Source organism: Cryptomeria japonica, chromosome 5 (assembly GCF_030272615.1).
Source record: "Cryptomeria japonica chromosome 5, Sugi_1.0, whole genome shotgun sequence".
Classification (NCBI taxonomy): domain Eukaryota; kingdom Viridiplantae; phylum Streptophyta; class Pinopsida; order Cupressales; family Cupressaceae; genus Cryptomeria; species Cryptomeria japonica.
This window is the reverse complement of record NC_081409.1, coordinates 667,719,526-667,791,614: the sequence shown is the minus strand read 5'-3', so window position 1 is coordinate 667,791,614 and position 72,089 is coordinate 667,719,526. Positions and strand designations below refer to the sequence as shown.

The 72,089-nt window shown below is 35.2% G+C and overlaps 1 protein-coding gene across 1 annotated transcript; it reads left to right on the top strand.

Annotated features, from left to right (window-relative positions):
* The first annotated feature begins 46,256 nt into the window (after positions 1-46,256).
* Positions 46,257-49,888, top strand: LOC131075006 (transcription termination factor MTERF15, mitochondrial). The gene is made up of 2 exons (XM_058011776.2): positions 46,257-46,735; positions 47,911-49,888. The coding sequence occupies exons 1-2, from the start codon at positions 46,733-46,735 to the stop codon at positions 49,855-49,857; spliced, it is 1,950 nt and encodes a 649-aa protein (XP_057867759.2). The 5' UTR covers positions 46,257-46,732; the 3' UTR covers positions 49,858-49,888.
* Positions 49,889-72,089: the final 22,201 nt, after the last annotated feature.

The window sequence follows — 72,089 nt, the reverse complement described above, 5'->3', positions numbered from 1 at the left end:
TTTTTTTCCTTATTTCTACCTCTATTTCTCACTTTCTCCATTCCTCTCTCATTCCATCTCTCTCTCTCTCACTCCCTCTATCTTTCCCAAGTTATATCTATCTATCTCCAATTTATATCATTATCTCTCATTCTATCCCTCTCTCCCTATCACTCTCTCTTTTTATATCTGTCTACTCTATTTATTTCTCTCCTTTCGTCTCCATCTATATATATATATATATATATCCCTCTTTATTGATATATCTTCATATCTCTCCCTCCCATGCATACACACACTCTCTCTATTTATCCCTTCCTATCTCTGTCTCCGTCTCTTTATATTTTCCCTTCTCTATTTCTCTATACTGCTCCCTCTACACATGTATATCTATTACTTGTCTCTATCACCTTCTCTTTATCTCACTCTTGCCTTCTATATATCTATCTCCTTATATATCCCTTACCCTCTCTGTCTACATCTCATTATTTTTCTCTCAATCTTCTATTTCTCTTTCTATCCATATCTCTCTACCTCTATCTACCTACCTTTGTCTACCTCTCTTCATATATGTCTATATATATTTCTATCTATATCAACCTCCCTCTCTCTATTGATCTATCTCTCCCCTCTCTCACCTCTCTCCCTCTTTATATCTCTCTTATATACTCCATCTTTCCCTCTATATCTCCATCTCTATGTCTCCCTATCAATTCTCTCTATATCTTTCGACCATGTCTTTCTCTTTCTCTATCTCCCTATCTCTCTATATCACCCCTACCTCTCTTTCTCTCTCCCTCTCCCTCCATCTCTCTTAGTTCCCATATATATTCATCTTTCCCTCTCTCCATCTCTATTTGTCTAACTCTAATATTTATTTGCCTATTTATCCATCTCTCTCTCTCTCTCTCTCTCTCTCTCTCTCTCTCTCTCTCTCTCTCTCTCTCTCTCTCTCTCTCTCTCTCTCTCTCTCTCTCTCTCTCTCTCTCTCTCTCTCCCCCACCTCTCTATACCTCCTATATCTATCTAAGTCTCCTGATCTCTCTATGTATTTCTCTCCCTCATCTCTTCCCCTTTATCTCTAGAGATGTCTCCCTCTCTATCCATCCATCTCTCTCCCTCTGATGATATGATGAATCAATAAGGATTCGGTCAACTACTAAGAGGGGGGTGAATCAGTAGATAGAAAACAAACTAAAATTTCACCAAACTTAAACCCAACTTATAAATCAATCACTGAACTAACTGGTTTAGACACTGTACCATAAACTGCAACTGCTCTATCAAGATTACCAGTTAACTAGAATACCAATATAACAATGTAATAGATCTGAAACTCATATACCATTTAACCAAAACATCAAACCACTTTACTAACATTAGTAATAACACATTTCAAATCACTTCCAGTCATCTAAACATATCTAAGTGGCTTTACCAGTTAAACATATTAACCATATCAAAACATAACCACAAAACCATTCACCACTTGACACAATGATTTTTTATGTGGAAACCCAAATGGGAAAAACCACGGTGGGGATGAATACCCACAAGTATTCTGAAGTTTTCCCTGTTAGGATCCAAACCTTGTTAGAAGCTTTACAAAAATGTCATGTTAGGAACAGATCTGGTTAAGGACCACCCAGTTAAGGGATTGACTGCAATACCCTGTTAAGAGTAACCTTGATAGAGGATTTTAAATCCAATCTAATAGATCACCTGGTTAGAGGATTTTGAAAGCACCAAGCTTGTTAAATCTTACCCGGTTAAGGGATTTAACTATTGTAATTGTTAGAGAACAACAGGGTCTTGTTGATCTGGTAATAGCACTACTCTTCTTGGTCAAATCCTTTTTATGATCCTATATGCCTTCACACATTCTGTAGATACTCCTTTTGGTTTGGCAATCAATCACACTAACACAATTAACAAAAATCGTTCACTATTACAAAACAACTCATCGACCTTATAAGCAATACAATAGGTTGATAACACATCACAAAACCTAAGATCTCATAGAGATTACAAACAAATCGGTTCAAACATGACCATTGGATTACATAGTAATCATCTGCACATTGTTTTAGACAACCTCGACCGCTCCTGGATCACCTCTCATCGAATCGTGTAACTCACCATGCATTTTCCACTTCATGCAATGCACTTGCTAATTCCCAAGATAAAACAGTTATCTCTATGTGCCAAAACCACTTTGAAACTCATCATGTGCATCATGCATATGTGGCATAATAATCTTAGATCACCATTTGATCATAGATCAACACAACCGATTCACCAAGCTCCATCGGTTAGGGTTTGACATATCAATAGGTTAGGGTTACCGATTGATCTCTCTGCTTCAATAGTAATACCGATTTCCTTCACTTCTCAACTACCGGTTGGATTACTGCATCACTACTGGTTTCAATACAACTCTATTACCGATTAGAATTGATATAAATGACAACACTTATACTTTATTAATGCAATCTTCATGCAATGCCAACAATATCCCCCTTTGGCATTGATGACAATACAAATATCAATACCCTTTGATTGTGATGATTGAGAGTAATGCACATACATAGGTATAGGAATCCTGGTTTACATTTTTCCATGTACTCTCCTTCAATTGAGTTCATGTCTTCAACTAGTAACTAACTACAGTTCTTTTCCCTATCAATCATACAGTTCTTCTCCCCCTTTGACAACAATGCCAAAGTGAATACCAATATCAGTTGGTAAACCACTCCAAGCTTCATCGATCTACAACTAGATGCTCCCCCTGTGGAGTAGCTCCACTCTACACCAATCCTGCTTCAAGATCTTTAATAAGCTTTGGGACTGATGTCTTCCACATCTTCTTAATTAACCTCATGTAGGGGTACAACTCCTAGCTGACCTCTAAGATACTCAAAAGTAGCCTTAGGCAGAGGTTTAGTAAAGATATATGCTAGTTGTTCCTTAGTTGATACATGCTCCAGTAACACATCTTTACTCTGCACTTTCTCTCTCAAGAAATGATATTTCAGCTCAATATGCTTGGTTCTATCATGCAACACTAGGTTCTTTGAAATGTTTATGTACTGGTGTTATCATAGAAAATCCTTACTGGTTCTGAGATTTTCAACTTGAATCCTTCTAGAATGTGCTTCATCCAGATTGTTTGGGTACAATTCATATATGCTGCAACATATTCAGCTTCAACAGTTGACTGTGATATGCAACTCTACTTCTTGTTGCTCCAAGATACAAGCCTTCCTCCAAGAAAGAATTCTCCTTCGGTTGTGCTCTTTCTGTCATCAACGTTTCCTGCCCAATCTGCATCTGCATAGACTTTTAAATTAAAGTTACCTGCATATGGATACCATAATCCATAATCAATAATGCCTTTCAAATATTTGAATATCCTTCTGGTTGCTACCATGTGTGTCTCCTTCGGGCTCTTCTAAAATCTGGCAACTAATCCAATTGCATGAGCAATATCTGGTTTGTTGTCAACAACATAATGTAGTTTCCCTATCATAGACCTATACTCCTTTTCATCAATTGATGCAGAATCATCCTCCTTAGACAATTTACAACTTGTAACCATTGGTATTCCAACTGGTTTACAGTCTCCCATTCTGAATGTCTTCAATACTTCTTTCACATATTTGGACTATGTGATAAAAATACCATTCTTCATCTATTGAATTTTCAAAGTCATCACACATGTCATCATTGCCTCCAAAAATGATATCATCCACAAATACCTCACTAACCAGTATCTTATATTCTTCAATCTTGAAATATATATTACCATCTTCACTGGTTCTCTGAAAACCTATCTTCACCAAGTGAGAATGTAGTCTTTCATGCCATGCCTTATGTGCTTTTTTCAAACCATATAGTGCGTTGTGTAGTTTGCACACCATATCCTTTGCTTTAGTCAAAGCATAACCATCTGGTTGTTCAATGTAGACTTCCTCTTCCAAAATTCCATTTAGAAATGTCGACTTCACATCCATCTGATATACTTTGAATCCTCTATATGCTGCAAATGCAAGTAGAGACCTGACACCTTCCAATCTTGCAACTGGTGCAAATGTCTCACCATAGTCATACCCTTTGCATACCATTCTAGCTTTATTTATGACTACTACTCCATCTTCATTCAGTTTATTCTTGAATACCCATTTAGTACCTATTACATTTTTGTTCATCGGTTTGGGTACTAGGGTCCATGTATTGTTCTTCTCAATCTAGTCAAGCTCTTCTTTCATAGCCTTGATCCAGTGATCATCTCCAAAAGATTCCTTTTCTATTCTAGGCTCAATAGTGGAGATCATACAAGAATTCTCTCTAATTCTTCTTCTGGTTAACGCACCTGCATCTTTATCTCCAATAATCTGATCATGATTATGATTGAGTCTAGCATACCTTGGAATAACATGATCATGGCCTTCAAGTTATTCTTCCTCGCTATCTTCATCTTCTTCAGAATCTACCTATTCAGGCTGAATTGGTGATGCAGTATTCATTTCACCAACTTTTGGCTTCACCGGTTCTTGTTCCAAAATTAGAATGTAAGGTTCACCTTCCTTCTTCTCCTCACTGGTTTCTCCTGAATCTTCAGGACACTCATCCACTCAGACATTAGCACTTTCAATGATCTTCTTTGTCTGGTTGTTGTAACATTTGTAGGCTTTTCTCTTGGTGGAGTAACAAAGAAATATGCCTTCATCACTCTTAGCATCAAACTTACCAACATAGTCACCTCTCTTGATAAAACATCTACTACCAAAAATCTTAAAGTAACTGACATTAGGTGATCTACCATACCAATATTCATAAGGAGTTTTATCCTTACCTCTTTTAACCAATATCTAGTTCATTGTGTAGACAGTTGTATTGACAACTTCTCTCCAGAAAGTCTTAGCAACACCTCCTTGTATTAGCATAGTCCTAGCAGCTTCAACAACTGACCGGTTGTTCCTCTCTGCAATACCATTATGTTGTGGTGTCCTTGGTGTAGAAATATGCCTCTTGATTCCATTGTCTTCGCAGTATCTAGTGAATTCCTCTTAAGTAAATTCACCACCTTGATCAGTTCTTAAGCACTTTATCTTCTTTCCACTTTCCTTTTCAATTAAGGCTCTGAATGCCTTAAAATTTCTAAAGTCTTATGTTTTATCTTTCAAGAATGTGACCCATATCATTCTTGAGCAATCATCAGTGAAGATCATAAAATATCGATCACCTTGAATACTCCTACTCCTTATTGGTCCACAAAGGTCTGTATGAACCAAATCTAGAAAATGTTCTGCTGAGAAAGATTTTCTCTTAAAAGTTGAGGATGTCATCTTCCCCAACTGATATTCCTTACATAGAGCATTCACCGGTTTGTCCAACTGTGGAAAACCTCTTACCAATTTGGACTTACTGACTTTTACAATGTTATCAAAATTTATATGATAAAATCTTTGACACCAAAGCCAACTATCTTCTACTTTTACAATTAAATAATTGTTGACTTTAGAACTCAGGTGAAACAAGTTACCTTTTGTCTTCTTGCCGGTTGCAATCAGTTCACCTTTGCTTCCATAGATTTTTCACATCCCATTCTTGAATTCCAATGGATAGCCTCTGTCGTTGAGTTGAGCAACACTCAAAAGAGTGTGTTTCAATCCTTCAACCTAGTAGACATCATCTGCACCACTCTTTCAATTAAGAGATATGGTTCCCTTTCTTTTACCATGTAGGATGAGTCATTTCCGAATCTCACAACACCTCCATCAAATTCTTTCAAAGTAAGAAACTTACTCCGATCACCGGTCCATGCGGTGTGAACAACCACTGTTTATAATCCAATCATCAGAACTATCCATGCAAGAGACTAATGCCTTATGATCCAATGTCTCTTCTTTAATGGAAACAAAGACAATGTCCTCATTTGCATCTTCTTCAGATTCCTCATCTGTAATTCCTCCATCAACTGCAATGAGACAATATTTTTTACCTTTGCCTTTGTACTTCCTATGCTTCTCACGTTTCTTCTCATAGTCTCCATTTGGACAATTAGCAACAATATGTCCAATCTGGTCACATGCAAAACACTTCAAAGGTAGTTTACCTATGTACTTACCAGTACCTCTGGCTAACCGCTTGGCCAACAATGCTTCAAGCTCGATCAGACTGTCTTCATCATCAGCTTCTCTGCTGGATTTGGACTCATGACTGTGATTGTCTTCTCTACTTTTACTTACCAGTGGGTTAGAAACTGAATCTCTAAATGCAAATTCTGATTTCTGAATACTTCCGTCATAACCATTTAATTCAAATGCAGTTAATTTACCAATGATGGAGTCAAGAGTTACCTTTGATTTATCAATAGACTTGAGTTTCTGAATGGCCACAACTTGGATAGAGTAGATCGGTAGAAGGGTTCTCAACACCTTGCTAACCACTGTGGTATCCTCCATTGTACCACCAACACTTTTGATCTCACCGACTATCTCCTTGATCCTCTAACCATACTGTTGAATATTTTCACCTTTAGCCATCCACATGTCATCAAATTTACCTCTCAGACTCTCCTCTTTGGCAATCTTCACATGCTCATCACCGCTATAGATATCCTCAAGTTCCTTCTACACTTGAAAAGAAGTCTCCAATCCATGGACATCAACATACTCTGAATCAGACAAGGAATTGATACTGACCTCCAATGCTCGACTATTCTCCCATTTCTCCTTCTTTTGATCATTTGACAAAATCCCACTAGGAAAGTTATATTTAGTAACAACATGTTCCCAATATTGATTTCCTAAACTTTTGATATAGATTTTCATCCTATCACTCCAGATTTTGTAGTTTTCCCTATTGAATTTCAAACCTTCTTTCTTCATCATGTTCTCTTAGATCTTTACCTCAAGTTTTTAGGATTAGAAACAAGAGGACTTGAAATGCTCTAATACCAATTGATGATATGATGAACCAATAAGGATCTGATCAACTACTGAGATGGGGGGGAAGGAATCAGTATATAGAAAATAAACTAAACTTTCACCAAACTTAAACCCAACTCATAAATCAATCACTGAACTAACCGGTTTAGACATTGTACCATAAACTGCAACTACACTGTCAAGATTACCGGTTAACTAGAATACCAATATATAACATTGTAACAGATCTGAAACTCATATACCATTTAACCAAAACATCAAACCACTTTACTAACATTAGTAATAGCACATTTCATATCACTTTCGGTCATCTAAACATATCTAAGTTGCTTTACTAGTTAAACATATTAACCATATCAAAACATAACCACAAAACCATTCACCACTTGACACAATGATTTTTGACGTGGAAACCCAAATGGGAAAAACCATGGTGGGGATGAATACCCACAAGTATTTTGAACTCTTCTGAAGTTCACCCTATTAGGAGTCAAGCCTTGTCAGAAGCTTTACAAAAATGTCATGTTAGGAACAGATCTGGTTAAGGACCACCCAGTTAAGGGACTGACTACAATACCCTGTTAAAGGAAATACCATGTTAGGAGTAACCTCGATAGAGGATTTCAAATCCAAGCTAATGGATCACCTGGTTAGAGGATTTAGAAAGAACCAAGCCTGTTACAACTTACCTGGTTAAGGGATTTAACTGTTGTAATTGTTAGAGAACAATATGGTTTTGTTGATCTTGTAATAGCACTAATCTTCTTAATCAGATCCTTTTATGCTCCTATCTACCTTCAGCAGATACTCCTTCTAGTTTGGCAATCAATCACACTGACACACTTAACCAAAATTGCCAACACTATTACAAAACAACTCATCAACCTTATGAGAAATACAATAGGTCGGTAACACATCACAAAACCTAAGATCTTATAGAGATTACAAACAAATCGGTTCAAACATGATCATTGGAATACATAGTAATCATCTGCACATTGTTCTAGACAATCTCAACCGCTCCTGGATCACCGCTCATCGAATCCTGTAACTCATCACGCATTTTCCACTTCATTTAATACACTTGCTCATTCCCAAGATAAAACAATTATCTCTATGCACCAAAACCACTATGAAACTCATCATGTGCATCATGCATACGTGGAATAATCATCTTTAATCACCATTTGATCACAGATCAACACAACCGATTCACCAATCTCCATCGGTTAGGGTTCAACATATCAACAGGTTAGGGTTACCGGTTGATCTCTCTGCTTCAATAGTAATACCGGTTTCCTTCACTACTCAACTACCGGTTGCATTACTGCATCACTACTAGTTGCAATATAACTCCATTACTAGTTACAATTGACATCAATGACAATACTTATACTTCATTAATGCAATCTTCATGCAATGCCAACACCCTCTTCTTAGACCTATATATCTCTTTTCCACTCTAGATATATCTCTCCATATTTATTCTTCCATGTATCCCTCTATCTCAATCTCATTCTCTCCATCTCCCTCCACTTCTCTCCATATTTATATAAACTTTTGCAATTTTTTGGCCTTTTATCCTCCTCAAGCCCTCAAATTGTGTTACACAAGATAAAAACTTAGGTCTTTAAAAGTGATTAGAGCTCATCTCCTTAAATCGTAAACCTCGGTGCTTATGTTTTGTGTTAACTTGTTCTTACTAGTGAAATTTTTTGTCATTACTTAGAAAATTTTAAGTTGTCCATTTACCAACCCCATTTCCTACCTATCAGTTGGTCTAGGCATATATTATTTTTTTAAGGTTGGGGCTTCGCTAGAGGTGGATTCAATATTCCTTTGAAGAAATGTGGGTGTTTATGTCCTACTTGTTGCTTTCTGATTGGAATTCTTGGTCCCATAGGCTAGTCAAGTATCAAAAAGGCACTAACACAACCTTGTGGTGCCAGAATGATGAGACTCATTTTCCTTTGCAAAGACACGCAATGGCGACACATGGATCCACTTTTGTTCTATGATATAAAGTGATGTTTGGTATGGATATATCTAACTATTTGAATTTTTAAAATCATACCAAGGATTTTTTGGATCAAATTATTTGTATTTAAGCTACTCATCTTGCTACAATCCTCTAAAATTGACGATTGACATTCAAACCTAGAAAATGACTAGAATGTAGTGCATAGTTCAAACACAAACTACAACAATATAATAATGATTGGTATAGGTGAGATTTTGAGACATTTGATGCAAATAAATGTTTTATCTAGGCCACTTCATCAGCCACATTCGATTGTATCCAAAATTTCGTGCCATTTTGAACTCTAAGAAAAGCTTTACTCAGAATTAGGGTTTTTCAACTGCAAATCAATTAGCATTTATCTTGAATTGTAAGTGATTTATTTTTTATGTTTCTCCTATCCTTGAGTTTATAATTGAAAGCATAGATTTATTTGGTCAATAATTGAAGTCAATGCTTTTTTAAAGCAAACCCTAGTTACAATTTCAGTCATAGTAAACATGAGCAATAAAGCAACTCCATTTCTTGTCTCAAGGAAGTTTGATGAGGATATCTTTAGATAGTTGAAGGGATAAAAAAGGAAATCATTGCAGCTTAGTGGTCTTGGTGTCCCTAATGATAAATTACTTGATGAGCTTGCTACTGTGTGAGATGCATGCCTACCACAGATTAGGTGGGGCCTTCTTGAGCAGAGACACACAAAGAGATCTAGTCTTGGTTTCCTCTAAGGAATAGATTGTACCCAGTCATAGTAAAATTAGTAATACCAAATGTATCTTGGGGTGTGAACTTCATAAGAATAGTTTCTTAAAGATATAATGTGCATAAGAGAAGTACGGTGTCGACAATTGATGTAGAGATGATTAACTTGTCAAAATATGAAATTTTAAAAACATTTGATTTGAACATGGGATCATCAAAGGAAATTAATTTCAGTCACTCTAGAGATGAATGTGAAACACATAATTATTTATATAGGAGTATTATCTACACTTAAAATTTATCAATTTGGAAAGGAGCCTTTTGGAGTAGATAGGATTGAAGACTATTTTGTGAAGACATATTAGACATTGTGGTAGATATTGGGCCATGATGCTAAGGATAGAATGCAAATTCCCTTCATGTATATGGTTTCTAACATTCAAAATCCTATAGTTAACATTGAGTTTGAATTTTCTACCTTTTAGTGCTCAAAGAATGCATGAAAATTTGATAGCAACCAATTCATATCTTGATAAATTTGAGTTTAAGTGATATTATTTTCTTAGTCATATGCTTCTGTATTTATGAAGAGGGTTGTGGAATGAAAGGTTACAATTCAAAATGAAGGATAGTAATGTTGACATGCTTCCTATATAGTGTTGGACATATGTGTGATATAGACATTGTGAAAATGCAAACTATGTGACTTTCCCAGAGCATTTTGTTGGAAATATTACCAACTATTTTGAAGAGCTAGAGGTGAGAATCCCCAAGGAGGTTTTGGACTTCCTTAGGCTTGCAAATAGGAATCCTGATCTTAGGATTTCACAAAATTTTAAAATTTGGTATCTTTATACCAACTCTACATTAGAGTTTATGGATGCCTTGTGTAACCTCATATTTTGCCAAGATGTGTACCAAGAAGAATTGTCTTTCTAGATATAATCTGACAAATAGATAAGATTCATTTGAGAGGTTAGAAGAGGGTTTCCTTCTTCCCCACTTCAATTAAGGTTCCATATTTCACTATTGCAAAGAAGGATGGATTTGAAAGGATGTATTCAATCCTGCAAGCTTATAGCATGAGGTATGAATGCCTATAGGGTTTTGATCTAGAGGGTTTCATATCCTACATCAAGGTTTTGAAGGAGAGGCCTCCAATGGTTCATGTCATGCTATATGAAGAAGATATTATTATAAATTGTGCTAGTATTGAAGAAGTTTATGAAAAAAGAAGAAAATGGAATACAACCATGAAGGTTGAAGAGATTTAAGAAGGGTACACAATCCAAAGTTTCTTGAATTATTTTTAAAAGAGAAAATTCCATTTGTAATGTTTCAGATACTACTTGAACATTCAAATTATTTGCTTCCAAAGAAAATAGTTAGAGGGGAGAAGTAAACTATTCTCTCTGAAGTTAAAGAAGAGAAAGTAGTAGAGGTGCCTACAAATAATACAAGAGTGATTGACTTATTGCAGAATCAAGGGAAAAGTATTAAAATTGTTGATGTTGAAGAAGAGCCTTAAGATGTTTCCACATTTAAAATTCAAGAAGCTCTATCTTCCCATATTATTGCTCATCCACCTTGTACTCTAGCTTCTCCATCATCTACATCAAGGATGATAATTCATATGATGCCTCAAAGTAGAACTCTTGAGAACTGGAAGAGTATTGTCATGTAGCCAGTTTCTTGATGATGATAAATTTTTCCAAACACAAGAGTTCGAAGACTTTTTCATTCAATTGAAAAATGATGAATATCAAAGATTGGTGGCAAAAGAAAGAAACAAAGCACCACCCTTAGAGTGGGAAAGTATTTTTTTCCAAATAAGTAAATTCAATCTCAATGTTGACAACATCACACCTAACGAAGGTATAAAAGAGGAGTACATATTTCTCCACATTGGGATAATTCTATGGCTCTTGCATTTGATAAAATAAGGAAGCAAGAGAAGTTAGTGTATACCTTGAAAGAACAAGTCGAGAAATATTTTTTTGGCTTTGTGTTTAGTCCATCATATGAGACATTGGTGATATGGGCCTTATCCCCAAATACCAACAATACAAATTTGATTTAGAATTTGGAAGACTTGAAGAGAAGTGCACTAGTGAAAACAGTCTTAGATGCCCATGCCTTAGGATGATGCTTCTTTAGTAGTCACCACTACCTTATTTAGTCAAGCCACTATAAACAAACTTCAATCATATCATGAATCTATGAAGAAAGAATGCGCGAAGCTTGTAGTTGAAAATAAGGATTTAAGAGAATAGATAGAAGTGTTAACAAGTAATCCAATGCCTATTGTGCCTACGTCTTCATGTTCAACACAAGTGTTTCCATTTGATACAAAAGCACTATTGTCATAGATTAAATAATTGAATGATCAGATTGAAGTGGTGAAGGTAAGTAAGATGCATATTATAAACAAGATGACCAATGATCTAGTTACTTATGTGTTAAACAAGATAAATGCAAAAGTTGATGGTGCTTGTAAAAGACATTACAACCTGACAAATGCACTAGTAAAACATGATTTGGATGTTGAAAATATGATACCAATAAGAGAAATATGCCTTCCACTTGGGCATAGAGAATTAAGGACATAGTGAAATCATCAAGATATTATTGAGACAAGCTAGTGGAGATTCAAGGAGTCTTTGATAATGTTTTACTATTGTAGTAGATAGTGTCACATATCATGAAACTTGATAAACATTTGAAAGAGAAACTAAAGATAAATTTGATCAAATGGAGAGAAAAGTAATTCTTAGGATTAAAGATGATAAAGACAAAGCAAAAACTTTAGAATAGTGAAAATTGGAGTTAAATATTGTAGACCGTCCAAAGGTAATATCTTTAGTTTCATTTGATGGAGATTTAAGCATGGGTCAATTGAACTCAATTCTTGACAAAATGCATTCTTTGGGGTGATATGTGAGAATTATCAAAGAGACTCCTAAGTAGTCTTAGATGAAAAGTATGTAGAACATGATGAAAATATTGCTAAGATCCAAGAATTTAAATGGCCACAAGATACAATGTTTAGAGCTTGGGAAGATAATAATGAAGAATAGGAGCACATGTGCCTTATCGATTGGTCATCGGATTTGAGTTCTCCAAATCAGTTATGTAGATGACTTGATTCTGACACTTCCCTTGTAGCAACATTAGCTCCTTATTTTTGGTGTGTAGAGTATTTTTCTATTTTTGGAAATAAAAGAAAGTCAATATTTATTACCTTCAGCACATCAAGGTGCACTTAATTTCTCTCTCTATTTTCAGGTTTCTATACTTGTCTCTACAAATTTTGATATGGTATTTTTTTGTCATAATTTGTAAATCATTGTCAAATGAAAATATGACAAGTGTACAATTGTCTTTAAGCTTGTTTTCTCCCTTGTTCTTATAAAAGGGAATTGTGAGCCATTTTTACTTCTTTAGCCTTTGAATTTTAAGGAGAGATCAAACTTTTTGTATTGTATTGTAGATAGGTGTTCATAGTAGGTGGATATGGTTTCAAAAATTTTCATGTTTGTAAAGAAAGTTAAAATATGAATACAAAAGGTTTCATTTAGTTCTTTTATAATTGTCTCCACTATATTGTATCCACAACTATTTGAAATATAATGGAAAAGTTTCATAGGTTTCATCCTTGTGGTTTATTCATAGTGTATGTTCAATTTGTTGTATATTTTTAAGGACAAGATTAAAATTGATTTTAGTTGAACATAAGAGTGTGGATATGGTTTTGAGGATTTAAAAGAAAAACTAAATCATAATTTATAAAGGATAAATTGGTGTAAGGTATCAGTTTTTTGAACATGGATTTTGAGTAGAATTTGTTAAGCTATTGTGAATGTCAAGTTATAATCTAACTATATAACCCTATTACAACACTATTCTAAAGGTTTGTGTCTTTTAAACCAGATTTAAGTCTGGATCTAAAAACTAAAATTTACTTTCATGTTTTTAGCTGCTTTAAGTTAAAGTGTTTATATTCTTAGAGTATGAAAAGTAATAAATAAGATAATAGCCAAGAAATGGATCATCTAATACTTTCTTGGTTTAGAATGAATGAATATTTTTATTATAAAATACCATACAAATTGTTGAAGTAGATCAAAAGGTATTACATCATACAACTACCCCCCTTGATCTTGTGGAGCCAAAAGTGCAAAAGGATTTGGCCTCAGGATTAATCCTTGCTCATTGGAAACTGATCTTAAGCCTTTGAAATAATAAGTGGCTAACCTTTAGAGGGATTTTTAGAGTAATAAATTAGAAAACACCAACATCTCTCTCTCTCTCTCTCTCTCTCTCTCTCTCTCTCTCTCTCTCTCTCTCTCTCTCTCTCTCTCTCTCTCTCTCTCTCTCTCTCTCTCTCTCTCTCTCTCTCTCTCTCTCTCTCTCTCTCTCTCTCTCTCTCTCTCTCTCTCCCCTTCATGTCCATGTCTCTCTCCATGTGTGTGTTTCTTAATCTCCTCTTCATGTCTCTCTCCTTCATGACCATTCCATCTCTATCTTCCTCTTTATATCTATCCCTTAGCTCTATCTCCTAACCACTCTCTCTATCTCTCTTATGCTCTTTCCCCCTTTATTCCCTCTCTCTCCCTCTCTTTGCATTACAAGCATAGTCTATTAGTAATGGAGGTTGATTGTCTTCTTAATTCAAGGGCTTTATGTTAGTTGTATTTGGATCCATATAAGTGGATGCATAGTTAATTTGAAGCTACCACTTCTCCTTTGAGACCTATGTTGCACAAACAACATCATTCACTAAATGGCCTATCAATTGACCTCAGGTACTACACAAATGTATGAAAAATTTAGACCATTTTTTTCTAATTGACCTACCACACCTATTTGGTGTATCCATTACAAATCAAGGTGCAATCACTAGTTTATCGGTAATGGAGGTTGATTATCTTCTTAATTCAAGGGCTTTATTTTAGTTATGTTTAGATCCATACAAGTGGATGCATAGGTGATTTGAAGCTACCACTTCTCCTTTGAGATATATGTTCCACAAACAATATCATTCCCTAATGACCTATCAATTGACCTCATGTACTACACAAATGTATGAAAAATATAGACCATTTTTTTTAATTGACCTACCACACCTATTTGGTGTATCCATTACAAATCAAGGTGCGATCGCTAGTTTATTTTGTTTGGACTTTAGTGATGGGGTTATGAGACTCCCTTTTCAACTTAAGAAAAATTACAATGATGTTACATTAGTCGATTGGGAAATTTTAAGAAATTAGGAACACAACTATTAGTAAAAATTATAATAATAATTATAACATTATTGCATGATATTAATTTAAACTATAATATTAATAATACTATAATAAATAATTATAGTCTTTATATTGGAAGCAAAAGTACTAATTGGTAGTCTTAATCTGATAATGGTGATATCATCATTATCAAAATAAATTTGCATTGCAATTTCATCATAAGAAGGATATCATTAATGTGAAAATAACTAGTAGGTTGAATCAATTATTGTAGACCTATTAGTTTATTCCATAAACATACATATCTAGAGTCTGTGTGTTTACTAATAATAAATGAGTCCATCGAGACTTGTACCTTGACCCCATTTAGGTTAATGGATGTGTAACGTCTTAAAATTGTGACACTTGCAATTTTGACTGCATTTGGGTCTTCACGATGGCGACGCAACACTGAACCTAAATGGAGACCCTGAAACTTGTTCATGGCATCGAAAACTGCATTTTTCTACACCTTGGCATGATCCCTCCTTGCACCCTACTGTCCTGGGAGGTGGGACCATGGCGCCCAGCACCCTGGTCCTTCAAGACTAGGGCACCCAGCGCCCTGGTCCCTGGCCCTATTTTGGGCCCGGTCTCTTTTGGGCCTCGGGTCTTTATGTTTGCAATTCGGGAAATAATGTTTCCTGGTCGACCTAAGGTCAGAAAAATTAGTCTATCAGCAAGTATATAAACTACATTTCCTCTCCCATTTTGAAGAGGAAGGACATATGTGTACAAGACGTGGAAGCGATATTCAAACATTCAAGAATTCAAGTATTCAAGCATTCCTTCAAGCAATTGAGCATTCTAAGTCTCCATTCAAGGCTAAGTGTTGCATTCAAGACAAGGATTCAACCATTGAAGGGGAGATCACATACAACATACAACAACATTTACACCTTCGCATGTAAGAATACAAACATTCTTACAACAAGGTATCAATACTTGATTAAATTACAATCATTTACATTTACAGCATTCTCATTTCTTGGTTAATTCCAAAACCGAGGTTTGACCTAAGGAAAAACCCCTAATCCCTAACCCCCCAATCATCCTCTCTTTTCTGTCTGTAGGTTGCAGGTACGCGGCTGTAATTGAAGATCTGGAATCCTTGTGCAGAGACAAATGGATCCCCCTTCGTTTCGCGGATTTTTCGGAGGACCGTGTGCATGCCGGGTGCCATCGTCCCGTCAACTTTCACTCAAATTTGCAAGATAGCATCGTCTTGACATTTTACTGCTAATTCCAGGTCCGCAGCTTCATCCTATATTCCTATCTCTGTTTATAAGTGAATCTTTCTCACTTTACATGCATTCCTAGCTCAATCCTTCTATCTACATTCTTTACAAAAGAGGGTAGCCTTGCTGTCACAACCCTTGAAACTCATTTAGAATCCAATCTTGCATTGTGTGGGATTGGATCTCGTGGGTTTCAACCCTTCTTTTGAATGTAAAGTCTCCCCTAAGTGAAAACCGTCAATCCTAGTGACCTCCTTTCTCTCTCCTTGGAGTGGTGGGGGGAACACTTAGGGTTCGATCGCGATTTTCCGCTTTACATTTTGGTGAACCCGACGTGAACATCCTTTCTGATTATTCATGGTTAGATTTGAAAATTGGATGCCTTGATTACATTTCCATGTTTGATCTTTTACAAATTTTAGAGGTTAATTGCATAAAAACCCTAAATTTTCTTTTTTGAGCTTGCGAAATGTCTAAATGTTAATGCTTGTTTCAAATCTCCCTTCTATTGCAAATTATCAATTCATATTTGTGCTTTAATTCTAAAAATTAAGTGGTTAAGTGTCAAAACCCTAATTTTTAAAACCCTCTTGATTCAACCTTTGACCGATGATTTCACTGATCAAAACATCTCCAAATCAGCTGTAACTTTGGATTCCGCAACAAAATTATAATATCTTTCATCCCTAAAAATTTGGAAAAAAGTTGCGAGGACCGTGTGCACCCCGAGCGCCATTGTCCCCGACATTTTTTCCAAAATTTCGGGAGCTAGATCTTACTGTATTTTTCTGCTAAAATTCAGAATCTTGGCTGATTTCATCAATTCTAACACTTTCAAAATTAAAGTCAAAGTTGGTCTAGTGATTGCTTGGATTAAGGCTTCTAATCATTCAAAAATTGTTGAAATTGAAATTTTGTGTCAAAATTGTGTTCTTACTGTCCTAAATCTGAAAAGTGTGTTGGCGTCATTCAAAATTTTAGTGCTTTATTCAAATTCTTGCAATTTGTGACTTTTGAAATTAAGTGTTTAATTGCAACAACTTTGATTTTCACTTTCAAAATTGAATTTTGCGTGAAATTGAGTCAACTTTTAAATTTCAAAGCTTGCATTGCTCTTAGTATTCCCTCTAAAATCATAAAATTCAAAGTTTCAGTTTCCATCTCTTTTTCAAAATTCAAATTTTGCATTTTTCAACAATCTTGGTAGGGTTCAATTTTGAGATTGCAACTTTAATTTGGCCTATCTACAGATCATAAAATCACTCAATTTTTTTAGATTAGCTTTAAAATCATCATAACTTTCATCCCTGAAAATTTCAAAAAAAGTTGCGAGGACCGCGTGCACTCCGTTCGCCACGGTCCCTGATTTTTTTTTTCAAAAATTCGGGAGATTGTCGTGATTGCATTTAACAGCCTAAATCTAGGAGATTGGCTGATTTTATTGAAATTTGCTACCTCTAAATTCAAAATCTTCTCTCCCTCTCTAGTGCATGAGTTTTACAACAATAAGCCCTACTTACACTATTCCCGTTAGACGAAGCCTTAGAATTAAGTCTTTCCAAGGTTTAATTACTGAGGAGATGGAACCTAATTTGAATAGCCTTTTTAATGAGGACACGGGTAATTCCTCTAATCCTCCTAATGATGAAGAAACTCTCCATGAGATTTCTGTAGAACAACTTTCAAAATTGGATAACCAATTTGATGATTTTTAGCAATGGATGTCTCAAGAGTATCCCGATAGTCAAGCTCTTTCATTAATTGAGGGTCTAAAACATATGGTTCAAAGTGATAAGAATGGAATTGATATTTTGCGTGGTATTGCACACATTGTGGATTCAAATGTGATGCCTATGAAGAGTTGTGCCGAAACTTTAGGTTATACACAACCTCCCACTCAAGTCAATCATTCTATTCCGTTGACAACTTCTATTGCTAGCATACCTACCTTTACATCAAACATAATGACTACTTCTATACAAGACATTCCGCCTATGATCATCAGTCATGGGGGCAATCTTTCCTCTTCAATTAACCCTCTTCCTTCATTCAATCCAGCTTCTTCATTCATTCCTTCAATAAGTGTTCCTATTACATCTCCACAAATGAACATGACGCAAGGGGGCAATTCATTCAACCATTCCATTCCTCCTTGTAGTGCTCCTCTTTTCCAACCATCTCCTATGACTAACTATCATAGTGTCCCGCCACCTTACTCTCAATCAATACCTTCTTTCAATAACATAATACCTCCATCACAATCTAACACGTCTAATATGAACTCTTCGACTGAAGTGACCATTAACAATCTTGCACAAACTGTCTCTTCTTTATAGCAACAAATTGCCTCTATGAATCAATCTAAGTTTAGTGTGCCCACATTTGATGTTGCGAGCCCACTTTCTCTTGACATTGTTCGAGCTATCCCTCCTAAGCATGTTGAAATCCCGCATTTGGAGCTTTATAATGGTAAAGGTGATCCTCTAACACATGTTAAGACTTTTCAAACAATATGTACCGATTTTGCTTATGACCAAAGGTTGCTTGCAAAACTGTTTACTAGGACATTAAGAGATAAAGCCCTACAATGGTATTGCTCGTTGCCTTCTTATTCTATTACTTCTTTCGAACAACTTGCAAATGCTTTTATTCAACAATTTCAAAACAATATAAGTCCTAAAGTTACTTTGATTGATTTAATGCATTGTAAACAAGGTGTTAAAGAAAAAGTGACTGATTTCATTGGTAGATATAAGCATTTGTATGCTCAAATCTCTTTTCCAGTGCCTGACAATGATATTCAAAGAATCTTTATTTCTAATTTACAGAAAGATATTAGAGAAAAACTTTTGTTTTCTGAGTTTACTTCTTTCCAACAGTTGTGTGCAACTCTTCACAATTATCAACTGACTGTGAGTCAAATGGAACAAGCAAATCCTATGGCTCCGAGTGATAAGGGTGATAGTAGTCAACAACCATTTGGAAAGTTTAAACCGAACAGAGAGTCCGTTAAGTTCAATGAAAATATCATCAACAACAATGTGAATGCAGCATCAGGTGTGCCTCCTATTTCTAAGTTTTTCAAGAAAGAAAGAAAGTTTACTCCTTTGAATGAATCATTGCATAGTATTATGAATAAGTTATTGGAACAAAATGTGCTTACTCTCCCTCCTATAAAGCAAATAGATCCTGCAAAGATTAATTCACCCTATTTTGATAACAAATCTTTTTGTCAATTTCATCGTCAACCTGGGCATGATACTGAAAAATGTTTTGCTTTAAAGGGTAAAATTCAAGATTTGATTGATAATAATACTATCTCTGTTTCTGGTATGAATGATAAAGGCAACACATCTGTAGCTCCTCCTAACCAAAATCTTAAGATTTTTACTGATCCATTACCTTCTCATACCTCTAATGTGATTGAGACTAATGATTCCTCTTTCTCATCTGATGGTCTTGTGTCTATGACTCCGAATGTGATTAACTTTGTAGAGCAGCAAGAAAACCCTAAAGAACCTTCCATCACATTTGATTCTAGTGAAACTATTAGGGCACCTGATGGTCCTTTATACATAGTTGCAAAAGTCAAGAATACACCTTGCCGTGGAGTGCTTATTGATTCTTCTTGCATGGTTAATGTTTTTACTGAAGAATTTCTCTTTACTTTACAATTGAATCAAGTGATCTATGACAAAACACATGTGATTGTGAAATTATTTGATGCATTTTCTTCTCCTGCAATTGGTTCTATTACATTACCTATTGAGGTCCATAACAAATCCCTTGATGTGAACTTTGCTATTATTCCTTCATCCAAACAATTTCGTGTGAAGCTAGGCTATCCTTGGCTATCTTCCATGAAAGCTATTGCTTCTCCTATTCATAAATGTTTGAAATTTCCCCATAATGGTGAAGTTGTTACTGTCAATCATAGTCTCTTTAAACCAGCTGAAAGAACTTCTAGCGTTCCTATTGATTATTTTTGGCCTAAACAATTCCAATCTCTTCCTCCGCGAAGTGATCATCTTTTCAAATCTTATCAAAAGTGGAAAAAAGATATGATCCTATCTCTAAGTGAACCTAGAACACCCAAACTTGATATTCCTATTGTTCTTGAGAAGGAAGTTCTCCTTTGAAAGATAAAACTAATGTCTTTCCTCAAGAAGATTCCCAACCCATTCCTATGGATGTGACTATGTCTATGTCTAATAAACTTTCTAAAAGTAGGCCTATACCTCCTCGTCATGATGGACTTGGTCTCCTTCCTAAACCAAATATTCCTCCTTTATATGGAGCAGTTCCTCCTCCTTCCTTTTATAAAGAGAAGAGACCTTCCTCTTCTCCTATTATCCAGCCTAAGAGACCACAACCTAAACACCCAAGTAATAAGGATGAGAACATTCCTCCTCCTCAATCTTCTCCACTTCCTACTAAGACTAGAAGAAATCATTATGTGCGTGAACGCCGACGAAAGAATCATCTTAGAGCTTAGGCAGCTACTTCTCAAACTTTGCAATCTCCAAAAACACCTTCAGCTAGTATTCTTCCATTTTCTCCTCTGCCGAAAATTGAGCCAAAATCTCCTAAACATAAGATGCATGATGGTTTTGATCCTGTGCGAGTTAAAGATCCTATTTTTATAAATCTTGATGATGATATAGATGAAAATGTTATTCATGATGAAAATGTTACTTCTCTTGCTTCTGATAGTGAATATGAATTTGTTGATATTGATAACCATTTATCTAACGAATTTTCTAAAGCACTTATCCTAGCTCCTAGACAAGAACAACGTGGCTTGGAACATGAACATAGCCCTTGTTTGGATCTTGTGATAGCTCCATCTGCTGTGTTGAATGTTCCTCCTCTAGCGTGTTTCCTGCCTCCCCGAAATATTGATCAGCAAGATCAGGGGGTGGATGACGTGCTAGACTAGTTTCATTAGCATAGCAGACTCTCTCCTCCTCTCTTTTGTTACTTCTTCTATGTGTTATTCTCATTCTTCTATTTTTTGTCCTTAGTGTTGTCTACTTGAGGACGATGCAAAGCATTGAGATCTCTTTTGGTCTCTCTCATGTTGACTCAAAAGACACATGTGTTCCCTTGTTCTAGGTGACCTTCCTTGATTGGGGAATGAAGAACAATTATGCATACATACATATGATATACATGAATTATCATACAGCATACTGACCCCGAGGAAAGCGAAGTCACCTCGTGCTTTGTGTTTTGTATCTATTATCCTTGGGTTTATCTCACACTTGGGGGCTAAATCTTTGTGATAACGTGCTCCTTTCCCTTCTCATTTCTTATTTGTATCACTACCTTAAAGCAATCACCCCCATTGAGGCGTGTGCGATCACTTTAACGTAGGGGGGCATACACCCCGTCTATCCCTTCAGGATACTTGAAAATTTCTTGGCGAACTTAGCTTTGCCTTGAAAATTTTTGGTATTTCTCTTGCATGACTCATAGTGAGGGAACACTACTGACAGTCATGGTTCTCCCTCGTGATCTTCCCTTTTACTTTGTCAATTGAAGTCGTAAGATCCTTAGTCCACTGGGGGCTTGGTGTGTCTTGCCTCCTTGACGTGGTGAAAGTCTTTCAATGTTGTTTCCTTGTACTTTACCGGAAGTATGGGCGTACGCTTATACTCCCGCTAAAGTGGGGGCTAAATGTAACATCTTAAAATTGTGACACTTGCAATTTTGACTGCATTTGGGTCTTCACAATGGCGACGCAACACTGAACCTGAATGGAGACCCCGAAACTTGTTCATGGCACCGAAAACTGCATTTTTCTGCACCTTGGCATGATCCCTCCTTGCACCCTGCTGTCCTGGGAGGTGGGACCATGGCGCCCAGTGCCCTGGTCCTTCAGGACTAGGGCGCCTAGTGCCCTGGTCCCCCAGGACCATGGTGCCCAACACCCTGGTCCCTGGCCCTATTTTGGGCCCGGTCTCTTTTGGGCCTCGGGTCTTTATGTTTGCAATTCGGGAAATAATGTTTCCTGGTCGGCCTAAGGTCGAAAAAATCAGTCTATCAGCAAGTATATAAACTACATTTCCTCTCCCATTTTGAAGAGGAAGGACATATGTGTACAAGACGCAGAAGCGATATTCAAACATTCAAGCATTCAAGTATTCAAGCATTCCTTCAAGCAATTGAGCATTCTAAGTCTCCATTCAAGGCTAAGTGTTGCATTCAAGACAAGGATTCAACCATTGAAGGGGAGATCACATACAACATACAACAACATTTACACCTTCGCATGTAAGAATACAAACATTCTTACAACAAGGTATCAATACTTGATTACATTACAATCATTTACATTTACAACATTCTCATTTCTTGGTTAATTCCAAAACCGGGGTTTGACCTAAGGGCAAACCCCTAATCCCTAACCCCCCAATCGTCCTCTCTTTTCTGTGTGTAGGTTGCAGGTACGCAGCTGTAATTGAAGATCTGGAATCCTTGTGTAGAGACAAACGGATCCCCCTTTGTTTCGCGGATTTTTCGGAGGACCGTGTGCACGTCGGGTGCCATCGTCCCGTCAACTTTCACTCAAATTTGCAGGACAGCATCGTCTCGACATTTTACTGCTAATTCCAGGTCCGCAGATTCATGCTATATTCCTATCTCTGTTTATAAGTGAATCTTTCTCACTTTACATGCATTCCTAGCTCAATCCTTCTATCTACATTCTTTACAAAAGAGGGTAGCCTTGCTGTCACAACCCTTGAAACTCATTTAGATTCCAATCTTGCATTGTGTGGGATTGGATCTCGTGGGTTTCAACCCTTCTTTTGAATGTAAAGTCTCCCCTAAGTGAAAACCGTCAATCCTAGTGACCTCCTTTCTCTCTCCTTGGAGTGGTGGGGGGAACACTTAGGGTTCGATCGTGATTTTCCGCTTTACAGGATGTAACTAAACTAGCTCCAAAAATTGTGTGTTATTGAATTTTTCAAAAAATCAAAGTTGCAGCTTATTCTGCTGATCATGATCAAGGATCTACAATTTTTGACTAACATGAAGGTTATGTAGAAACCATGCACCAACACACACTTTTTGGAGCTAGTTTAGTTGCGACCTAGGTTAACGAGTAAGTAACTTTGTATATATTACATATAATCCTTTTCTATGGGGTATCAATAAATTTTCTATTAGGCTTTCATTTTGATGGATATTAAGGGTGCCTAGCTTACCCTAGGTAATAGAGCTTATATTAAGCACATTAGGGTGTGCATATGATAGATTTTGTGTATCCATATAAGTTTCATTCCCTCACCTCACTGTCAGGTGACATGTCATTGATGACATTGCACCAAAAACATCATCTGATGTGTATAACATTGCACCATGTCAAGCATAGTAGCAAAATGTAGGTAATTTTATATGCTATATAAAAAAAATAGTAAGTTGTGTTTTTTCCCCTTAGGTAAAGTTTTGGTCATAAATACATCCTAATTTGATCACCCGCTTCACAAAGGAGTACTTGATGGTATAAAATTGTATTGACGTGTAATTATTTCTTAGAAAATGTCTAAAAAGGTGTTATGACAACTCTTCTATGATTAGATTTGTTGTTAACGTGGATTATATCTAATTCCTATTAAGAATTAGTAAGAAAATCATTCAAATTATATTTTTCTATCTCAATAATTACTTGGAGTTCTAGTTCACTTTCTTATCTCCTATTATTTTCTTCTTAAATTTATTGTAAGGTAATAGCTTTCTCTCGAATTTATGCTAGGCTGAAAACTTCTTGATTTGGTTGAACATTTTCAAGCTCATTTAAAATGGATTTGACTCAATCTTCTCTAACCCAAGATACATGACCCTAATAGTGGGAGATAAAAGGTAGAGTTATGCTTTTCTTTATATGTTTGTTAGATCTTATATTTTCATTCATTCAATTCACAATTCATTTATTTTGCAAGTAATTTTTTTTTGGTCAATGATTTATTACAACTACCTTGTTTAATTTTTGTTCATTGCTTTAGACTTTTTAGAAAGGAATTTTGATTGCTTGATGTTTTCTTGAGTGAAAATGAATTAACATTGAAATACTTTTATCTAACTATAAGAAATAAACAACCATAATTAGACTATAAGATATCAATATCAATTAGAAATGCTGAGGTCACCCCTTTTGAAATATCATATCATGAGTTAAACCACAAAATCATAATTAGACTATCATGCAAACCCATACAATTGTTGACACTTATAAGAACCCAAATCTATTAAAATTTATATTTTAAATTTAAACATTTGCAAAACTTTTTACCACCTTTTATGGGCTAGCCTAATTCACTTTTGTGTGGATTTGTGTATTGGGAACTGTTATATTTAAGATTATTTATCATTCATTTAAAATTATTGAGGATTATGGAAAATCATTATCATGAAAAAATTATAAAACATTTATATTGACATTATTGTACAATACATGTTAGCATACATCAACTTAAGAATCTCTAAATGCTTGCTTCTTGTCTTTAAATGTTGTTTTGAAGCTATTGAAACAAAGCACATAAGGGCTTATGCAAAGGAGAAAACTATTTCCCTAACAAGTTAGTAAATGATGTCTATAAATGCTATCCCACTTCAAAAATAAGTACGAGCTAAGGAAAACAATTGACAAATTTCTTTCCAATTTGTTTCCATAAGTCTAGGTTCAACTCCTTTCACCAAGGCAATTTCATAAGTACAAAGATCAATTTTGGAGGCATAGATTTGATCTAGAACAAAGTATAGCTAGTTGAATAAATCTTATTAGATGTTCGTCTAGAAAAAACCTTTTTTTTTAACACATTTCCAATTCATTTCTTAACATCTTCAATATTATATCTCTTTATTCAAAACACAACATACTACATCTAATTTCAATTCTATAAACTTAAGTTTATTATTATAATCCCAATTCTCAAAATAAAAAGTTGTCTTAAATAAAGTATAATGAAAGCATTGTATATACCAAAGCCACATAGCCATTGGGTTCTACAAAAGCTCAACCTCAATGCTTACTGAGTTCTATTTCTTCATCTAACACAAGTATCTTTTATTGGCCTTTAACCATTGATGAGGCATGTAGCATTAAACTTAATCAATTCTTTCAGAATCATAGATATTAATCCTTACTGACATTGCAGGACTTTCCTGCATATCAGAAATTTTTATCCTTTTTCTTTTCTCACATGTTTCCTTGCCATTTTCACTCACCTTAACTGTTTGTACTCTCGCCTCTGAACTACTCTCATTCTCTTTATGTTCATTCTTCTCAAAATGTACAAGTTCCTGATTGTTTTGTGCTACAGTAATGACAATCACAGCATTTTCTTGACTTCCATTCATTTCCTGTTGATTTTCTTCGGATAATAATCCCATCTCCTGCCCTATATTTGTAATATCATCAGCATTGCCACTAAATAAACGCCCATCTGGAGCGTCCTCTTTATCATGTATATGTTGTTCAGTTTCATTTTCTGGGTCACTGTCAACATCAGTGTCATCTTCATTATCAACTTCTTCACTGAATTTTCTTTGTGAGTTGAAAGGGCTAAGCTTGGAAAGAAAAGTTAGTAGAAAGTTTCTCTTGTTTTCCACTGGAAATCTTTCTGCCTGCTTCATATTTTAGTAAAGATGGTAGCCAATCTCAGTAGCATTATGAAAAAGAAAATGGTTTCACAGGTATTGGAAAACTGATCGTATGGTACAACATATAGATAATTTAAGAAAATAATCTTGTTGGATGATCACAACCCTTGGGCAATCGTCATGGCTCTCTGATTGCTCCTAAGAGTTTAAATTAACATCGAATGATTAGTTGGTTTGCATATAAGAAGAGTTTAAAGTTGTAAGAAAAATACACCTTGCATAAAATATTTAGGATAACTAAACAAACAAAGCAGATAAATGTTTAACCTAAATGTATAATTGAGAAGATGAATATTGTAATTAATAAATAAAATAAATTTACTGGGTATTTAATTTTATATTTGATGAAGTTCGTTGTGTATATATGTTAAGAATTGATTCATTAAGATATTTAGAAATAAGAGTTTATCAGATGATAAATTTAACTTCAAAATATTTATGTTAATTTTGTGAGTGTGGAAGTGATTTTCATGTATGTCAATTAGAATTTGTTCACATGCATTAAACCTATAACTTGTAGATTGAAACTTGTTTGTGTCTGTGTATGTACTCTAAATGTAATAAGGAATGGGTAGTGTTTAGAAACAATTTTGGGGAATTTGTTAAATCGTAAGGATAACGCTCTCTTCAATTAGACCCCTAAATAGACCAATTCAATCATGAAGAACCAAAGTATAGAACAACGAACAATCATGCAATATGCTCCTAGGATGATGGTGTAATGCCAATTTGTTGTTTATATTATCCACTTGCACACATAATTCTAGATATTTTGAAAATATATCTAGGTGTTAGATAGATGCATCACTTGGATTAGAGTTGGTCCTTAAATACACCATGCCAACATGCAATTTGAAATAATTGTGATTTAGTCAACTTATATTGGCTAGTGAAAACGGAGGTAGGGTGGATTGATTTTATATTTTAAATTTAAAGATTTGAGATTCAAATCAGTAAGCACAAAGATGATTTGGATTGAATATGCACTCACAAACTTAAACCAAGTTAACAAATGATAGATTTAAGAATGGGGATTATTTGGGGGGATGAGAAAAGTTATGATCATGGTAGGAACTTATATTTTTTTTATTCAAATCAATAAGCACAAATATTATTTGCATCAAATATGCACTTGTTGACCTACACCAAGTCAATAAACAATAGATTTAAGAATGAGGATTATTTGGCGATGAATAATGATGGGATCATGGTAGAATAATTTTATTTACCAACTTCCATGTGAATTATGTCATCTTATACACTTGTTAATGTAGAAAGGTCAACCTAGTCACCATTGGCCCAAAACATAAGGAAAAGAACATGGGAATACAACAAATAAATATTACTAGTAACAATAGATAACATCATGTAGGCCCAAGGTGCATGTAACACATGTCTATAAATAACATCATGTGGGCACAATAAAAATTTAATACAATAGATAAGATATAAGCATGTATATTCATAAAAGAAAGGGATGGGATGTCATCAAGGTTGTGTTGGTGATAAAAGATGACATCATTTTTGGGAGTTTTTTATAATGAGAAGAAGATGGATCAAAGACCATATCCTCATAAATAAGAAAATATCAATGGTTCTTATAGACATGTGAATTGTATTCTATGACACTAATTACCATATCTAATAAAAATAAATTTGCACCCATAGATTTGTTAGCTTTGAAAAGCCCCAATAGTATGAAAATCTATGCATATATAATTATCAAAAATTCACAAAGGAATATTTAGAAAAAGATAGATTCTCTCTTTTATTCTATTTATATTCTACACTACTCTAAGAATGCATAACATTTAAGCTAATATAATGTCTAATTTAGCCTAAGAAAACATACCAATGAAAATGGATAGGAGGAGAATAAGGGTTGGAACTTGGAGACATAAGGTAGAGATAAAATAAAATGAGGTGACACACCAAATAATCAATGGCTATTAACACTTCCTTCAATGTCCAACATTAACTCTCAATCTTAAAATATTAACATTTGTGGTCAATATTGACTCAACATACTTCCATAAGAATATATTTGAATAGAACTCCCTTTATTGATATTATCAATGCTTATTTATTTTATATATAGATCATTTACATCCATATGTAATTCATTAATAGGAAAACACAAGCACATTCATAAAATTAAATCAAGAGCCACTCTTTGAGTCCAAATGCAATGAATAAAGCTAATAATATTACTTCCATTCATCAAGGAATAAAATATATTTACAAAGAGATTGAGACCATATTTATACAACCATGGTTCTGTATTGTGTAATTGCAACCAAAGGGAACCTATAAATTTATAAAGAATAAATAATGACAAGAAGAGAAAGGATACACATGTCAAAATGGTTGCAACATTTTTGGATTATTTGTTGAAGATATCAAATAATTGGTTGTAAATTAGAATGTATGTGTGGCTGGGAATTTCGTAGCTACCCTTTGTGGCCTTGACTTCTTTTTAAATGTACATGCCACATGTGATCTTCTAGCGGACAAAACTTGTAGAATTTGTGAGTGAAATCTTAATCACCCATGGGGAATAGTTGATATTAATTACAATGATAGTCTATTGGAGATATGAGAGCGCATGTTTGAGATGGGTTTGAAGTGGCCATGTTGACTACATACAACTAAAAGGGCCAATAAAATACTTGTGAGAGGGAACCATGTTGATGTTACTAAGGAATAAGTAAGTCTTGTGTGTGTGAAAAGTGGACCTGTATCTGTATCTGCAATACACAACACTTCAATCAAGTCATTACATGCATGGTTAGATAGATATAAACATGAATATAAAAACCATAAAAAATCGACCCATTGCCTTCTAAAAGATGTGAGCATAAGATTGCTCTCAGATTTGTATAAGCAATCCAGTGACTAGACTACACCAAGACAGGATTTAATCTATATGAGCATGCTATTAATGCTAGATAGATGCAAGATTAATCTAACAAGATTTAAGCAATAAATGAGATAAATGATCTAAATATGTATGCAATATTCTCAATGAACCTAGAGCAAAAATAGTAGAATAAAAATATATTCTCCAACCTCCTTTGAATGAGAGATGAGCTTGAATTATAGAAAATTCAGAAAGAAACCAATGGCTAAGATCAAATGATGATGAGCGGTCAAGATTTTCCAAGAGGAAGCACAATCCAAGTGAATTGATGTGATTGGATGCTTTTCTCAGTTTTAAAGGAAGTTGAACTAAAATTAAGATAAAATCAATAAAAATTGATTTATTCTCTTATTCATTCAATTTTAATATTTAATTATTTTAATTGCTTTCTTTGAGATTATTTATCAATTTTAAATTTGTTTTTTCCAAGATTATCTCCAATTGATTTCTTTTCTCAATTTTTAATTCTTTCTTGGTCAATTAATTCCTTTTTTGATTTATTTCCTTTTTTGAAGATTTGTGCTCAATTGGTTTATTTAACTAAATTCTTCTTTTCAATGATTTAATGGCAAATTGATTTATTTAATTAAATATGCTAGGATATTTAATATAAATAAATAAGATAATTATTTAAAATGATTTGCTTGGAATGATTGAATTAATTAAATAAATATTTAATTAATATTGAGTGATTGATTAATTTGCCATGTGACATTTGTTGATTAAAGAACTAATTAATTGTGTGCTCAAGATTTATTTAATTGCCTTTGGTTAGGACCTTGGTGATGTTGTCGAGATTAGGGGCTCATGGTTTAGATGACCATTTTTAGGGTATTACATTTGCCCCTCTTTGAATTAATGTGCGAGCAGCACATTGGTTCAAAGAAAATTTGATGTCTAGGAGATACCAGTTCTGAACTTGATTGATCACGAACTATATGAAAAGCGAGGTGTTTAGCTTGATTCGAAGTGACAAAGCTGAATGAAGTCTGATTAAAGAGATACCATTCTTGAACTTGATTGAACTAGGAATGATAGAAAACAAAGATACCAAACTTGAACTTGATTGATCTAGACACAGTGAGTGATGATAAAAATTGATCTTGAACTTGATTGATCAAGATACGATGAAGATAAACTATTCAAATTGATCAAGAAATGAATACTGAACACCTGCTTAGATTGAGTGTGATCAAAGATACTCTTTAAACCCTTTATTGAGTTTAAACAAATAATCAGCTTGATGAAAAGCGATGAAACTGATTAACATTAAGAGATTAATTCAGATGAAGACAAATATCAGCTTGATTTGAAGCGATGAAACTGATATGCCCCTAGCGATTGATTTGATTTAGATGATTGAGAAATCTCAACTTGATATAAAGCAATGAAGTTGAGATGCCCCTAGCGATGAGGTCTTATTTGATGTTTAGCAAAGATTAGTTGCTCGACTTGCAATGAAGATTTGAAAATTTTCTCGACATTTGAAGATGTGAGGCCATAAGGTCACGAGTATGCCCCCTCGGGAGCGAAATTGAAAGATAGCGAGGGTACATGATGGTAGGCAATTTTTTAGCGATGATAAGTTGTTTTGAGCACAAATTGATTCAGAGGAAATTTTTGAAAATTTTGCATTGATTGATAAGAAATTGAGCGCAAAGTTGATTTGTAGAAATTAAATTGAGATTCAATGTTGATTCACAAAAAATTGAGCATAAATTGAAGAAAGAATGAGCTTTTGATGAAAAGAGCGCTAAGTGGTCCAAATTCTGAATTTGACTAGCAAAATAATCTTGAATTTTGATTTCGATCCTGAAAATGGACTCAGGATGGTCAAATTAGGTACAATTTTCGTGTCCATTGGAGCAAGTTGAAAAATTAGGTTTTTGGCTATATATGGGACAAAAGTGTCATTTTCAATTCATTTTAACCCTCCAAGTTTGAAAATTCAAAAAACCTTCTGCGAAGAAAATGGTGGTCTCTACTTGTCAGCATCGATTCGAATGCCAGAGAAGACATAGTCGACCCCGAAACTATGAGCCTACGGTGAGTGATCGATCTTAAGCCTGTTTATTTTTCCCATTTTGAATTTTTTTGTTCATTTTGCAAGTTTTTCACATGTTTTGGGTCGGGCATTCTGTTTTATCGTGTGAGAAAGGATTGTCTCGTACGAGAAACTGGTAAATTTTCTTTCGTCGTTTAAGGCCACCCAATATGATACATTCAAAAGATAGCTTCTACTACAATCCACACTATTAGATACCACTCAAAATCAATGGCTAGAGCATGCCAAAGGGTTACGACATTATAATAACATCTTGTAGACTTTCAAAGATGGAAAGGAACCAAAGAGGTGAGACTCATTCTGAACCTCAAAATTTATTAAAAAAAATCCTATATCATTTGATTTTAAGATGAGTGATTTATAAGATATTTTGGATGTTGATTTGTTAATGATATACAAAATTCTATTGTAATGGTGTAAAAGTGATCTTGCACTTGGGGAAGAATTAGGTTAACTTGAGAGCCAATTTCACAACAAATATCTAGATATCTCTAACTAGTGAAACTAGTGAAGATATCTAAATAAAAAAATGGAAAGAGTAGATGACAAAGAGTCTTCAATCCAAATCTGAGAATCTTGGTCAAGGATGTCATTGCAATGTGTAGATGTCTATGCGATGCACTGTAGTCTCATATGAACCATGAACAAATAAAAATTAGAAACACAAAAAACCAACTCTGTGTTTTGAATAATGTGCAAAACCCAGAAGTGAGAAATGTGACAAGTACTAGATAATAAATATAAATATAAATGAAATAAATAAATCATAAGAAAATTCTCGTATAGTTGAATGCCTTCAAGAAACTTACACACAAACAAAAGAGGAAAAATGTTTGGGGTTGTTTGAAGACTTACCTTAGTCTTGAGTCCTTGTTTTGGTATTTCCATCTTCATAGAAGCCATATAGATAGATAGATAGATAGATAGATAGATAGATAGATAGATAGATAGATAGATAGAAATGTAAATAGAAAAGATAAATGATTTGGCAGATAAGGGATGTGATGAATCCCCAAGATGTGAGAAAGATATTACCAACAAGGCTTGAGAAAGTTGAGAGAGTTGCAAAAGATTATTGTGAGAGCTAATAGAACATGAGAGAGAGAGCCAAAGATATTGCTTGAAGGAACTAGAAAGATTGAATGGAGAGAAAATATAGATTTAAAATTAGAGAATAGGAGGAAAAGAGGGTTGGAAAGACATTTTGGAAGATTCATAATCATTTCCATCGACTTGGGTAGGTGAAAAGTGTTGAAATTCATAGAACCGACATTTCAACATTAAGATGTTGTGGGATAAATGTGTTGTGTGCAGACATCCGTGTGATGCGCTATTGTTTAGATGAATCATGCTCAAAATGAGAAGTATCAAGAGAATTACACGATTAATGAGAAACTGAAATTGAAAGGTAGCTATTGAAAAGGTGTTCTAAGCATCTTGAGAGTGAAAAGGCTGATGCAAGGGCTGAAATGAGCCTACTTAGATGCTAGGGGAATGACACTAAAATGGCTACAAAATTATAGGTGGAATTGCAAATGGATATGCAATTTTAGACATTACAACTATATAAAATATGTGAGTCTTATATGAGTAGGAGGCTCACAAACATGAAGTCTTTTGGATCATGGGATTTAATCATATGATCATTGGAGGTATTTAATTTGACTTAATTGAAGCCCTTGAAAAGGTTTGTGATAAAAAAAAAAATTTAAAAAGAAACCAAATGAAATCCTCACTTATGCCTTGCTACCTTTAAAAAAACATAAATTCATGCAATTCACTAGAAGATTCTAGACTTAAAAGAAGTGAACCCCTATGGATTATTGAAGGAAAATTGAGGCTCAACGAAAAATAATCAATGGAAAAAATTAGAGGGCTCCATTTATAAAATAATGGAATTCTTTGAATATATAAAAATCATAACAAGGTCACTTCTAAATAAATAAGGGAGTGTCTTAAAAAGGTACACTACATGTCTAAAAATTCATGGAATCATCTTACAAAAAAGAAGAAGATCCTAGAAAAACTTATTTGTTGGGCTCAAAGTCATAACCTTTGAAATGCTACTTTCTTTCTTCTCCTAGATAGAGGTGGATGTAGACTATTTTTGTATCTCTAGATTCTCCTACCAACCAAGATATGGTTTAGATTAGATATTTCAAGCAAAATCAGGCTCCTACTAGTTGCAAAATAATTGCATTCAAGAAAGTACCAAACATTGAGGTCATTGTGACACTCGATTATGGATAGTTTCCCAAGAATACAAATAGAACACAAGAGAGGTGGTAAAATAACCTAGATCTTAAACAAACAAAAAAATTATATCTCACCCTTAAATAGTTCCCTATAATTTTCTATGTGAGCTCATTTTCAAGAAGATGAAGCTTAGTTGATACCTCTTAAATTGGCATTGGCATCTAATAAGTTCAAAAACATTGGAATATTGTTGGTTAGGTTGAGTAAACACATGCAAGATTTTGATTTTGGGTTGTTTAAGCCTAGCTCATGTGACCTAACTTGATAAAAAAAATAGCACTCTATAAAAAGAGAACATGTCTTTAGGAGTGCTAAATAGTGTCTTTTAAGAGAATCAATTATTTGATATCTACCTATACTAAGCAACCATTAATTATCACACAATATATTACATTATTTACCAAGTACTTGAACTTAGGATGAGACCTATATCATAGTATACTAGGAGGTATTTGGGTTGTTGCTAAGTTTTAGAAATAAAAGAAACCATTAAGTCTAAGTTTTAACATTACTAAACTAATGAATAACTAAAGGGAATAAACAAAACTACTAAACTACAAATCATAGTTATAAATAAATGACAATTATAACTAAAGATAAATAAAATTTTTAACTAAGGATAAATAACAATTTTAGTTAAATATATATATTGAAGAAGTTGAGAAATACAACTTTAGAGATCCCAAGAACACCTGCAAGCAAAATACATGTCACAAGATAAGAATGGAGGTAAAAAAGCAATAATGGCTTTGAAGAAAAAGATGATCATTTAGAGAGCGAATAAAAAAGAAATACAATACAATCCTTATAAAAGGAGATTATGCAACCCTAAAGAAACCCTAAAGGGATAATGTGTATTTAATAATTAGAATAAATATTAAATACCTACAATATTATTAAATGCCTAAGTTTAGCTTAAGTGTAGAGGATAATAGACTAATAATTAAATAAATAATTATTAGCTAATACATGATAACTCTAACATATATATAGTGTACATTAATTAATTGCAACATGAACAATGAACTTATATTATCAATAGCTAAATACACCAAATAATAGTCAAATTATAGTAATCTTAGCAAGCTAACTATAAAGTAACAATTTACCTCAAATCATGTATCTTATCCTTATGCCTTTTATCCCTTATCATCCATCCTTGAATTCCTTTTTATACATGCCTCAAGGATTAATTTTCAACCACCAAAGGCTGACATAGAGGAATTGCAAACCTCGAAGATAATTTATGCATGGGAGATCAGGCAGACCTAACATAGGGCCACCCTAAGGGGTGAGGACAAGGGTGCCACACCCCTGTCCTAGGGGGATAGGGGTGCTATGCCCTTGTCTTGCCCTATTTTGGGTCCCGAACAAGATCAGGGTAGCCACAGGTCTTGAAGGAGAAAGGGTGAAGGGATGAAAATGTAGAAATAGGTCTTGGTTAAGAAGGAGGATGTCGTTGCCAAGGTGAGGACCTCAAATATGGTTGAAATTGCAGGAGGCGCAGTTTTATGACACTACAGGCTTATGTATTAGGATGGTTAAAATCTTATTCTATACCTTGTTACATTGTATAGTTGGGAGTTTTTCTTTGGATGGGTTTTGAGAACCACATTTTTTTTCCATGTTTATATATTCCTTGTGTGCTTATTATATTTGTGTCATTTTTATTATGTTTCTATTCACTTGCTTTATGTGTGTGTGCATGTTTTTATTATCATTTAAAAGCTAGATGCATGCAATATGGGATGTATATAGTATTATCTTTGCCATATGCTCTTAGAAAGGCATATAACATCACATTGATAAGGAGTTTGTAGTATGAGATGCAAAGAATAATTCATGTGGATACATGTGGTTATAGATATGTTGTGGTAAGGCTAACGTTACATGAGGTTGAAGGGACTTGTCATTTTTTTTATGTTTATATTTTGCCTTAATCATTTCTTTGCATTCATATGTGTATTAAATGTTGGATTTAGAATGCATTATTAATATTGGTTACCTTGGAAATATTGTTTAGCATATACTTATTATTAAGGACATTACCTATGAAATATATTCCATGTGTTTGGAATATTTTGGATCTGTGGATTTCATTTGTATAAAGTTTGTTACTAAATAAATATGAACTAAGAAAGATAAACATTAATATTATGATATAAAACACCTTTATATCATGGATGGTGCTTCTTCATCTTGACTAATGAAGGGGATGAAAGGGACATCCTCATGGTGAGTTCAACACTTCCATGATTATCAATAAAAGCATGACTATATCTTGGAGGATTAGCTTGCAAATATGAGCTTGGACCACACACACACACACACACACTCATTATTCCTCGTACACCTCCTCTCTATTTTTATCTCATGTGGTCACTAACTATCATTCTATTGCTTTCTCTTGTCTTTCTTTCTTCTTCCTGATGATGGATCCCAAATTTTGATTCAAAAAGTCATGAAATAAATTCACACAATTTTTACTAGAAGCTATGCACAATAACAATATGGACTATTACAATCATATGACTAAAATATTATTTTACTAATATTTTTCATTAAACCTTCTCTTATAAAAGTTATAAACAAAGTGCCTTGAGCACAAAGATTTTAATGAGAGTTTTTGTAATACTTATAGTTTTCATTTATATTTGGAGTTAGTCTATTGTGCTTCAATAATAAGAAGAATTGTATTCAACTTTGTTTAACACTCATTGTCTTCTTGATCAATAATATTATATCATCTTAAGAAATCATTGCCTTCAATATTGTATTGTGCTTCATGTTGTTTATATGGAATGTTTCTAACATGCCAAATCAATCTAAGTGCTAATAGAAAAATATTAACTTTTTGTATTAACCATTGACTAGTATTTGTTTCTAGTTCATATCATTATTTTGCATTTGTGGTGAGGTAATAAATTTCGCTAGTATTTTGCTACTATCTCTTAATTCAAAATAATAGGTCTAGATCACTACCATCATTTTATTTACATGCAAAACCGTCAAAGATAAATCACACAATGTGCATTAGTAGTAATCTAGTTAAATTGTTTTATATTTTAGGACTAAATTGGATCAAAGAGCTTCATGTTGCGAATTTTAAAAAAATATTTCTTCACCCACTTTTTGAGTTGAGTTGTCCTAAAAAAGACTCATTAAAATGTTCACACCTAAAAACTTACCTTGCTCATACCTCTAGGTTGGTGAATCTATCTAGAAACATGCTTGTCCATGAATTTTTCTTAAAGACTAAACTTTCCATTTTTGAATACTTGTAACTACTAGAACAAGAACACAACAATATATTATATGCAACATTATACATCTGAAAGTATATAAGACACAACCACAATAATAGAAAATATCATTGTCTATGTAATAACCCACCTTGTTTAACCCAACAAAATTTGACCATTCTTTTTTTTTTGTTTAATTTAATCATTTGTGTTTGATTCAATCGCATACTCTGGGCATCCATCCATTAGGATTAGGCATTCATCCATCTGGGATGAGCAACTAACCATACGGGTTAGGCATCTGTCCATCCAAGACAGGAGGTTTCATCTATCCAATACGGGATAGGCATCTACCCATACGGGGTAGGCATCTATCCAATTAGGATAGGAGGTGCTCTGGCTAGAGACTTAGACTCATCGGGACCATTCGGGTCCTGAGTCACTCACTAAGTACTACACTCCTCTAATAGGAGTGCACCGAGGTCATCGTCCTTAGGAGTAATCAAAATAACATAATACAAGCTTGAATTCCACCTTGGAATTTGGCTTAAAGCCTCGAGAAATCAAGCGAATCCATACGGGATTCCTTCCAAGTATGCATTGAATTACTTTTTCCTTTTTATTATACTTATCTTTTAAATTAGGATTCTACTCAATCCTTCTTCTTACCAAGCCTAGACCCCGCCCACAAATGCCTAAGTACTACGGACAACTTCGTCCCTAGACTGCCTACATACCCGTTTTGGCACGGGATCAAGGCGTAAAGTATGTAGTTCTATTTTCTACTCTATGGTTTGATGTAAACTGATTAGTGGGTACGCAACCCTTTCTAGGGTCAATGTCCCAGACAATTTCTCTGCGGTTGCTACCCACGATGGTAGCGCTTAAGCATAGGCTCAAGAGGGCCTATTGCTTATGGCCTAAAACAACTAGATCCTAATTCTTATCATAAGCGTCACCCTTGACCAATTTGTCAATTGTCAACAACTCTTCAAGATTAAATCAATTTCATAAAAGCATTTCACTCAATCATCCCTATAGGATTTTACTATGGTTTAACTCAGCAGATGAAAGATCATTTTAGAATTATCTTATTAGATTATCGATCCAAGGGGGATTACCCGCCCCTTGGATTTTAACTTCCAAGTGTCCCTTATTACTCCCCGACGATTTATAGGGACGATGCCATAGACGTCGTTGATGCAGCTTTATTAGGCGTTAAGTGCAATAGTTCAACACGACGACATTACCTATAAGCGTGACCCAGAGGCACTGTATATGCCGAACGCTGCTAGGTTTTGATTTCCATCTTCCTTTATTTAGTTTTCTAACTAAGAAGCTATGAAAAACATCATGCTTGAAAACAATTATGAATTGAATGTACGTAATTGCAAGGTTTAATTAATGGAAATAACTACTTTGATGGCATTCAATTACCACTTGATAGAATTACCATTCTTCTACAACTAAACTTTTTAATATATGATTGCATGATAATGACAATTATGAACTCACGTATTAAAACGTGTAATTTGCGTAAAAATGATGGAAATGTAACTTGATCATGAATGCAAATTAATATATAAGTAATTCGATGATGTAAAATTAGTGTCATTCACATGCAAAATAAAGCAATGTTTACTTCTATCACGAGAATAATTTAATTATAGCATTACTAGTTCAAAATGAACAATTAGTTTAGACTTTGGGCAATTTTGGATCAAATCATAATATTATGACTTGATTGTTTTAAATGAATCTGAAAATTATCGACTAAGTAACCCAATAAATCTCCAATGGGTTGAGAGATTTCAATTATACACATAAATTTAAAATTACAAATTTATTACCCAATATCCTAATTATTTATAGATTTTCCTAAGTTTAATTTACTAACTTAAATTTACCTTAAAGTAATTATTAACAATTTGCAATTTGCAATTTATTATTATTATATATATATATATATATATATATATATATATATATAAATATATAAACTCATTAAATAAATAAATAACAATTTTTTTTTTAATTTTCAATTTATTATATATAAATATAAAAAAACTAAATATAACAAAAAAAAGTGAATCTTGTTTTAATGTAAATGGGGAGTGGGGACCCATGGGCACCGTCACCCCTGCAGTCTTGCAGGTGCAGGCCCGCAGAGGTGAGGGGACACCATGGGCCCCTCCACTCCCCCTGTAGCCACTGTCATGATAGTGACTGCAAGGGTAGTGGAGAGTACCACTAACCCCCGCGGTTACCCATTACCGCCTCCCCCTGCACGTTGCCCAAAGAAATGAATTTGCTTTGAAATGCAAATAAAATTCAACGCCGAGAGTTTATTTAAAATACGAAAGTGATTATTTGTATATGTAAAGTTATAATATATGGTAATTTATAAATTTTAATTAACTTTGTCCATGAGAATAATAATAATGGTATAGATAATAGTGAATTAATTTAATAAGGGAAATCTATGATATAATTCCAATCTTAGGGGTTATAAACTATTCGTATATACACAGAGAAAGATCCCCTCTTTTTTTTTTTGAAGGCTATTGAGATAAAGAATGAAATCTTTCAAAATATAGTTGGAAAATAGAGTTTTCCCAGGAGGAAATTATTTATAATAAACACGTAAATGTACACAGTTTTTGTCACAGAGAGAGAGATTTATTTCCACAGAGAATAATGAATACAATTTATATTTTATTACCAGACATTTTCTGTTCACAGAGAAGTAAGACTGCTCATAAGGAATTTAAAATTTATGATCAAATCTACATTCAAAGAGAGGGATTTATATTTCATTTTGCACAAAGAGATTTATACTTCATTTTTTTTCACAGAGAGATTTATACTCCATTTTGCACATAGAGATTTATACTTCATTTTTCACAGAGAATAATGAATACAATGAGGTTTAAATAATTTCATATGCAGAATATCATCTTGTATTCGCACAGAGACGAGATTTTTTCATAGGAAAGTAAGATTGAATGTAAGAAACATATTTATATTTAAATTCCCAATCCAGTAATGAATTTAAGAGAAGAATAACAAGGATAGAGAAGATTTAATCTCAGAAAAAGAAATTTAAGATTTTTGCACATATCAAAAAAAAATCTTTTGGAAAATCAAAAGCAAGATCATGTATATATTTTCTAAAGCAAAATTAAATAAATGATAAAGCTATCTTTTACATTCATCATACGAAAAATACTTTTATCAATATTTATCCCTAAATAAGAAGAAAAGATTTACAATCTAATAATTTAGATGCTATATATTTTTGATAACACAAATTTCTCATATGTAAATGAGAGATGATAAAAGAAGAGAACCTGGCTTATCGAAGCTCGATGTTGAATCCTCTCCAATCTTATAGCTATCCCTTTTAGATCCTTCCTTGCAACTTGAGAGAAATCTTCAAGAACACCTTAACATTCCTACAACGAAAATGAGACTACCAAAGGAGATCCTACTACCAACAACAAGGAAACTTGGAAAATTTCTTCAAAACATAATCAACTCCCTTTTTTGAAAATTTTGCATACAATATATAGGAAAAATCCCTCAATTCCACTATCTAGAGAATTTAATTAAAAATGAGATTCTTTTCCAATATTGGACTCATGCAAATTGACTAAAAACCTAGTGGGGGAGTTGCATGCAAGGCATTGAAGATTCCTCTAGAAGCTTCTAATTCCTCCTACAACACGTGCCATAATTGGGAGTGGGAAAATAAAAATAAAAATAATGCCTTTTGAATTATATTCTCCAAGTGTGTGTGTGTGTCCATTTTTATTCTTTTACAACATTTATTCAATCATTTTTAATAGCTTAACCAAAAAAATACAATAGAATTGCATCAAATCAAAAAGTGATAAAGGAGGGTTGTGACAGTCTATTACAAGACTAAAATGTTAGAACAACTTATCATCATAAAAAAAGATTAATAATCCAATCTCTAAAATATGAAATCCTTTAGTATGATGTCAACAATGTTAAGTTTGCCCACTTGCCTTACAACTTTATACAAATAAAATAATTTAAAAAAATCAATCTTATACTAGCTTTTATTTTCCTTTAAAAATTCTTTTTCTAATACTAGGCTTTTTTTAATGAATAAGCATTTTCATTAATATATTTAAAGGTGCATTATTCACAACAAAAATTTAGGAGGATACAAGATCACTCCTCAAGAGTCACTTGGGCAGAGTCCAAAAAACTAGCAAAGTACAAAACCACGGGCAATGCTTGGAAACATGAATGTTAAAAAACAGTTGCTAAGTAGCTAAGGCAGTGGTTGAGGGAGGAGGCAGAGGGTCCCAAAAAATTTTAGGGTCAGGGGTGTCATCTGGAAGGGACCACCCCTCCTCAACAACAACGTCTTCATCTTTCTCATTCTCCTTTCTAGTGGGAGAAATGGCTAGTGGCACCCGAGGAAGTCATTTGGAAGAAATCAACCAACTAGAATCAATGTCAATATTTGGCCAACCTATGCCACTTGTAGGAAAATGGTCCACACCTCTCATGTTCCACCCAGTACCAAAGCCACCACATAGTGGAGAGGTAGAGTGCTTGCACTAAAAGTCTCTTCAACCACCAAATTAGCGGTGAGGGGCCTATGAGCACATACTGTGTGTGTGATACACAGAGGAATTGCGACTGTGTCGCCTGTCACGAGGCAAAGGTCGAATATCGAAAATAGAAGGGTGCACTGGCACTCTGTAAATTGTCCAAGGAGTGTTTCTCCAATGCTACAAAAGCTCAAGTATAAATGGCCCACCTCTAGTGCAACCTTGTTGGCTTGCACTTGGATCTGGAGTATCGCATCATTACAAATACATGCTTTAGTAAACATAAAAACATGAATATCAAGAGATCTATGAGAAAAAATAACAACATTTTTGTCCTTCCACAATGTGAAAAGGATCCCAATCCTGAAAGCATGCCATATTTGTGTGAAGTAAAAGGGAAAGTGGGGAGAATCTCCCAATAAGAATCATATGCCAAGAGAAAAGCTCGAGTTGAAAGCATCGAAAAAAATCATGAATCCATGTCCACAACTATTGGGCTCTTTTGCAATACCAAAAGAGGTGAATGAAAGTGTCAGAATGCCCATAGAAAGGGTAGTGAGGATCCAACACACCCATATGCTGTAGGTGAAAGCCCATCGACAAGCCTTGGAAAATATTACACTAGACAAAGTGTGCCAACTTTGATTCAAGGTTGGAACCATAGACAAGTGAGGGACAAGCCAACTATAACCCAATTTGGGTTTGTAACTATAAAAGGATGTGTTGGGAAACCATTGCCAATCCTTCCACCACGGCCTGACCAAGTAGATGCCAATCTTGTGAAGCACATTTAGAGGAAGGGATAACAAGACAATGTCAAATGTCTGTCGATCTAGTTAGCTGAGGGGAAATTGAGTCTACAATTTTTCCTAGGAGCAAAGATTCATAGTGCTTCTGGATACAAGATCTTAAGGAGTGAAAATGAAACACTTTTGAAAGTGCAAGAACGAAAGCCAGAGGGAGTCCTTGCACCTAAATGAGCGGTGACCACCAAATATTATGTTGGTTAAAAGAGAGGCCATCTCTGAAACCAACCCCATCCCAATGAAGCCAAGGTTTGACAGCTTCTTAGGACCACCAAATGCTTTTAGCAATGAAAGTCACTTGAATTTGAATGACTTCTTTCATAACAAGGAGGGTTTAAGAACTAATCCCCTTCTAGGCTGGCCTATGAGCTAGATACCTTGAAGAAATACAATGCCCGAGGAAAAATTTCTAGGCCTTGTTGCCTGAAATGACATGAATAACCCATTTTGCACACAAGACAAGATCTTGTTTCTGGGTTGCAAGTAAAGGTAAGACCTCTAAACTCCTTGAGAAGACAATAATAATCCAAAGAAACTCGGTGAAAACCATGGTGGTCAACTCCAAAAGCCCACAAAAAGTCACAGAGGAAATTTTCCAACTTGTTGTAAGAGGCCTTAGAAGGAGCCCAACAAGAGGAATAATAAACATGGGTGGCAACCAAAACTTCAGAGCAAATATTAAATCTACCAACCAACGAAAGTGGATTGGTAACCCAAAAAGCAAGCTTCTTCTCAATATGACCAAGAACTACATTCTAGATTTCAACAACAGATCCCTGAAAGGCAAAAGGAATGCCCAAAAATTGAAAGATTTTCCATGTTGAATCCACTTCCATCCATATTGGAAAATCTAGGAAGGAGCTGGGAGAAAGGATTGTCTATAGCATTGTGTCTTCTGTCATTGAATCACCAAAGCTAACACTAGACAAAAGGTGTCAAGGCATTGAAGGGCCACTTGAACATTGTTCTCATCTTTGATCAAGGTGAGAAAATAATCATTAGCAAAATGGCCATTGACAATCTGAGAAGATGACTCTGGTAGGGAAATGCTCCTAATGTGCTCAACTAAAATGATAGAAGCAAGAAGGTAGCCAAAACCCTCATCAGCCAAAACATACAAGGAGAGGCTAAAGGGCAACCCTTGCGAATGAACCTAAAAGGGCTAAAAGTCAAGGACTTCCACTCATTAATGGTGATGTAGGAAGAAGTGTCACCAAAAAGCATTTGCACAGATTGAATGAAATGAGGACCAAACCCCAGGGCTTTAAGCATCGCAAGGATAAAGGGCCATTTGATGTGATCATAAGATTTAGCAAAATCAATTTTAACAAAAATGACATTTTTCTTAGAGCAACGAGCCCACTCCATGCCTTCCCAAATAACAATGATATTATCTAAGACAAATTTGGATTTAACAAAACCAATTTGCTCAAGACGAACTATTTGCAAAAGGTGGCAAATCTTGAGAGCTAAGGCCTTAGCAGTGATTTTGTAGGAGATATTGAATAATTTAATGGGACACCAATTGCAAATATCCTTCAAATCTCCTACCTTAGGAATGAATTTAATGTTTCCCTTATTAATAAGATGACCAAGGGAGCCTGAATGAAAAGCTTCTAGGTAAACTTGATGAAGGTCAGGGTCAACACATGGGCACAAAATCCTTGTAGAGTTCGCAAGGGAAGCCATCACAACTTAGTACTTTATCATTTTCCATGGAAAATATGACCTCCTTAAGATCCTCAAGGGTAAGAAATTGATCGCAAAACACCCTATGAGAATCAAAAAACCGTGAAGGCTCGATAGAGAGACATTCTTGTAAAGTTTGGTCTCTTTCAAGGGAATTTCCTTGTGCTATGAACACCTTCTCATAATGTTTGACAAAAGCTTGAAGAATATTTAGTAGCTCGGACAACACCATATGACCATCCTTAATGCATTTGATACTAGGTGAGGAGTGACGTGCCCCGAGAGATAAGAAAAACTCTTTGTACACATGATCCCCCACTTTGAGCTAGTGCAATTTGACTTTAATTTGAGCTCCACACGTAGCATAGTTATCTACAATTTCTTTCTTTTGATGGAGCTAGGCAACCTGAACCTATAATTCAGAGCATAAAGGGTCGAGAGCCAAAACCTTGGTGGCATTATGCAAATCCATGGTGGTCGCCTCATAGGACCGCCGACAATGCATGACCAACTGCCTGTCAAAAATTCAGAGAAAATGAGTCATGTGTTGGATGATATTATTCCACCACGTAAGCTAGCCAGAGAGTTGAGTGAGACAACTCTCAAGATTCCAAACCCTCTAAATGTGGGCCACCATGGGCAAGTAATTCAACAAAGAAGTATTTTAAAAAAATTGCATTTTTTATGATCATACTCAACCCACTTGCCATTCAATGTTGAACTTAATGGGATAGAGGTCTAACAAAGTAACCTCAGGGAGAGGTAAAATAGGAAGATCTTGATTTTCCCGAAAAGAAAAGAAGGATTGAGTTGAGATCAAGGTAAGATCAAGGCATTTAAAAATTCTATTAGAACCCGCCCTAAAATTATTCCAAGTGTGCTAAACACCTTGAGAATGGCAGCGACTTAATTGCACATATTAAACCATGCCTGTCTTTCGCCAACTATGCAACAAAAAGGTAGTAACCCTTCCTCATCAAAGGCCACCTCCACCATATTAAAATCTTTGCACAAAACCCAAGTGGTCGGTGGTAGAGAATTAGCTATCCACTGCCACATATGAGATCTTTCAACAATATCATTGGGAGCGTAAACATTAATGATCCCAAAAGAATGATTATCAACTAACATGAGGACCCACACAAGTTGGTGAATGGGATCTGATCCATGGTCCATAATAGAGGAGTGCCAACATGGCAAGACGAGGGCAGTGACACCTCCTTAGCTATTTTGGTGATTTGAAGCAAAAACCAGGTCATCTAGCCAAATAACATGACACACATCAGCCAACATGAAAGTTGCAATTTTAGTCTCTGAAAGACAAAAGATATCAATACCAGGGAATTTATGTCAAGTATCCCACATTGAATACTTCTTGGCGAGGTCAGTTATACCATGGACATTCCATGAGATACGATTCATGATTGAAAATCTTGCATCTCATCTCCATCCTTAAGAGAGGAGAAGCTATTCTGTAAGAAATCAAAAGTTGGCCAAAAACTAGGGTGGGAATCCCCAAGGACCACCCTGCATTTTTTCTAGAGTCTCATTGACATCCACCTCCCACCTAGAAGGGTCATGAGAGCAACACAATGAAGATGGTTGAGATGACAAAACTGAAGTGGCTTGAGGAGTGTGAACCCACGTTAGGGGGAAAACATCCTCGACAACTAAAACTTTCCCCCAAGATTCAAGGTTTGAAGTAGTTAGAACTTGCAACAGAGTCGTGGGTTGAATTGGCGTTGTTTCCTATGATTGTAGTTGTGTAGAAGCAAAATTAGGTTGTTTTTGAGAAGTGGTCGAAGAACTTTTCCCTTTCCAAACCACTATAGTCCACCCATCTACATTCTTAGTAGCCTTAGAGGAGCACAAAGGGGTAGACTCTTTGGGAGGACTTTTAGTCCTCGAGGTAAAGTTTGAGGGCAATCTTTAATGTTATGAGCACAAGATTGGCACTAATAGCAAGTATTAGGAAGGTTCATATAGAGCACTCTTTGTGAGTAGCATTGACCTCCTATTTGAATCTCAACAATCTCTTTGAGGTCTCAAGACAAATCAACTTCCATACAAACCCTTTTTTGGGGGTTAGGCATTAAAATAACGATTCGGTTCCATGCAAACCATTTTGCCAATGGATTGAGCAATGGTTTGCATAAATGACCAACAAGGCAAGAGAAGACTAGGAAACTCGAGCCAAACTAGGACTTTGAGCTTTTTGTCATCCAAGACAATAAAGTCTCGCGACCATGGTTGAAAAACAAGCAAGGAAGACCAAACAAACCAAAGCCCATGATGAAGGAGAGCTTCAACATGGGTGGGATTAGAAAAGCAAAAGAGAAAAAAACCCTTGGTAAGATTCTAGACGCCATCAAGTTGGACCCCATGAGGGGCTCAGGCTTTTTTGACCCAATCACATAACATGCTTTCGGGTGGAATCCCACCCACAAATTAACCTATCAAGTTATATTTCTCAAGCCATTCGCATGCATTATCAAAGTCTTGGACATGCAAGACAAACATCAAGAATACTAGAAAACTTACCTCGTAAAATAGGTTCGAAACAAACTTGCGAAACCATTTGTTTAGGGGTGCCATGATCCCCTGTCACCAAAACTCCAACTCCAATATCAACCTCTAGATCGAAACTAACTGAGACCATTAAAAAACAAGAAATCTTGCAATAAATACAATACGACAAGGAAAAAGACACACAATACAAAGAAACAACAAAGGCGCAACCCCAAGCAAAGCTCGTAATCTATTTTCACTAATGCTAGGTTTTCAGTCTCATAAACTCCATATATCATTTGTTGATAAATCGAAACACTATTTAATATTTTATTTACTGTTTCATGTCAGATTTTATCATAAAAGAACCTATGAAAGTTCTAAAAACTGAAAATTTTCGGCATTTGAACGAACCTAATACAGAATTTGCAACTGGAGCTGAAAGACCTTAAGTTCAGTACTGAAATACTTTTATCTGAGAAGGGGATCATGGATTTCTTCCATAGGTTGTGACATCGCAGGTTTCTGCGACAGAGTTGTGTCCAAAAGATGAGTGTTCATACTCACAATACCAAAAGAAGGATAAATGTCTTCAAATAACCAAACTGTAATGAGTGACAGAATCTTCCAATAAATAGGAAAAGTGAAGCTGGAATCACTGATAATGCTTTATGACAAATAGAAAAAGCGAAGATGGGTTGAAATGCTGTTACCCTTATCAGTAAGAGGATGCGATTCTGGTTTTGGGTACATTCGATTTCTTTACTTGGTGGAAGGAACAGGCTGAAACAAGCGACTGCAACTGCAAACAATGGTATGCCTTTCTCTACTTTCATTCTACGTATCTCTTTATTCAGTAGTCCAATACCCTGTTTACCTGGCGTTAATTTACTGTAGCGCATATTGAAATGATCGTGAACAGATTACTTTTGGTGGCTCGACGATTGCATGTTTTACCGAATATGTATCGACCGTTGTGGGTTCTCTGCTGGCTCTTTAGTTTGCTGTAATTAAAACAACATATTTTTGTTTTTTAAATTTTCGAGGGTTATCATTGTTCTATTAAATGGTGCCTTAGGGTTTTCTTTTCGTGCATGCCATTCATTCTTTTACTCGTTTAAATGTTGATAGAATTTGGATTTGGATTGGTAGGATTTGAGCACATATAAATTGTATAAGCTCATTCTTTAGTTATAGGTTTACATTTATCAGTTTTTAAAAATGGTTAGACCTGTAAGCTATAGGAATGATATCTATTGCAATTGATGGCTAATAGGGTGTAAGTAATGGTAAGGCTTTCGGGAAAATGCTTTATTTTCCTGTTTGATTCACGATCTTGCTTGCTTACAGATTATCTAAAGATTGCAAACTCAGCTTTAACTGTCTAGATCTAGATTCTATGATTTTCGTTTCGTTCTGATTGTATCGCTCATAATACTAGGCGATAACGCTAGGGATTGGGTTTGAAGTTGAGTTCTAGACTAAAGGATTTTATATTAGAACGAAATTTGCAACTGTTGTGACGTTTTTGAAGGACAAGGACGATATTGTTGTATGCCAAGGGATACGCTCACCACTTCCATCTACCAACATTCTTAGATTATTATTTACACTTGACAACATAATCCCATGTATGTATTCTATCCGCATGGCTGTGGATGCAGTAATTCCATTTTCTAGGATCTGAATTGCTGCTGGCTTTCCATTCAATTTGCTTTACTGTTTGCCATTTTTGATAGAGGAGATAAACTTCTTTGTATTTTTGATTTGGGCGTAAAGTTAACTAGAATATACCGTTCACATCAATTCTGAAAATAAGGCTCCAAAGATTTGTTTATTTAGAAGCACAAAGCAAATTATTTCACCAATATTTTTTTTGTCAATTTCAATAACCTAGATTATACATTAAGATAAGCTAACTATTTCTTTCCAGCGTCTTTATTTTTCAGTTTGCATTAGTAATGAAGTCAATAAATTGTTATTGTACAGATTGTACGTGGCAGGGGTAGTGCTGTTGGATTGTGGAGTAAGTTTGAATGCATAGTTAAGGGCGTGGTAGCTCAAGAAAATTGCAGAAGAAGACTGCTTCAACTTGGTGGTTGTCTTTACCCTTCCCATGGTTTAACCATAATACCAAGATCTGTATTTATAAAATTAGAATCACCTTCTATGTGTATTACATTCTGCAATCTTATCCCTCCGAAGGATTCATCTGTCACGCCCAAGAAATCCCCAACTGCAGATTCAATTTTCTTCCATACCCAAGCTGCCAGGGTAACGAGCATCAAGGGAAATATTGAATCCAAAATCCACTCAGGTCTTGAGGATAAAGAGTGCCCACATGATGATGAAGCTATCTTGTTGATTGCAGCGGCACTTGAAGATCACCTCTGCAGGAAATGGAATTTAAGCAAAGCAGATGTTTCTAGAGCAGTAAAATATGCTCCAAAGTTTGTTATGAAGGTGAAATCCCTAGTCAATTCAATTAACAAAAACACAGAATCGGATGGGCTTAGGTATGAAGAGGGATCATTGAAAAATGACTACAGGGCAGCAGTGGCAAACCTTTTCAGTAAGGACAGTGCACTCAATGAGGTTGGCCTTTTTCTGGAGAGTATTGGCAAAGAAGAAGAGGCCACAGAGCCACAACAGATTGAACTTTGTACTGATAGAGGATTGGTTGCAGTCACCAGACAGTTGGAATGGTATGGTTTTCCCAGGATTGATGTTTATAGCTTGATTCAGCAACATGAGTTTTTGTTAAACTGCTGTGAATCTGAACTGGAGAAAACCCTGAAAACCCTTGAGAGTTATGGTTTTAATAGGGAGACATTGTCATCACTTTTGTATTCTTGTCCGTATATCTTGAAATCGGAATACTTGAATCAGTGGCATTCTCTTTTTTCTGCACTTCATAAATATCCGAATAGAGCATCTATCATTGAGAAACTATTGAAGTATTGTGTAAGGTTTGGACTGGAGCCTATCGGTCCAGAAAATTATAAAGAAAATATTAAGTTTCTTTCTGACAATAGAATCCGGTCCTCTTCTATAGGCAGCTGCTTGGAGAAATGCCCTTTGTTATTCTGCTTGAATAGATATACTGATTTAGAACCAAAGATTCAAGTTTTAACAGATTGTGGAGTGAGGAAGGAGACGGTATATCATATCCTGAGGAAGTATCTGAATTTTTTAACTTATAGAGCAACATCCCTCTCTTTGAAGATCGAGTATCTTAAGAGTATTGGTCTAGGCAGAGAGGACATGGATCAAGTCTTTGGCAATTTTCCTGCATTATTGGCCCACAGCATTGAAGACAAGTTGAAACCAATAGTTACTGAGTTACAGAGCTTGGGCATCAGAGATCAGCTCCTTGCAAAAACCATTGTGGATGATCCTTCTGTATTTTCAATGAGATCGGGTGGGGAGCTGTCAAGGTGTGTTGCATTGCTCAAGAATTTGAAAGGAAGAAAAGCTATACAAGACAGGATTTTTCAACAGGGTCTTATAAAAGGGTGTAGGCTAGTCAAATCACGGGTTGAATTTCTGACTAAACATGGGCTTTCTCATAGGGAAGTTTTGAAGTTGTTAGAGAAGGAACCCCGCATTATTCTATATGATCTTCATTCTATAGAAGAGAAGGTTAACTTTTTGACCAACGATATGGGTTTTCCTATCAGAAACCTATTAAGTGTCCCCAATTTTTTGGGTGTTAATTTTCAGAAACAGATACTTCCTCGTCACAGAGTAATTGCCTATCTCAGATCCACAGGTAGTCTTGGTGTGGATGTTAACTTGAAAGAAATGATGAAACTGACTCGAATCCAATTTTACAATAAATATGTACGACCCTATCCTGACTGTGAAAAGATTTTTGTAAACTGTACAAATGAAGACAAAAAGCCTACTACTAAGTGGAAGAGAAAACAGCCATAATTTAATAACATATGAGTTTTTTGTTTTCTTATCTATGTTTGGATTTTTAATATATGTACTGTAACTTATAGCATTTGTTAGAATCTATACAAATGCAAGCATTCCGATGCTAGGGTATTGCCTCTTATTTTTCCCCTCCAGAAGCATGCCAAAATGCTATTGAAATATCTTTTATTCTTCCACTGTAGAAGCATGCCAAAATGCTAGGGCTCCATCCTAGGGAGTCAAAATTATACACACCATTGTAGAGTGGAAAAGTGTGTACATTCACGCTTTGCACCTGTCTTGGCAAGTTTCACCAATATACCTGTCTCAGACCCCTTTTGACTGTTCCAGAGCTTGAAATACACAAAAATATATCATGTCCTGGAAGCAAGGCCCCTTTTGCTGCAGACTTTCCATCTCATCCCTATCTGTATCTCAATCCCATGATGGACGCTAGTGCAGCATGCTGGAGCCCCTGGACAATCTGAACTTACTTTTTTTTCACTTACAGTCAGCTCCTTCACCATCCCTAATCCTGCTACATTTTCTAATAATCAATTAACAGCCAACACATTTACTGAAACCATGTATTTTTGAAAAGGGTTCCTCTTGTTTATCCTCCATCCATCTCCTGGTACAATCACACACTCATTATATCTGCAAAACCATTACTAAAGCTCCAATACAGACCACCATTGCTGCAACACCTGCACATCTAGGATCACACACACACAAAATCTAACTACAACATCCTAAAACACAGCAAATGGGAACGTGACGGTGGCAAGTCCCTAAATGTGCCTAAACACAAACATTCCATTTCCGTACAACTTTTACCCTCTTTTTGCCTTCTCTGCATTTTGCAAGAATAGGTCTGATAGGTGCATGAATGCACAAATACCATTTGGCATCAGACGCCACTGTTTGCACACAGTATAGGAGCACAGCCTTTTAGACACGGGCATAGAAATCCGAACAGGACTGTGTAGCAGCTTTACAGAAAGGCTCTGCACCATCCTGGACCTCTTCCAGTTAACTTCTCCAGACTTTTTCTTCAGCCTTCTCGTACAATTATAGACACACTTTTTTTCCCTCTCTATACTGGTTTCTTCTGCAGTTTCAACTAGAGTTGTTTAGTTTACCAATGTTATGAAGTTAATGTCTTGTAGATTAATCACATCTTAGTGACTAAAAGTAAGTCTCTTAATCTAAGTTGTGTTTCATTACAATCATATTGTTAGACATTTTGAAATCTCTTGTTTGAGGGAAGTTTGAGAAAGATATGGTTGTTCATGAAATAGGAGATCCAAACTTGCTAAGTGTTCCTCATGAGAATTGTTGTTTTCTCATATGTACTACAACAAACTTGCCATCCTACTAAGCCTTCTCCGTTTGAACTCATTTGTGTGCAACTTACACTCCATGTTGCTCCCTTATAGCTACTTTGTGGCTTGTACATGAATCTCCTTCATGTGCTTTGAAAAATCCTCAACTTTTATCCTTATGTGCCTTACTTTGATTTCCACTCTCAACAAATATGTGACACCTCATAGGGATGTCCCATACGCCACTTGAAATGGCATCTTTCTTGTATTTGTTCCTCTACAAATGATATGGAGAGCTCTAATTGAGTTGGGTGCCCAATTTCTTCCACAAGGTGTGCTAGAAATGGCTAAGGAATTTTGTTTCATGATCCAGCATTATGTTGCACTGCACTCCATACAACCAGACTATCTCCTTGATTAATAAATCATTTATTTGATCTCTGATAAGGAATGAAGTGCATCATTTTAGAAAATCTATCCACCACTACAAATATTCGAGTTGTAGCCCTTTCAGTGTATGACAATCCAAGGACAAAATCCATGGATAGTTCCTCCCACGACCTCTTTGGTGTGCACAATGTTTTACACAACCCAATACCATGTGTTGTTCCCTTCATTGTTTGGCAAATCTTTCACCTTTCTAGGAATCTTTGCACATCTTTATGCAAACTTGGCAAGTGATACCTCTCCTCCAAGACGACTTGCCTTTTGTTTGCACCAAAGTGTCATTAAGTCCACATCCATTAACTCTTTGATGAGATTCTTTATTATGCAACTTTGTGGGATGCACAACTTTTGCATGTTGAACATGTATTCCTCTTGTATGAAATACTCCTCACAAATGCTCCTATCTCTAATTTAGAGCTCTATGCATGTGTGTAATGTCCCAAATAATTTTTTAAATGATTTTAAACAGTTTTGAACATACATAATAATTTTCACCAACCTATAACCTATGCCAAAAATTAGTTCCATAAGCCAACTAGTCATCACCCAGATTTGCACAAATTAATCTAGAATCTCTAACAATCTTATATTTGATTTATTTATTTATTACAGTGAAATGGACTGATATATCATTCATTACATATGCAGCATCAACGATAGGAAAGTCTGGAAACAAAATGTAAGACTCACACCCTGTCACTAACACACACACACACTATCAGCAATACATACCCAAAATCTCCAGTCTTTTCCACAACAAAATAGATATATTCAGCACTTGAAAATGATCTGTTGCAGCAAGGTACAACAAATAGACATCTACTACCACAAACCAAACAACAACAGCAAGCTCCAACACTACACTCAAAACAACCAAAAACTTTACCCGCTGCTCGCAAATGAACAAACACAATTTAACAATTTAGAAAGACCGGTACATATTTGAAGCTCCAATGCAATCCCAATATAAGAATGCCTGAACCAAAGGGTTTTGGAGGAGAGGTATCACTTGCCAAGTTTGCATAAAGATGTGCAAAGATTCCTAGAAAGGTGAAAGATTTGCGAAACAATGAAGGGAACAACACATGGCATTGGGTTGTGTAAAACATTGTGCATACCAAAGAGATCGTGGGAGGAACTATCCATGGATTTTGTCCTTGGATTGTCATACACTGAAAGGGCTACAACTCGAATCTTTATAGTGGTGGATAGATTTTCTAAAATGATGCACTTCATTCCTTATCAGAAATCAAATAAATGATTTATTAATCAAGGAGATAGTTTAGTTGTATGGAGTGCAATGCACATAATGCTGGATCATGAAACAAAATTCCTTAGGGTTTTCGTCCACAAAAGAAGTTTGAACACAATGTGCCTAGGAAGATAAAATGGCATAAGAGAAATGAATTGCAAAATATATATTTACCTAAAATCTCACATTCTCTTTTGAGATGGAAAATAAATTTAAATTCTCCAACTCAAACTACAGCGGATTTGTCCGCCAAACATGTTGAGTTGACTGTTACCAAATATCCTCCTTAAACAGATGCGAGATGCTTTTGGAAATTTCCAATGCCCCCATTGTTGGCAATTTAAAATTTAATGTTTAACTATCCCATAGAATGTGAATTATTAAGATAAAATTAAATATTAAATAAGTTATTTCCCTATGATATTTCCTATTCACTCTCAAGAAATGAGTTGGATTAATAAACAATCTCAAATTTACTTATTTTGGAAATGGACATGACAATTCCTCCCGTCATAAGATTGCTTGTCCTTAAGTAATGTAAGTTAGGATGCTCAAGTATTTCAAGCCTCTCCCAAGTGGCATCCTCAACATCCTCAAGTGACAATTTCTCGAAGTTTATCAAATATTTTGTAATGCACCTATTTTTTAAACTTTTTTCCTCATATCCAAGACATTTTAACAAATCAAAATCGATTGCCTTTCATTAACCAAAGGTGGTAGATCTACTCTAGGTACAACTTCTTGTTCAAGAACTTTTTTCAAGCATGAGGTACGAAAAACATTATGAATTTCACTGTCTTGTGGAAGCTCCAACTCATAGGCAACCTCACCAATCCTCTTAATGATTCTATAGGGCCTAAAGTACTCAGACTTGAGCTTTTTGGCCACATTCTTTTTTAGAGAACTTTGTCTATAAGGTTACAATCTTAGAAAAAACCAAATTAGCTACCTCATCTGCTTTTTATTTTTATAAAAAAATTCTCATTATAATATGAAAAAAACCAACATTTCTACAAAACAAGACCTCATTATAATAAAATAAATCAACATTTGTCTTGCTTTTTATTTCTAAAAAAAATCTACCACTTTCTAATCGTTTTATTTAAAAAATTAAAATAAATAAATGAACAAAATAGAGAGTGATTGAAATAGTTGCAACTTTTAAGCTAATCCTACAGTAAATAATTGCAAGTTTTAAAATAAAAAGTATATTAACTACTTTTAATAATTGCAACTTTATACTCACATAATGGATTGAAGAATGTTTGTCAACAAAAACTATGTTTTTTAAATTGACGAAAAAAAATCTCATTATAATATGTAAATAACCAACATTTCTATAAAACAAGATCTCATTATAGAATGAAAATAATTTAATTACCATTTTTTAACTATTTTATAGAATAAAATAAAATGAAATTTTATTTCTATAAAACAAGATCTCGTTATAATAAAATAAACCAACATTTGTCTTGTTTTTTTTTTTTTAAATCTACAACTCTCTACATTTTTCTATTTAAAAAAATTAAAATAAAGAGCGACTGAAATAGTTGAACTTATAGAATAATCCTCGAACAAATAGTTATAAGTTTTAAGATAAAAAATACATTAACTACTTTTAATATTTGCAATTTTTAAAACAATCCTAAAGTAAATAGTTATAAGTTTTAAAATTAAAAAAACAAATAAATATGTACTTTTAATATTTGCAACTTTTAATATCTTTTCATTTGTTTTATAATTAAAATAAATGAATAAATTTAAAAGTTGCAACTTACTATAAAAAAAAAATAAATGAATTTAATAGTTGTAATGTTTTATTTTCAATTTTCAAATGTTTCTATTTTTAAAAATAAGAGTTCTAGCTTTCCATCCTTTTATTTTCAATTTACGAATGTTTTTGTGAGAATTTGCCAAGATCAAGGGCACAATGAAAAACACAAATAAGATAGACAATGAGCCTGCTTATATAGGCTAGGCCAAATGGATATTGAGCACACAATCATGACATGTGGCTCAATGAGAAACAAGGGTAGGCAGGGGTAGGTAGGAGAAATAGTAAACTATTCCACAAGAGGTGGATCACCCATCAAAGGTGGAATATAACAACAAGATAAGACCACAGAAGGTGGAATTTCTCCTACAAACATCATTCTTATGTGCACACTTCCCTAAGTGTCTCATATCCAAAGAATGATGAAATGCATTATCCTAAGTCAACTTAAGTAAGTGTAATTATATCCTCTAAGAACAAATAATCACACCAACACCCCCCCTTAAGTGCAACTTAGGGGAATGAAGACTCAAGTCAACAATGCAAGATGGGTCTTGACTACTAGGCCATGATAGGTACCCATGTACAATATGCAAATGCAAGCAAATCTATGCAATGCAATCTCTCACAAACAGAGAAAGGGAGAAAACCCAGTGGGAAAAAACTCCTTCCCAAAAGAGAGATAAATATACAAAGAGACTCTCAAAGAAGAATGACAAAACTTCAAAGAGGAAACCCCCCCACCTCTGCCCCATAAGAGCCATAAGAGAGAAAGGAGAAGTCAACTAACCCCCCCTGATGAAATGTCACACACCCCTAAGAGAGCTCGCAACTAATGATACTTACTCTCAGTGAAGGGTTTGGTGAAGATGTCTGCAACCTGCTCCATTGTAGGACAATACTGCAAATCAATGACCTGCTCCCAAATCAACTCCCTAATGTAGTGCATATGTATCTTGACGTGTTTGGTTCGCTGATGTTGGAATGGGTTCTTTAAGATCACAATAACACTTTGATTGTCGCAATGTAGAATTGTCGGTCGTGGAGTGGGGAACCCAAACTCTGTGAGAAAATGCTGAAGCCAAATAGCCTCAGTCATTGCGTTAACAGTCCCCCAATACTCAACCTTAGTCGAAGAGAGAGCAATAGCATGCTGCTTCTTGCTCTGCCAACAAATGGGGCCCAAACCAAGATGGAAGTTGTAACCTGAAGTAGACTTACAATCATCAATATCGCCAGCCCAATTGGAGTCTATGTAACCAACCAAGCGAAGTCATGTGTCTGTTGCATAGTGAATCCCATAATGATGTGTACCCTGGATGTAGTGCAAGATGCATTTGGCTGCTTTCCAATGAAGCTAATGTGGTTCCTGCATAAAGCGTGAAACCATGCCAACAAATGAATGAAATGTCAGGGCGTGTGTGAGTCAAGTAGATGAGACTACCCACAAGATGACGATATAATGCAACAACAAGTGGAGTGGAGCACTTAGCCTCAAGCTTGACTTCTGAAAGAAAGGGAGTAGGCACAGGCTTACAATCAGCCATGTGGAAGTGCACAAGTAGATCAAGAACATACTTGGGCTGTGAAAGTGTAATCCCAGAAGGTGACTGTGAAATCTCTATCCAGAGAAAGTAGTGCAAAGGACCCAAGTCAGTTATAGCAAATCTATCATGCAAAGCAAATTTGACACTACTAATGATGGATGAGGTGCTCCCTGTAATGATCAAGTCATCAACATAGAGCACAACTATCAAGTGGGAGTCATCCTGACATTCTGATCATAATGACACCTGGTGAACCTTGCTGAGAGAAGAAAGGAATCCATCTTGGCATACCAAGCCCTAGGGGTCTGCTTAAGGCCATAGATAGATTTCTTCAAGCGGAAAACCAATGAAGAATCTTGAATGAAACCCTGTGGCTGCTCCATATAAATCTCCTCATCAAGATCCCCATGAAGAAAAGCACTCTTCACATCCATCTGATGTACAACCCAACCATGAGCTGCGACAATAGCAAGTGTCAAGCGAATGGAGTTCATCTTGGCTATGGGCGCAAAGGTCTCAGTATAGTCAACACCCGGAACCTGTGAGAAACCTTTCGCAACAAGTCAAGCCTTATACTTATCCACACTACCATCCGCTGCAAACTTGGTCTGATAGATCCACTTACATCGAACCATCTTTCTCCCCTTAGGGAGAGGGACTAACTCCCAAGCGTTGTTCCTCATCAAGGAACTATACTCTTCCTCCATAGCTTGGTTCCACTCAAGAACCCCTGACGCTTCCTAAAATGTCAGTGGATCGAAAGCAATAGCAATGTATGCTTGTGGAAGCTCTCGATGTTGTGATCGAGTCCTCCGTGTGTTTGAAGGATCCCCAACAAGAGAACCTGCTGACTCAAGTGTCTGCTGAGCCCAACGAGGTGGAGGTGGAGGTTGAGGACGAGGCTCCTCAACAACAAGTGGAAGCTGTGGAGGTGTAACCTTGCGAGTCGGAGTTGAAGGAGTCTCATCATCTGAATCACTCTCATCACTATCCACAATGGAGGAAGGTAGAGGAGGAAGTGAGGCCAAGCTAGGAGAGCTTTCCTCAAAGTGAACGCTTCTATCAATAAACACCTCATGTGTCTCTAGATCCATCAATCGATATATCTTAACACCCTCGAGATATCCAACAAATATGCAAGGCCTACTCTGAGGTTCCAATGCCTTGCATTTGTGCGAAAGAATGCGAGCCCATGCTGGACACCTAAAGACCCTGAAATGTCTCACAACCAGTTTCCTACCAACCCAAGCCTCAAAAGGAGTGATACCCTTCAAAGCTTTGTGAGGATCCCAATTTTGGATGTGTGCGGCACAACTGATAGCCTCTTCCCAAAAGGCGGGATCAAGAGAAGGTGCATGTATCACACAACTAGCCATTTCCTTGAGAGTTCTATTCTTCCTTTCTGCGACTTCATTCTACTATGGAGTATAGGCAACTGAATCCTGAAGATTAATCCCCTCAAGTGTACAAAACTCCTCAAGTCTATTATTCACATATTCCCTTGCATTATCTGTGCGAAGGATCTTGACCACTTTCCTCGATTGCTTCTCCACATGAGCCTTGAAGGCTAGAAATCTATCAAACACTTCACTCTTGTGAACAAGAAAGTAGACCCAAGTGAAGCGGGAGTAGTCATCAATCAAGTTGAGGACATAGCGGGCTTTCCCAAATGAATGTGATGGAAATGGACCTACTACATCACTTTGAACAATTTGAAGAACTTCCAAAGCTCTCCAAGATTTCCCCTTATCAAACTTCTCTTCGAGATGCTTGCCCATGGAACACCCTGAACATACACCCTCAGAGAAACTGATTTGAGGTAGACCTATGATCATGTCTTTAGTGCTAAGCTGCTAAAGATTGTAGTAGTTGAGGTGACCGAACCACTCATGCCATAACTTACTTTCTGAATTTGAATGAGCAAGCAAGGCCATAGAAGGAGATCTTGGCACAAAGTGGGAGAATGAATAAAGTCATGAATTGTGATTGACTTGTCCCACTGCTACCAAGGCATCATTATCAACTTCATTGACCACAACTGAATCAAGTGTAAACTCAACCTTTTTCTCATTCCCATAGTGAGTGATTTGGTAGATAGAGAGAAGGTTGGTGGTCAAGTTAGGAACATAAAGAACATTCTCAAATGTTTCCTCATCCATGACAACTGGACCTTTCCTTTCTACCTCAACTTGTGTATCATCACCTATGTAAATGTGAGGTACCTTAGATGACTACAATGAAGAAAATTGCTCCTTTGTAGAACCCATGTGATAAGAGACACCCGAGTCAAGTATCCACTGCTGTGAAGAACTTGCTTTAACCACAAATGCTTGCCTTTTTCACTTGGACTACAAGGGAGTGGAAGGAGATGATTCCTTCTTGTAGGCAGATGACAAATTGATGTTGTTCTTCTTAAGGAGATTTGTCAACTCATCAACCTGCTTGGCGTGGCAATGATGCTCATCATGACCATACTTCTTGCAATAAGCACAAGCTAGTTTCTCATTCTTAGATGTATTCCCCTTCTTGGAAGAGGATGAAGAACTGCCTTGTGATGGAGAGGATGATTGTCCTTTTTCCTGATGTAGCTTTGACTTAGATTGCTTCTGCTTCTTATTGGAACCTTTGCCTTGATTCCCTTGATTAGCCACCAAAGCCTTGGACTATGAAGACTTGAGAATCCCCATGTTCAACAACTTAGATTGTTCCAACATCAACATTTCTGTGAAACCATCTAATGTAGGCATAGTGTAGGAATTTCCCACTGTCAAGCGATGGGTTTGGAAGCTAGAAACAAATGCTTCATATTCAGATGGAAGCTTGTCCAACAAGTTGAATATCATTTGAGCATCCTTCTTGCCAATGCCACAATCCTTAAGCTTTCCTCTTAGCTCATTTGCCTTAGTGACATAATCTTGGATTGTATCAAAATTATTGGGATGCAAGTTGATGAGGTCATTGTCAATCTTGTAACCTCTGATTTCATCAACTTGACCATACAATTTATGAAAGATATCCTAAGCCTCTTGGATTGTGGTACACTTCTCAATGTGAAAAATGAGGTCATCTGATACATACTTTCTCAAAGTTCCAAGAGCCATACAATTTTTAGTGAGCCATTCTAATTGAGCATTAGGATCAACCTTAGGATTCGATGGTGTTGTTATTGTTCCATCTATGTTATGCGTGAGTCCTTTTTCCATTAATTTACTCCATGCTTTAATTTTCCATGATGCATAATTATGTGGAGTTAAAGGTGGAAATTTATGAGGACCCATAGCAACAAAAATGAAAGAGCACAAGGAAAGAGACACAATCACACAAGACAACCCCCCAAATTCACTCAATCAAAGAACACCCCCCCCCCCCACCTAAAAATAAAAAATAAAAAATGATGATTTGGCACTTTATACTTAATGTGTGTACAATGGGCCACTTGCAAAAAATGACAAAGTGGACTTTTGATTTCAACTTTACAACAGCCTTAAATAGGCCAAAAGAGACTCTAACTGATAATGCAAGAGATCTAAACTAAGATCCAAGCAAGTTACAAGTACCAAGTAGGCCAAAAAAGACCTATTTCTGAAAGTACAATTTCTACCTAAAATGGTGAATAACTGACAGCACCACGTGAAAGTAGACGAAAAATTATGCACTTAAAAAAAAAACGACACCTGGAAAGGAGGTCATATGAGCCTGAACGAAGCCTTTGAAGTTGCAAAATTGAGGATTGGACATGTATAGTTGTGAGAAACTAGAAATTCTAAAAAATCTAGCCACCAAAATCAAAAAATAACCACACCAATGCAGAGAGCACGAAAAATTAGCCCAAATAAAAAAATTGCACTAAAAAAGGCCTCAAAATGACCAATTTATGAGCTTTCAAAGTTGGATTGCAAATTCAAAAACTCAAATGGAGAGGGGATCTAATTTTTTCAAAAAGTGTTGATGCAGTGCTAATGTCAGCAAAACACTGTGTTAAATTTGACGACTGTAAGGTTGTCACAAGACCATCGCACCCCCCTTACTGATCATACAAACGTATTGATGTGGCAGGCTGATTGGGCGTCCATACTGGTGATGTGGCAGGCTGACTGGGCATCCGTACTGGTGACGTGGAATGCTGATTGGGCGTACAGTTGATTGACATGGCAAGATCACTAGACTGTACGGTGTTGCCGACGTGTGTTGCTTAATGGGCGGTTGACTATGTTGTTGACTCGTCGGAATTTTGTCGAATTAAAAATTGCCACATGGTAGTCGCACAGTAAAAAAATAGAGACCACGTGGCAGCCTTAGCACAGATTTGGTCACATGACTCAGATGGGAGCAACGACGACGATTTTCAATATCGACAAGGAAGGCTACTGGAGTAGGCATAGCTGCTGGTCAAGGTGGTCAGAGAGATTGTCGTCGGATTGAGTGTTGTGGAGGATGTTGGCCGGAGATCGATGGGAGCCGCCGAGTTTGCAGATTCCAGGAGGAGTATGGGTGGCATGGCTCCCAAAAAACTGCAGAGGCATACCGAGTATAAACAGGGGGGTGGTCACAAGAACCCCCAAAACATAATAATTTTTTGATATTTTTTTTGTTTAATGAAACTTTTACAATTTAATTAAATTTTTTTTGCATAATTAATAATTAAAATAGAATTTGAAGAATAATTTTATTTTATTTTTTGAAAATTCGTACCATACTTAGCTGAATTGGTTAAAAAATTCCTCCGATGCCCCAAAATGCACTTTCGCCAAATATAGGCGAGTTTAACTCGATTTTTATGGAAATGGCCTCTTGGACTCAACTGTGAGGTTGAAATCATTGTATGATGCCTCCAAAACACACAACTCCTCTAATCCAAAAATAAAGCCCTCCAAAAGTGTCTCCCAAAGACTAATCAATGAAGCCCCAATGGCTCTGATTACCATGTGATAATTTTCCAAGATCAGTGACACAATAAAAATAAAAAGTAAGAGAGACAATAATTTGACAAGAACAAATTGTATTCTCATCAATATGCAAATATGATCAACTAGATTAACCAATACAAAGAAAATGAGCATGCTTATATAGGCAAGGCCAAATGGATATGTGAGCACACAATCATGACATGTGGTTCAATGAGAAACAAGGGTAGGTAGGAGAAATAGTAAAATATTCCACAAGAGGTGGATCACCCATCAAAGGTGGAATGTTACAACAAGATAAGACCACAAAAGGTGGAATTTCTCCTACAAGGATCATCCCTATGTGCACATTTCCCTAAGTGTCTCATATCCAAACTACGAGGAGATGCATTATCCTAAGTCAATTTAAGTAAAGGTAATTATATCCTATAAGAATAAATAATTACACCAATAGTTTTCATCTTTGAAAATAATAGTTGCGACTTTGTATATAAATTTGCAATTTTTTTTTATTAAAATAAATAAATAAATTTTAAAGTTGCAACTTTCTAATTATAATCTCATCTTCAATTCTGTATATAACATTCATTCATTACATTCATACATTACATTCAATATTCTACAAAAAGCCAATTCACTTTCATCAAATTGTAGAATTACACATTGGAATATAGGAGTCAACCATTGAAATAGAGTAGTAGACAAAGGTTAGTTTCTATGTATATCTTACATTTTTTTTCAATCACATCTACAATTCTCAATATAATATTCATTTTTGCATTCATACATTACATCAAAATTTTGCAGGAAACAAATTTACTTTCAAGCAAATTGTAGAATTACACATTGTAGCAAAGGAGCCAACCATCACAACAAAGGGGCACTAGCCAATCACACCATATCAGTGAGTTTTTCAAGACCTCATTTTATGCTTGCTCACTCTAACAATTTTTTTAAATCACTTTCCATTATATTGATTTGTCATAGGATATAGGACAAATAATTTATCTATATTTCATTCTAAAGGATGGAAAATCATGAGAATGAAATAGAAATAATAGAGATTGACAACACCACAAAAAAGTCCATATCAAGGCAACAATTTCAAAATGTTTATGTTAAGTCAAACAACTTGAATGATGTTAAGTCTCAAAACTCCATCACAAGCCCACTTCTTTCTGCCGATTCATTTGAGTCGAATGACTTAAACGATACTAAAATAGAAAAAGTGGGGAGATCAATAATGAATTAGTGCGATAAATAGGTTCAACAACTAAAACTAATAAACTCTCATGCTTATGGGATACAAGGTGCAAACATCACAACCTTTGAAGAAATTGTCAAAAAGTATGATGCTACTTTTCATAAAATTGTTGTATTTAGTAAATTCGTCAAAGAGTTGTTTTATGATGAACACTTACATCAAGGAAAATCTGAGATTCATATCCAAGGTTGCCTAGATGAAATGTAATGCAACACTGTTTATAGTACTGTGCAATAATAAATTATTCACTTATTAGTAAATAATTGAAATTTTGTTCCAATATTTTCTATTTTTCCTAAATTTTACTTTTGTTAATGACTTTTATTGTGACAAATAATTTGATCAAAGCCAGCCCATTTTTTTTTACTATCTATTCAAAATTATCCAAACAAAATGTAATTGATTACTATTTATAGTTTTATGTAATAAACAATTATCTCTTTATAAATACATAATTCAAATTTGTTTGAAAATCTACTATTTTCTGTAATGTCTAAGTTGTTTAATACATACATATAACAACTATAATATTAGTTTTCTCCATATACAATCCATAATTGTTTTACTCAAAGTCTATTTTTATTAATAAATACACTTAAAAAATTCAAATATTTTTCTTCTCACATCTCATAAAAACTTATTTTTTACAAATAAATACATAGAAAAAGTATAATTTAAAGGTAATATGTGATTAGGGAGAATGAAAAGCCCTTATTTGATGAATTGGAAAGAATTATTTAAGTGTTTTCAATAAGTTCATGTGCTTGTAGAAACCAATTGTATAGATTTTTTTTTGAATTTGTAGTTAAATTTGATAGATAAGTCTTTATTGACCAAAAAAAATAAAATTGGTGGATAAGTGTCATGATTTTATTTTTGTAGGCTAGAATCCAAATGCTGAAAATTTAGGTCAATGCAAGCTCTCCAAAAAAATAGTCATTTGTACTTTGCTTATTTTCCTAATTTTTTTGAGTGCTTCATAGAATCTTGAAACCTAATGGAATTGTATAAGAACCTAAATTGTTATTAGGAAAACTCAAAACACTCAAGCACATCAACCCTATGGCTAAGAAACATTATACTATTACTGAGATTGTTTAAAAGTACATTTATCATTATAATTGGTAGGATATAGTCTCTTCAAGTAAATTATCCCCAGGTGATGTAGAGAGGTTGCTCACTCCTTCAGGGTTTGCCTATTCTTATTGTCTCTCTAGGTTGTCTCATGAACCTTCCAATGGTTCCCACTAATCCAACCTTCCAAAGGTTGTAGGGCTCACCTTTACTGACCTTCCCAAGGTCCTATGACTAAGGTGATCACCCCTAGACTTTTGAGTGTCCAACACTCCTCAATTGAGACTTTCCAACCAAACAACTTCTCACACCTTCCCCATGAGCCAACCCCCTCTACCTTAGGATCTTCATACACTCATTCCCAACTCACCTAGGGTTGATTTTCAGTTGATTTTCAACCCCTATCCCTTCTATTAGGCCTGTGGAGATTACCGGTTTCAAGTTTAAGGACCATTTTTCTCGTTTAGGCCTACTAGGAGACCTAGTCCAATTAGCCCTATCAATGAGGTATTTTGCGCTTATCTGCCAAAGTCCTGCACACCGGTATGAAATCTTTATCTTTTTAGAAACCCTTTTGGAAACTTCATACAATATCTCAGAATTGGTTTTAGGTTTTGGCCTCTAACCCACCTAACCCTTTTTAGGCCTACTTTCCACCTTTTAAGCCTACAAACTAGGGTTTTTCTCAAATGTCCTCACCAGTCCGAATGACCAAGAAATATAATGATTGTCTTAGGTTTGTACACCCATGAGGATTTCCAATACAACTTGGTATCAATTCCATTCTTCGGATTTACCCATCTAGGGCCAGTTGTTCATGTTCCCCATTGCTTGCCAACTCAATGTGTCAAGCCTAGGGTATGGTGGAAAAACTAGAGATCAACCTTCCTTGCCTTAAAAACAAAATGAAAACATAATGTACAAAGCCTCCTAGCATTCCACAAGGTTTCAGTATATGGTTCCACCATGGAATGCTAGGTTTGAGCCATGAAGTCTTCAAAACCCTTGTTTCAAGGTCTTTAGGACCCGCCTGCAATAGAAATGCCAAAACTTGCAAACAAGAACACTTCAAAACCTCAAATCACCATGAAATGGAAGTTAAGTATCTGTTCTATCAATCCATGTCTTGATCTAGGCTTGGAAATCCGTATAGACCGTACAATACCAAGGAAACTCAATGCAAATCGCTAAAAACACAAAAATTGAAGGCTAAATCTTGCTCTCCTTAATCCAATTCTTCAACCAACCTTCTCATTAGTTTTCCCAAGCCTTATATCAGCCTTGGGTTGGTTACAAGTGTCTTTTAACTGAAAAAAAACAACCAACTAGCTGTTAGTGTTTGGAAAATGGAAAGTTGCAAAGTTGCTAGGAACAACTTTTGCAACTTTTTACAACTTTTACATAATTGAGCAACTTTGGCCCAAATCAAACCTATATCACTTATAAAGGTCCAAATGACTTTAAAAACCACTAAAGAACATCAAACAACCTATTCTAACATAAAACCAACTTATTCTACCAAGTACTCTCCCTAGCACCCTTAAGAGCCCATAGGCCAACATTGACCAATCAATGACTCTTAGGGTCCTTACATACATCTGAGTACTTGTTCACTAACCTATTGACCTTATAACAAACCAAAATCTCATGATTCCTAACTCCTGGAACCTACACAACAAAATTGTTCAAGTTCTCCTGCACCACCAGGCTTCCTTGATCTAAGAGGATTATCAAATAAGGACCAACGTGAATTGTGAAAAATGATCATTAAGTTTATAAGCCTGTCAAAAGTCTACTAACATGCCACTCTTCCTCCCATTATTCACCTGGTACATAAAACTCTTTTCTATTAAGAAATAGCCACACAAAATGTGCTTTCATATGTATCTAGCCTTTTGCTTTTATTGCACCTAGGACCTCCATTGGGCCAATGATGATCCTATGTTATAGTGTATGCCTATTTACCCAATAATAATAGCCTGCCTTCAAATTCCAGTCTCTTTTTTTGTCTCTCCTACAACCATGTTGGAAAAATGAAGTGGTTTGAAATCCATGAATGTGAATTTAGCATTGTCATCCCATCCATCTTTAGTTTGAACAGGTATAGTTGTAGGTGAACTGTAATTTTTGTGTATATAATATTTTTTTCCCCTTTTCTATGGATAAAAACAAGAATCAATGGTGTCATCATTTCTTTAATAATAATATATTTTTCTATCTTTTGATAATCTTTTGATAGGTATCCTTGAGCCTCAATATTCCAACAAAAGATAGTAAGAGATTGAAATTTTTAGTTAAAAATGATGCATGTTCTTGGTAATGGAGGTTTTATATGTGTGAGCACAACACTTAAAAGTGAACAAAAAAATATATAGATTTTTGTTTGAATATCTGATCCCTTAGTCTTAAACATTTTACTATGAAAATTGGATTACTCTTATTGTAGGTCTTTCCCAATACAAAATTCATAACTAGCAATGAATAATCTATGCTTTTGAAAATGGTGCTCATGTGATGAAAAAGTTTTGATGTTTCATATTTTGAAGAATTTTGAATATCAAGCCAAATAAGATAGCATTACCATACAAGAACAAAACCAACATTCTATAACAACCATGGTTGAAATAATGCACTCTATAGTAACATGTAACAATTGTGGGAAGTTAGGTGAGGTCACATCTCCAAAGGTAAAGGTTGCAATTCTTTACCCACTTCTTGATCTTACTCAAAACTGTAGTAAGGTTGCGTTTTTATAGTCAAAATACAAAGTCAAGTGGATAGGTAATTATCTTCTATGAACACTTTAGCTAAATAAATTTTGTAACTGCATAAAATACTTAGCATAATTTTTCCCTATTTTTCATTGCTAAATGGTTAGCGACTTGAAAAACTGTCCCCTGCCCTTAAAATAATTTAAAGGTGAAAGAGAAACACCATATTGAATTTATAGGTGACTATTTAATTCCCTTTAAATATTTCAAACATGAATGGTGACATGTAAGTGGACCTCAAAAAATTTATTCTATGCATGCTTAGAGTTTTTGTGGTTTGAATTTGATGGAAATAATTAATCACTAATCCATACTCAAAATATCCATTTCAATGTATCCCATGGAATGGGAGAACTATTATGGTTTGTGGCAAGTCAAGTTGCTCCTTTTTTATCTTTCATTTACCAAACAACTCTTTGCAATACATTTAACTCATTCTTACTCAAAATGGGTAGCAAAGATATGGTTGCAGTTTTACAGTCATATCCAAAAGTCAAGTGGGTAAGTAATTAACTTGACAATGTCGAAGGTCTATATTTAGAACTTTAGCTAGACAATATGGATGTTGACTACCGAATGCTTAATGCAACTCTTTATATTTTTATAGATTATTATACTTCTTATTAATGTTATGTATTTTGGTGCTTCATATATGTGGTTGTGCATTATTAATGTTTGTTTCTATCCTTGATAGCTCATTATAAGCAAACTTGTCTAACACTTCATGGATAAAGGGTACAGTTTCAACTTCCCCTAATGATCATTAGATTAATTTAAGTTCTATCAATATTTGTTTTAGGATAGAGGTGTGATATCTAGAAGATTTCTTTGATGAGTTCAGGAATGGAACCATTGCAACTATACTGAAGATGGATACTCAAGGTGGACTTGGTTCCATGCCATTTTTTTAATAAGGTTAATGAGCTTTGTATGTTCTTGTAAGAAAATAATTATTATTTGATCTATCTTCTTTGACTTACAAATGTTTGTAGGCTATTAAAAATTTGAAATAATTTAAGCAACCATCTTAGATGCTCAATATTGTTGTTATAGTATGCCCTCTATAGATTATGTACCTTTTGTTACTTATTATACTGCATTTAGTTTACCCAACTTGCAAGATTATCTTTTTACATGGCATTTGCACTACAGTGGTAATTCTATTCATTTTATTTCTATTACCGACAAATAATTAGGTGGAGATGCCTTGTGCCTTTTGGAAACATGGTATGCTCTTGATGATGCCTCATCATGATTGCAATAGAAAAGGTTTTTAATATCATGCCTTTGTAAGGGTTGGAACTTGATACATTTTGGGGAACAAACCTTAACTATGATAATTTGCCTCCCAAATGACTTTAAGTGAATATGCTCAATAAGGAATTCAAAGGAGGACCAAACCCCACTCAAGAAGAGGGCACCCCATCAATATAACTCATTTGAACTGTCTAGTACCCAAGAGGAAGCATCAAGGCAACTTGACAATTTTAAATCCACTATCTCTAGTTTCATATTTGTGCTTGTATACATTGTCGAATGAAATGAAAGGAATAGTTTACTTCTTGATGCTACATAATTCTCTAGCAGCCAATTGTCTTAGAAGTTCCTTATATATTAGGCTTATTCTCTTTCATGCACCAGTTGTACTTTTGTTTTGGGATATGTTGTTTATGTTGGGTTTATTCTCTAATATTTTAACTACATGAGATCATGCCATTCAATTTTCCATAAAAAATTGTTTAGTTTGGGTTATTGGTTATTGCTTTTCATTAGACGACCATGTTGATTTAGGGTTGGGGCATATACATCATAGAGATTTTTGAACTTTTCCTACATTTTTATTTAGTTTCTCCTATTAGTTATTTATTTTTACTCGGTCAACAATGTTGACTCAAGGTTATATCACATGGATTATTCAATTTTCCCTACACCTTAGTTTAGTAGTTTAGTTTTCACTATTGTTTATTTATTTTGCTTAGTTAGCCATGTTGATTTAGGGTTGAAATCATGAGGATTATTGTGAAGTAAATCTTGGTGTTATGTCGATAGAATTGTTATTTTTGTTTGAGGGGGAATATGTCTGATAAGAAGATGTGCATTATAAAAAACCTAAAAGCACTAAGTGTGTCTGATCCAAAACTTTCATATCATTCAAATTAGACCTTTTGATTAGAACAACTAGGTCAAATATGCTCACACATTTAGGGGTGACCCTTTTCCTACCCTCTTTGAGGAGATGAGGGTTTTTCTGACTAAAGTCAATAGAGGGAGGATTATGCTTTAGAATGTAGTAGTTATCTGAAATTTGTCTTCTTGTCTTTGACTCATTATCTTGTGAATGCTTCAAATTCTATAAAATAATAAAATCCTATCAAAGTAAGCTGTCTTTGCGGTCTAGTAGACTACTTTAGTTCCAAGGGTAGGAATAAAATGATTTAATTTCTCCAATCTATCAAAACAAACCTATACATATAAATATTTTCTATCCACCTACATGATCATGTGTTCAATAAAATTTTCTAACTACATATTAAAAGAAACATAAATGCCTATGATTGTTTTATAGGAATGTGTGTTGACTCTTGAAACTCTGACAATATTGCTATAAGTGTATAGTCTTACTTCTAGATAACAACTCAATGGACTTAGGAATGCTCACCATTGTTTTTTGTCAGTTGAAAAAACATTGTAACCAACATAGGGGTCTCTAATAGAATGCACACAATGGAAGAAAACTATGAGTGATCCATAGTAAAAGACCCCAACCAAGCTATAGAAATCCACCTTAAGAAAAATTAAAGAGAGAGTTAAGATGTTCGTAATCCAAAATTGTAAGCTTATAGAGAGATTAAATGTACTTCATCCAAAATTGCAAGTTTATGCTAGATGAGGACATTGTATGTGGTTAGTAGTGTGTTATCCAACTTGGAGTATTTAGTTGCACATGGACCAATGTTGAGTTGGACATAAAGTTTGTTTCAGAGTTATTGACAAAGAAGTGTCAAAAGAGATGCACTTAATATCCCTTGGCCATTTTATAAATTTACCAAGGTGAAATGTTTATAAGTAACCTTCAAAAGATTAGCTTCTCAGAATAGCTCTTACAGCTCATAAAATCCTCTACATTAATCCAGTTTCGTCAAATTTTTATTTTTTTTGCTTTTGTGAGTCAAAATGGAATTTTATATTTTGATGTTGTATAGGGATTATAGAGTTTCTTCATGAAGTCAATTTTTTCTATTAAATAATATTTCTTCCTCATTATGATGATGCAAAGATGAATCCTACCAACAATAAACATGGTAGATGATGCACTTTCTAAGAGGCCCACTTTACGCTCATTGTCTACCATTTCTATTGATTATGATGGTGTAGAGATGAATCCATGAATTCATTTGAATCCAACTTTCCATCATATTAATGAGGAAGAAATACGGGTTTCCTTTGCCTAGGATGGATGACATAATGGGCTTTTTGAGTGGAGCTAAATACTTTACAAAGATAGACTTGAAGAGTGGATAGCATCAAATCAAAATCAGAGAAGGAGATGAGTGGAAGACAATGTTCAAGACAAATGAAGGTCTGTATGAGTGGTTGGTGATGCCTTTTGGATTGACTAATGCACCGAGTACTTTCATGAGGCTGATGAATGAGGTATTGAAGAAATTCTTGGGTAAGTTTGTTATTGTATATTTGGATGACATTCTGATTTTCAGTAAGACAAAAGAGGAGCATTTGTTGCATTTAAGACAAGTTTTGTAGAAGTTGAGAGAAGAAAAGTTGTTGATAAACCTTAAGAAGTGTAGTTTCAAGAAGGAAGAGTTAGTCTATTTGGGATTTGTGATATCTGAGGATGGTTTGAAGATGGACCCTATGAAAGTAAAAGCAATTGTTGAATGGCCTACATCGGAAAGTATTGGAGAGGTAAGATCATTTCATGGATTGGCTAGTTTCTACTGGAAGTTCATCAGAAATTTTAGTTCAATTTGTAACCCTATGACTGAGACAATGAGGGGAAATAAGAAGGAATTCAAGTGGACCACTGGAGAAAACAAAAAATTTGAATTGCTGAAGCGGAAAGTGACTGAGAAACCCGTGTTAGCTTTACCGGATTTAAACAAAGTATTTCAAGTAGATTGTGATGCAAGTGGAACAACAATAGGAACACTCTTGAGTCGGGAAGGGAGAGCAGTAGCTTATTTCAGTGAGAAATTGAATGATGCTTGAAGGAGAGACTCAGTGTATGATCAAGAATTTTATGCCATAGTTCAAGCCTTGAAGAAGTGGAGACATTACCTATTGCCTAAGGAGTTTGTGTAGTATTAGGATTTGAGGAGTTGAAGACCTTGTATGATGATGACCCGAATTTTGCAAAACCTTGGAGAGCATGTTGGTTACAATAGATAGAAGCAAGTGGTTGGATTACTTCATTCAGGATGGGATGTTATTCAAAGGAGTTCAGTTGTGCATACCTAAGAGTTCTATGCAGGAGAAACATACTGGAGGATTAGCTGAACACTTTGGTGTTGATAAAATAGCAGCAGTGGTGAGTGAGCATTACTTTTGGCCCCAAATTCATAAGGATGTTAGGAAATACGTGCAAAGTTGTAGAGTTTGTCAAGTAGAAAAGGGTAGTAGTCAGAATGTGGGATTGTATAAACTTTGACACTACTAGAGAGACCTTCGAAAGATATCAACATGGATTTCATAATTGGATTGCCTAAAACACAAAGAGGGAATGATTATATATTTGTAGTGGCAGATAGATTCTTGAAGACTGCTCATTTCATACCTTGTAAGAAGACATCAGATGCAGTGCATCTAGCTGACCTATTTTTCAAGGAAGTAGTGAGATTGCATGGATTACCAAAGAGCATAGTTTCAGATAAAGATACTAAGTTTGTTGGTTATTTTTGGAGAACACTTTGGAAGAAGATGAAGACGGATTTGAAGTTCAGTTCTACTTTTCACCCATAAACTAATGGACAGACAGGAGCAGTTAATCAGAGCTTGGGAAATTTGTTAATATGCTTAATTGGAGACAAAACCGAAAGTTGGGATTTGATTCTTGCACAAGAAGAGTTTGCCTACAATAACTTAGTAATCAGGAATACCAGAAGGACACCTTTTGAGATTGTTATCGGAGCACACCCCAGAGGTATATCATAATTAAGAGATATTAGCAGTGACGATCGAAGAAGTGTAAAAGCAGAAGAATTTGCAGATCACATAAAGGACTTACATATTCAAGTTAAGCAACATTTGGAGGACATGAACAACAAGTATAAGGAGAAAGCAGATTCAAGAAGAGGAGACATAAGGAATTTGAAGTTGGCGATGAAGTGATGGTGTATCTGAGAAAAGAAAGATTCCCAATTGGAACTTATAACAAGTTGCAGATGAGGAAGTTTGGACCTTGCAATATTTTGAGAAAGTTCAGTTCCGAAAATGCATATGAAGTGGAGACTGGATAGTTTGAGTATTTCACTCGTATTTAACATTGCAGACCTACATCAACATCATGAACCAGAATTCAGTGAGGATAGTATTGTAGACTTGGACAAATAGTTGCCCCAGAAGGAACCAGATCAGATTGAAGACATTTTGGACAGTAGGATTGGACGTAGTACCCGAAGTAGTCAGTATAAGGAGTATCTTGTGAAGTGGAAGGACAAACTAGTTGAAGATTCATCTTGGATTTCTCAGGAAAAGGTAGACCGCCCTGGTTTTCCTCTGACCCTAACAAAATGAGAGACTCACTTTTTCAACAACCTCGGATGTCTGATGCAGGAGCATCCCCGGTTCGTGACAATCTTGCATCAACCAAAAATATTTTCTTTCTATTTTGCTTTCTGTTTTGCAATTTCAACATTTCATTCTACATTTTCT